Source organism: Arvicanthis niloticus, chromosome 8, assembly GCF_011762505.2.
Source record: "Arvicanthis niloticus isolate mArvNil1 chromosome 8, mArvNil1.pat.X, whole genome shotgun sequence".
NCBI classification, from domain to species: domain Eukaryota; kingdom Metazoa; phylum Chordata; class Mammalia; order Rodentia; family Muridae; genus Arvicanthis; species Arvicanthis niloticus.
This window is the reverse complement of record NC_047665.1, coordinates 35,571,244-35,643,332: the sequence shown is the minus strand read 5'-3', so window position 1 is coordinate 35,643,332 and position 72,089 is coordinate 35,571,244.

Here is a 72,089-nt window from a genome sequence, read left to right as displayed (position 1 = left end):
TCCTAAGTGTGTTATACTGGAACAATGCCTATGAGAGTAACAATATTCATCTCACTCTTATATCACTAAGAAGCTCATGCCAATGAAAACCTTAAAATTTGTAAACAAAGTAAATTGGTGCCATTTAAGAATTTATATCTTCATCTTGATATTAATTATACAGATTTCTACTGATAGGTTATGGCTATGCAATAAACCCTAGCTAATCCTCTCTATTCCGACAAAACCATTATTTTTCCCTAGAGAGACAGCCCAACATTTACCACCTTAGTCCCCAAGCCCAGGGAATAGGGGCGCTGACTCATCATTAGCTTCTTCAAGCTGATTATGGGCGTTGAGATATTAGAAGAGGAGTGGGGGGGGGGGGAGAGCAAATTGACAATCCTCTGATGCTGTGTCTTCGCTGCCTCCAGATGGAATTCCCGGACCTCAGAGGTTTAAGCAGGTCTGCCCAGCTTGCTTGTTGAGTAGATACACCAAGGCTGATCATTCTGCAATACACAATTCTCAAAACAAATTTTAGTATCAAGATAGTTTTTTTTTTTTAAGAGGGCTGACATTTTATTAAGAATGTTGGTTCTAACCGCTTTTCTATTTTTTCCCCTCTTTTATTGGATATAATATTTACATTTCAAGTTTTATCCCCTTACCATATTTCCCCCACCTCCCAGGAACCACTTATCCCATCCCCCCTCCTCCTGCTTCTATGAGGGTGTTTAGCCACCTACCCCCCAATCTACCTCCCCACCCTCAGATTCCCCCCCTTCAGTGCTCAGCCTTCAGGGTACCAATGACCTTGTCTCCCACCTATGCCCAACAAGGCCATCCTCCCCTACATATACAGCTGGAGTCATGTGTCTCTCCATATGTGCTCCTAGGATGGTGGTTTAGACCCTGGGGAGCTCTGGCTGGTTGGTATTGTTGCTCTCCTCACGGGGCCACCAGCCCTTAAGGTTCCTTCAATTTACTCTCTAACTCCTCCATTGGGAACCTTTGATCAGATTAATGGATAGCTGTGGGTATCTGTCTCTGGGTATGTCCGTCTCTGGGGGACCTCTAAGGAGACAGCCTTATCAGGCTGCTGTCAGCTTTCCCATCCTGACATCCCTATCAGTGTCTATTTTTGGTGACTGCCCATGGAATGAATACCCAGATGGAATGGTCTCCCTACAACCCCCCCTTCAGATTCTGTCCCACACTTTGTCTCCATATTTGCTCCCTTGGGTATTTAGTTACTCCTTCTAAGAAAGACCTAGGCATCCTCACTTGTTCTTTCTTCTTCATGAGCTTCATGTCGTCTGGTAGTTGAATCTTTTCATGGGTTCTACCTCATGACTTGGGCCTTTAATCAAATCAGATTTGATTGCTTATTTCCTTAAGCTTTGTGACATTATTGCACCAGTTATCTTGCGTACAGTTAACCATTGTAGATAAAAGATTTTTTAGCTGTTTTGTATCAACATTTTTCCTTTAGTAAAAATGCAGAGTATCTATGAGCACCCTGAACATTAATCTATAGGTTTGCAGTCTCTTGGTAGTAAGCAGCTCAACTTTTCCATGAGTTGTGTCAGTGGTGACTTTAGCAGTAAGACATTATCATCAGTTTGGGGAGAGCAACCAACAACTTCAGCAATAGCCAAAGATTCATGATGAGTTTTGGGTTTTCCATAGTCAACAACTTGATTAGATCTAATCCATTCAAAATCCTGGAAACTTCATTTGCTGATGCGAGATGTCCAAGTGGGGATTTGTTTCACCAATTCTTTGGCAATTTCACTTAGATTACATTCATATTTGTGTATGTTTTGGGAAGATTCTATTTTATGAGGTTTCCATAAGACCCCTAAAATGGCCCTTAGTTGTAGCTGGCCCTCTTCATGTTTCCCCTTTCATCTTCTCTCATCCTTCCCTCCATTTGAACCTACCATCCCAGCCATTGCACCACTAGTACATTCATAACTATTCTATTTCCATTTCCTAAGCAGATCTATGCCTTCCCCCAGTACTTTACTGAATACCTAACCTCTGTGGTTATACAGATGATATTTTGCCTGTCAGTTTCTTAAGAGCTATCATTCACATACAAGTGAGTGATAGCTTATCTGTCTGCGTTCGGGTTACTTTGTTTAGGATGAATTTTTTTTAGCTTTGCCCATTTAACATGTAAATTCATGATTTAATTTTTTAATATCTGAGTAATATTATATAACTGTGTAAATCTGCCTCTCTTTTTCTGTATTCATTCATCAGCAGATACACAAATTGATTGTTTTCATATTCTGGCTATTAGGAATATAACAGTAATGAACATGGTTGAACAAGTGTCTATGTAGTAGGATGATATATTCTTGGGCTATATGCCCCAAAATGGTCTAGCTGGATCTTGAGTAGATCAACGCCCATCTTTCTGAAATCACACTGATTTCAAAAAGTGAATTGGTTTTCATTTCCCTGATTATAAGAGGTGTCGAACATTTTAAAATGTGCTTGTCATTTGGTTTTCTTCTTTTGAAAATTCTTTATTAATATCTGTGGCCCATTTTTAACTTGTTATTTATTTTCTTTATTTTCAGGTTTTGAGTTTTTTATATACTTTAGGTATTAGCCTTACATTGGATGTATAGATCATAAAAAACTTTTACTATCCTGTAGTCTGCCACTAAGTGAAAATTGTGGTGTCCTTTGCTATACAAATACTTTGAATTCCATGAACTTGCATTTATTAATTGCTGCTCTTAGTACCTGTGTGATCAACGAAGTATTCTGTTTAGAATGTCAATTTCTGTGCCAAGGAATTCAAGAATATTCCCCACTATTTTTTCTATCAAATTCTGTGTATTATGCCTTATGTTGAGTTCTCTGATCTATTTGGAGTTGAGTTTTATGTTGGGCTATAAGTATCGTTCTATTTACATCCTTTTACATCCAGCTTTATCAGCACAATTTATTGATAATGTCATCTTTTCCCCCCCAATGTGTGATTCTGGTTTCTTTATCAAAAATCAGGTGTCTGTAGGTGTATGGATTTTTATCTGGGTCTTCAATTTCATTGAGCAATGTGTTTAATTTAGGAAATGCCATGCTGTGTTTTATTACTATAGCTTTGTAGTAGAATGTGAGATTAGGGATGGTGATAACTCCAAAAGTTATTTTATCATTCAGGAGTGCTTTACTATTGTCTTTGTGAGGGGTTTCTATTGCTGTGAAGAGATGACATGACCATGGCAACTCTTATAAGGAAAAACATTTAATTTGGGACTGGCTTACAGGTTCAGATGTTTGATCCATTATTGTTGTGTGGGAAACACAGCTGCATGCAGATTTCTACATCTTAATGTGTAAACTGAAGGAGACTATGACCCACACTGGGCCTAGTTTGAGAATATAAGACCTCAAGGTTTGCCCTCTTAGTGACACAGTTCCCCTAACAAGGCCATATGTACTCCAACAAGGTCACACCTCCTAAGAGTGACACTCCCTATGGGCCAAGCATTCAAACACATGAGTCTTTGAGTTCTATTCAAATAACCACAACTAGTCTGTGAGTTTTGTGTTTTCAATAAAAAAATAGTCTTGGAATTTGATGGGATTGCATTGAATCTATAAATTTGTTTTAGTAACATGGCCATTTTACTACATTATACATGGGCATGGGAGAAATCTTTTCATCTTTTGGTATCTTCTTAATTTTCTTTTTTCAATGTTAAAGATTTATCATATAAATATTTCACTTGTGTGATTAGAATTACTCTAAAATATTTTACATTTTGAGGCAATTGGCAAAAGCTTTGTTTCCTAATTTCTTTGTCATCCTATTTAATGTATTGAGATTTCTGAAGTTTGCTTTCTTAAAAACAGACAGAAATACTATAAGGGTACACATACATAGACAAACACACACAGAGACACACAGAGACACACACAGACACACAGACACACAGACACACACACACACACACACACACACACACACACACACAAAATCAGACACAAATCTACCCCTTGTTTGTTGTCCACAGTTTCCAACACATTGAATATATTTGACTTGAACCAGCCATTCAATATTTTTTAGTTCACAGCCTGTTGTCTGTAGACTTAAGATACATATCATACCCATGTATGATGAGCATAGCTAGAAGGTTTCCTTACTAATCACAGCCCGACTGCAAAGCAGAGAATAGAAAGAGTTCCATGTGTTAACTTATTCAATAATTCAGTTAAATGCTTAGTAGATAGTTCCTGGTTATAAAAATATTTGGAGAATTATGAAGTAAATGAATACACTGAGGTCCAGGGGAGTTTCAGATTATCAAGTGTTTTTGCCTGTCTGTACTCTGCACTCTGGTCTTGAAACAGGGTTTTTCTTTGCATGTGATTTGCTCCTGCTGTGTCCTTAAGTAGAAACAATTTCATCTCCTCTCTACGGTTTATACATGTCAAGGTCAGGGACCAAGAGTAGTCACTTGTTTTCCTGAAGCATCCTCCTACATTCTCCAATGCATATTTAGCCTTAGGACAGGGCATACATATGTACTTGTGCTGGCCTTTGCCTTGCCCTGGCTTACCTTGTAAATGATGTAAATAGATGTTGTTCAGCATCAGATAAACATGCCATGAGTTCGCAGATCCTAATTATATGTGAAGGGTTTCGGAGCTGTAATCTCAGTGTTACTAAATTGTTCTTTCAGATTCAAATCTTAACTCTGTGTCTTTGCTTCTTTTATACAAAGTTAAATTTAACTCTATGCTCCCTTAATGCAGAATGGTGAAAATTTAGCTGTGTAATTATTAGGGTACACTTTCTCTTAATCATTTCACCAGTCACAAACCTCAAACGGAGACAAACAAAATGGGTTCTCCACAGCTTGGCTACCTTAGCCACATCTGGGTAACCACGGATCATTTCCTTAATGTCTTTACAAGTGTGTGTGTGTGTGTGTGTGTGTGTGTGTGTGTGTGTGTGTGTGTTGTTTAGCTGTTCAGACTCCATCCATTCTTGACAATAATTAAGTATATATGAATGTGCAATTGCATGTGCATGTGCACGTGTGTGTGTGTGTGTGTGTGTGTGTGTGTGTGTGTGTGTGTGTGTGAAGGTGATCTCAAAAGTCAAAAAAGAAAGAAGTTGGGGCTTCTAGGCCAAAGTTATAGGTAGCTGGAAGTTGTCCAACCTGTACATGGATCTCTCTTGCGTTTGGGTTCTCGCTTGGGTTCTCAGTAAGAAGAGTCCATTCTATTAACTGTTGAACAATATATCCTGCCTCCTATCTACCATGGTCTCTCATTGTTCTGGAGTCCACCAAGCATGATAGGCTGGATGTCAGAGAAGACTCAGGGATATATTGCCTCCATCCCCTCAATACTGTAGTGACAAGCACATGCTACCACATCAGACATTTTATTTTATTGTGTCTGATGGGGAAAAACATCTGAGCTATCTTCCAAATTTTAGTCTTTGAAATATTTTTTTTTTAGTTGCCAGACAATGTTATGTGATAATGGTGTTTGAATCCCAGAAACACAATTCTTTTCTTTAGCGCAGAGAAAGCTTATTATTTCTAATTCCAAGTGTGCTTGCTTTAAAAACACCTCTCTCCCTATATATTTGATAAAACCTCTTTCCTGGCTTTAGGTTTCCAACAATATGAAAAGCTGTCTTTAATAACCTTGTACACTTAATTTCCTAATTGTGATGAATCACGCTTTTTAATCACTCACAAGTAGAAAAGAGTATCATGGAAAACATCATTTAAGCTTCAAACAAAATGTTCTTCCAACTGTGAGTACTTAAAAATACAGATTATCTGGATATAAGTCTCCAAAATGAAAGAACTTACTTAATGATCAAAGTATGCCAAAATTTTGTGAGTGTGCTGAAACAATAAATTCTTTATGAGAAAGGAATATCCCAACAGGAGTCTGGGGTATGACTGGTGGCTGAAAGCATCTCTGTCTTATAAGAGGAATCCTTGAGGCATTTGTCACTCAGGCTTGTTTCCCCTTTTGGCATATATAATCTTATAGCTATCGTGACAAGGTAAAGAAAGAGGAACCTGTGAAAGGATAACTTTAGATGTTCCATAAGACACCAAACACACTTGACAGATTTGCTTCAAGGATCTCTGTATGATAATATGTCCTTTGAATATTGACAGCTCTGAACAAAGCTTGACTTGGGTCCAGTTCAAGTTCTTCACAATGCTGGAAAAGCATGTCTTAAGCACACCATGGTAATATCTTCCACAGAAAGACTTTGATGGACACTTGGAGCTTGGGAGGTTGTTAACCTAGTGTTGGCTAAGCTCCTAGGTCTCTGGCTCAATAGGAGTAAGTGCCAAGGACGGCAAGCAGCTATGGCAACTTAAAGTTTAAAAAGCCTGTGCTTCTCCGTTGAATAGCATTCATCATCTGAACCCATGGTGAATCACATTCATAGAGCTTATTAAGTGGGAAGAGGTTATGAAATCAGAGGGAGATGATGTTTTCTACATGGTAGATTAGAAACATTTCATTAAAACGTAAGATGAAATAGTCAACCTGAATTAAACCCTTGGGTGTTCTCAGAGACTGAAGCACCAACAAAAAAGCATACATGGCTGAACCCCTCTGTCCACTTGTAGCAGATGTGCAGCTCAGTCTTAATCAGGGTCCTGAACAATAGGAGCAGGAGCTGTTCCTAAAGCTGTTGCCTGTCTGTTAAAATCCTAACTCGGCTGTCTTGTTTGGCTTCAGTGGGAGAGGAAGTACCTAGCCTACAGCAACTTGATGTTCCAGGGTGGGGGATACCTTTGGCGGGGAGGCTCCACTTTATCAGAGGAGAAGAGGAAGGAGGATGGGGAAGGGACTATGGGATTGGGGACTTGGGGAGGCAGCAATCTGTATGTAAAGTGAATAAATAAATATATATTAAAACAGAACAAAAACAAACAAACAACAACAAGAAAACATAGGATGAAAATCTAGTCCCTCCAGTAGTGCCTAGAGGGTAGGAGGGGTGGGTAATACTTCAGAAACAAACAAACAATCAAAAACCAAAACAAAACAAAAAACCTCTTTGAATTCCAGATATATTTGCTCTCTCCAGGCTGTAGCCAGAAAAGTACTCTCTAAGAGTGATCTTTGCCCTGGAATCTCTGGAGTCAAGGCCATGAGAACATTGTTGCATTTGCATCTCTATCTATACTAACACGCACACAGCTGTCAACAAATACTTGATGTGATAAATTGTATATCTTCCTGTATTACCCTGACTAATTATTAAAGACGCTAGTTGCTAAGCACTCAGATAACACTGGGTGTTTCCTGGGACTACAGTAGGTTGTGAAAACTGTTTTCCAGAATTAGAACTTGAAGGAACTATTAACAAAGGCATTTCTGTAGTGTCCTCAGTAACAACCCTGATCATGCTTTGATTATATTAAATACTGGAAGCTTCCTGCAATGCATCCTTTCAAATTCTAGCCTTTCAACCAAAATACTCAACTGGAAACAGTCTATCTCTCTTACATAATTTTATCGCCTCTAAATATTAAATTATCTCATAATTTTCTAAAACACATGCTACGAAGATAGATTTCAAAAGTATCTTCAATATGTTTAATTAGTTTTATTTATCATACCTTACATTTAATTTTTATAGAACCTTTGATGGTGATTAATTTTGAATACCAACGAATATATTGAAGGATCCTTAGAGAACTGGTGAAGCATCACAGTATGGGGTGTTTGTGGGTTGTTACCAGAAAATTTGTGTGTGTGTGTGTGTGTGTGTGTGTGTGTGTGTGCATTGTGTGTGCATTGTGTGTTTTGTTCTCCCTGTTTTTGGAAACTCCTGGAAAATGTATTATTTCTCAAGAGATGGCCAACATGTAATCATCTATAAATCATTTTTTGCCAAATGGGTATATTTATAAGATGATTTATAACTTACAATAAATTGATGTCTTAATTTTTCACTTTACAAGGGCATAAACATGTACCCATAGGACCATATTGCTTTTCTTTTATAATTTTTATTTTCTTTGAATTATGGATGTGTGCTTGAGAATGCATGTGTGTGCAAGGGGCTTTGAAGATCAGAAGAAAGTATCAAATCACATGCAGCTGGAGATGCTTACAAAGGAAGGTTTGAGTTCTCCAATAAGGTTGTAGCCATTGTACCCAGGTCTCCTGAAACAGCAGGAAGCACTCTTAAACACTAAACCACATCCCCAGCTCCCACTCCAGCTTCCACTTGCAGTACAATATTAAAATATTATAGTCAAACCCATGATCTGTTTCATTTTCCATGCTTTGGATATCCACAGTCAATGGAAATCTAAAAGTTTTTGTAATGGCTCATCCAAAGAGAACCATCATTCATATATCTTTACTATAGAATGGTGTTGAAACTGCCCTATTTTATTGTCACTGTTGTTGGTCTCTTACTGTGCATAATTCACAAATTATAACCTCATTTTAGATATATATGTATAGAAAGAAATGTACTAGGCATAGTGTTTGATAGTGATGATGTAAGATACCAGGAGTCTTGAAACATATGCCACTCAGATAAAGGAGGATTCACTATTTGAATTTGCCAACTCTATTCTATAAGACAAGGCATATTTATTTATTTATTTATTTATTTATTTATTTATTTATTTTAGTCTATCTCATGTATCCCAGGTTGGCATATAGTTTTTGATTCTCCTGCTTACACGTTAGTGTAAGTGTAGGGGTTACAAAACTAAGCAGCTTTCTGTTAACTGATCATTCTCAAATGTAGGTTAATGGAAATGTTCTGAATATACTTAAGGTAGTCTAGGACAAATTCTGATATTCACCAGGTTAGGAGTAATAAATGCCTTTTTGACCTACTGTGTCTTCACTTTATAATATCAGATTTTAACTCCATCGTAAGTACAAATGTATATATCTGTTGTAGCAATATATTTTTGCTTTGGTTTGGTCTTCTGGTTTCTTGAGATATAGTTTTACCATGTTGCCAAAACTAACCAATAGCTCCTAGTCCTTTGATCTCAGCCTCCTGAGTGCTGGATCAATAGGCATGCACCATTATTTTCAATGTTTTTGTTGTTTTGCTTTATTTTGATTTGATTCTAAAAATTCTGGGAAGAATATCCAAGTCCTTATGAATTATTATTAGAGATTTTGGAAATTTTTCTATTGAAGATAACATGAGTTAGGCACACATAATTTTAATATTAGATTACATAATCCATAACATATAACAAGAGATAAAATGTTTTAAAGTTGTGTGTGTGTACATGTTTAAAATATAATTCAGAATATTGAGAAACAGAAGATACAATGTATCATGATAGTTTTTACTAATTAAATATCAACTACTTTAAATGCTAAACAAGCAGCCAATATAATTGAAATTGCTTATGCTAACTGAAAACAAGCAGAGATTCCCCAGGTCTGGGGTGAGTTACAGCATATTTGAAAAGCTGTTTTTACGTGAGTGAGGTGACACATGCCTGTAGTCTCAACACATGCACAGTAGATGGGGGAAGAAATAAGTGTTCAAGGCTAGCCTTGGCTACATAGTGTGTTGCAAGCTGCTGTAGTTAGAATATATATCCCAAGGCTGATGTGCTTGAACATAGAAATTATATATCACATGTTTTTTACATTTCTAATTTCTGTTATAAGTAGTAACAAGTGTTATGTCATCCCTGATTAAGTCAGCACAAATAAGAATATTCTTTTACTTGAAAAGATAAATTTCAACTTCATCATGAAAGAAAACATAGTAACTGTAAAATTCCCTACCTCTTTTCCTACCTCTACCCTACTTCACATACACAGCTTGAAACGAGATTTTTCAAATACCATAGTGTGAAAATTTCTCAGACCAAATAAAATAACAGCAACAACAATGACATGAGTCTAGGGTGGTAGTTTGAATAGGAATGACCTCGTAGATTCATGTGTTTGAATATTTGGTTATAAGGAATATCACCATTAGAATGTATGGCACTGTTGAGGCACTGGTGGCTGCTTTTGAGGCCTCAGAAGTTCAATTTTGGCTACTGTGTTTCAGTTAATTTCCTGCTGCTATTCTAGATGTAGACTCTGGTCAGCTTCTTCTCCAGCGCAATATTTGCCTACACACTGTCATGCTTCCTGCCAGGATGAGAGTAGACTAAACTAAAACTGTAAGCCATCCAAAATTAAGTGTTTTGCTTCATACGAGTTTTCTTAGTCATGGTGTCTGCTCTCAGCAAGAAAACCCTAGATAAGACAGAAGTTGTTAACGGGGACTAGGGTACTTCTCTAATAGGCCTGATCATGCGTTTGTTTAGAAGAATGTGGACTTTAAGACTTTGGAGAACTGTATTACTACGTGGCCAAGAAGAACGTTCTTGTGATATTTGGGCAAATAATGTGGCTGCTTTCTGCCCTTGTCTGAAAAATCTGCCTGAAGCTAAATTGAAGAGCTTTTGGATTTATTTCTTTGGCAGTGAAAAAATCTCAAAACAGTCAAATACTGACTGTCCTGTGATTATTAACATTCACACTAATGCAGACTTATAGTGAAAAGAGAGCAAGCTGAGCAAGAAAAAATACAAAATGTACAATTAGAAGAGAAAGGGGGCATTAGGAAGTGTAATGGAGCTAGGTCCTATGTTGAAGGAGATAAACAGATTACAGAAAAGCTTGATACTAAGAGAAATAGAGTTGTTAACTCAGAGCAAGACTCCACCCAGCTAATCTCCCACGTGTGAAAATAAATGAATGTGAAAAGAAATTGAAGAAAATCTTAGGGTAGGCATGGTGATATACACCATTAATCCTAATACTCTGAAGACAGAGACTGGCCTATCTCTGATTTCAGGTCCAGCCTGGTCTACAGAGCAAGTTTTAGGACAGCCAAGCTTAGACAATGAAGGAAACCATCAAAAAGAGAAAGCTGGTGAAAATGTATTTTAACAAGGGACAGTGTTACAGCCCGAGCAAGCATCCAAACTTGGCAGCTTTGGGTACATGGTTCTTGCTTTAGAGCCAAGGATAGAAGAAAGGGATTATGGAATCTCCCTCTTTGACAATGGAAAGCCACCAAGGCCAGGCACGTGACATGGGTGTTCCTCCCTGAAAGCCTAGAGACACCATCATGTGAAGCTATGAAAGTAAAGTCTGGATTGCCTTGGAGACTCCAAGATGTTGGAGACATCAGGGGCATGAGTTAACAGGAAAAGAGAACTGCTAATAGGAAGTAGAACCATCCCAAAACAGAGAGTATCTTACAGTCAGCAAAGCTGAAAGGAGTTTGAGATCTAAAGAGCATTTTGACACTAGACATGGAAATGCAAAGTTTGCAGTTTTCCCAGCTGGTCTTTGGTCTTGCTTTATTCCAGTATTTTCTGACAATACTTTCTGTGTACCTTTTGGATCATTATTATCTATCCTGTGTCATTTTGTATTGGAAGTACATGATCTGTTTCTATACTTTGTTTTTTTTTTTTTTTTTTTTTTTTTTTTTTTACAAGGATTACAGTTAAGAAATTGCTTGATTCTCAGAAAAGACTTTGAACTGTGGACTTTTAAATTGGTTGAAAATGTTATAGACTATGGATAAGTTTAACTGAATGCATTTCTGCATTAAGTTATGGCTACAAGCCTATGAGGCCAGAGAGTGAAATGTGATGGTTTGAATAGGAATGACCCCACATACTCATGCGTTTGAATGCTTGGACATAGAAAGGACACTATTAAGAAGTATGGCATTGTTGGCATCAGTGTGACCTTTCTGGAGGAGGTGAGTCATGGGGCCAGGTTTTAAGGTCTCAGAAGCTCAAGTTTAGTCAGTGTCTTTCAGTCTTCTTTCTGCTGCCTGTAAATCAAGATGTAAAATTCTCACCTTCTTCTCCACATCTCCCTTCAGACTGCCATGCTTTCCTCAAAGATGATAATAAACTAAATGTCTGGATAAAGGTTTTCTGTTATAAGGATTGACATGGTCACGGAGTCCCTCCTCAACAATGAAAATCCTAAGACATCCAGGGAAATGGGGAAGGTAGTTGATTTATCTGTTGTCTCAAAACTTGGCATGAAGAGGCTGGAGAGATGGATCAGTGGCTAGGATACCTTGTTGTTCTTGCAGAAGACCTCATATCATTTCCAAGCAACACATTACAACTGCCTGTAACTCCATCACCAAAAGATCTGATGACGTCCTCTGGCATCCACACGTACTTGAACTCACATGAACATACATATATATAATTTAAAAAGAAAATAAAGTTTTAAAAACAACTTTGAATAAAATGTACATTTTCTATTAGTTATGTATTTGTAATTGTAAAAACGTACTTTTGTATGCTTAGTAAAGAAATACCGCCGGGCGGTGGTGGCGCACGCCTTTAATCCCAGCACTTGGGAGGCAGAGGCAGGTAGATTTCTGAGTTTGAGGACAGCCTGTTCTACAAAGTGAGTTCCAGGACAGCCAGGACTACACAGAGAAACCCTGTCTCGAAAAACAAAAAACAAAAAAGAAATACCTATTGACTTCAACATCTATAAGAATACTTGATATATCGGGTAGGGAAATTATATGTATTAACATGATTTTCTGTTATCCATGCAATATTGTTTCATAACCCAGTGGAAAATTTTAAATATATAATAGATTTTTGGTAGTATATAAACACTGGGGAACTTGGCAGAAATTGGACACACACACACACACACACACACACACACACACATTAATCTTGTATAGTGGTCCACAAGAAACTGCAGTGACCAGTGACCTTGATTTTGTACCACACTCCCCTTAAAGCAGAGGTTCTTAACCTGTGGGTCATGACCTCTTTGGGGATTGAATGAGCTTTTCAGAGGGTCACCTAAGACTATTGGAAAATAGATGTTTATATCACAATTCATAACAGTAGCAAAATTAGTGTTCCTCAATAATATGGCAGGAGGTTAACTGCCTTAGAGTAAAACCAAAAGGGAACAACCTGCTACTTCCAGAGTTTTAGGGTAAAATCAACACAGAGATGAAAGTATTTTGTTAGGGATCATCTTTGTAAATTTTACTCCATAGACTCTAAGTATCATTTACTTGACTTGAGATAGCCAAATTAACTAGACAAAAATAGTTTCAGTAAAATATTAAATAAATCACATTTATTTTATAAATAAAATATTAAATAAATCACATTTATTTTATAAATAAAATATTAAATAAATCATAAATAAAATATGTCAATGGGTATACTTGAGACCTTGTACTTTCAGATATTATAAAGGTTTGTTTTCAGCATAAACCTGTAAGAATTGAGACAGAACAAGCTTTTCTTTCAGTAACAATGTGCATTCCCTTCCCGGGCCAGTCTCATGCCATTGCTGGTATATAGCATGTGCTCAGTAAACATTTGTTAAGTACATAAATCCACAAAATACCTATGAATCCAACCACACAAACATCTGTGTGAGCTAAACAAATATGCACATGAGACACGAAGCCAAATCCCAGTGCAGGCTTCACATTCACTAATTGACAAAAGGAAATTGAGACAAGGGAAATGTAATTAATACAAACGAAGCTTCAGTTTCTAAGGAATAACTTAAAGAATGTAGTTCCAAGCCAGTCTGGCCCTAGAGAAGACTTTGTGGGAGAATTGCTGTTTCTTTACTCTGGATATTCAACCAGTTTCATAAATAATCCCAGATGTTCTACAGTTATCTTTACATCCAAAAACAAATTTTAGAACAAGCATATACCAACTCTGTTATTCTTAAGTCCCCATGCCTTGACCAAATAATATTTTCCTCTCTTCCCAGCCTTCAATTACTTAACTTCTTGAACATGAGCTAAGAGCTTTCATCCCTTGGGAAGAATTCATCTTCATTGTGCAAGTTAATGTAGCATCATGAAAAGTAACCAGCATCTTTTGGAGTCAGAAAATGGAAATCAAACAAGAATGACTTTCAAAGAACAAAATAAATATGACAAATGCTAGTGAGAATGCAAGGAGAATAGAACCTTTGTTCACGGCTCATGGGAATTCCAATTCATATAGGCACAAAAGAAATCAGTGTGGTGGCTGCTGAAGAAAATTAAAAGTAGTAAGTTTACTTGTTAGAGAGACAGTTCTATACCTGTATTTTTTTGCAGCACTGGTTACAATATTCAAACCATGTAATTAGTTTTGATTCAGCAACAGATGAGTAGATACAGAAAATGGGAAATATTTCCCTATGAGATTACAATCACTCCTAAAGAAGAATGAAATCCTGTTATCTTCAGGAAAATGGATAGGGGAGATAATGTTAAGTGAGGTGAACCTGACTAAGAATGAGAAATACTGCATGCTGGCACTTGGGGCCGAGGGAGTGGACACGGAGAAATGGCTCAGAAGTCAATAGGACTGGCTGTTCTTTCAGAGGATCCATGTTCAGTTTCCACAACCCACATGGTGGTTCACAGCCGTTTGTAACTGCAGTTCTCAGGAATTTGATGACCTTTTCTGGCTTCTGCAGTCACCAGAAATGCACAATACATGAGGTACATATATATACATGTTCACAGTGACCAAAGAATAACATAGTTGGCATACACTTGATCTAAAATTTGTCTAAAATTTATGGCAGGGCACACAAATGCATAAATAATAAGAATAAGACAATTAATGATGAAGTACATTGTAAATATGCATAGAAATGCAGTCATTAAATCTTTTGGTACAATTAATAACTACTAACAAAAATATAGTAGCATTTTCCAGCACTGACCTTTGAGCAGTGCATGCATTCATTGGTATTAGAAAGAGAAAAAAAATGTAATGCCCTGCCTCCCGATAAGCAATGCATCTTTGAAATAATCAGCTGAGATTAAAATAGTTCAATATTAGCTTAGATGGAAACATACTGAGAACTTCAGAAATGACATGACTGATTGGTATTACTAATTAACTTATTTTAAAATTAATACACAAATGGGATAGAATACAAGACAGCTGGTCAGAAAATGCAGAAGATGTAGACTTTAAGTGAAAAAGCCAGAGTATCACACTACTCCTATTGAGAGCCACCACAGAGCTAGAGAATACACATGGTATTGATATCTAAACATCACAGATGGCCTTCCGAGTGCTTTCTCACAGCTAGCAAATAGACACAAATAATCAGATACATTGAGCGAGCTGACTAATTTGCTAATGGAATATTTGCTCAAAGTCTGTACCTACACAGAAAAACCCTGCAATTAACCTTTGAAAACAAAAGGAATGGCCGCCTAGAAGGTTTTTCCAAGCTTAATTATTGATAGGAGCTGAAGGGTAAGTCTAAACCTGACCTTAAACACTCTTTACCTTTATCTTGCACATCTTATTTAGGCAGCAAGTTAGTTCCATCACCAACCTGCTCACAGGAGAAACAGAAAGAAGAAATTTGTCTGTGCCTCCTCAATGGATCAGGACAAGCTGTTCTCAGTTGCTTCATCTCATTATTCTGCATAGCTAGGGAGTAGATCCTCTCAGTTTATATGACACGCATCGAGTTATCTTCTGAACTAAAATTATACATTTATTACCAAGTAATTTAAGGTGATGATATTCTATATTTTTCAAAAAGCAAATTGATACAATTCTAAGCAAGTGAACACAACTACAAAGAGCTAGTAATAATGTGAAAACATACAAATTAAAGTAATTGGATCATACCAAGCTCTGAATTCTTATTATATCCTTCTGCTGCACATTGCTGCTTGTGCCCACTAACAAACAAAGGAACTATGAGAACATTTACTGATCACAAACTATACATCTTATACATAACTATTGTTCAGTAGGTATGAGAGATTGAATGGAGGTTAGGCACTATGCTAGAAACTATATATGAGCTGTTATCTCCTTAAATACACTATACATTTAGACATCCTAAAATGAAGTAATTAGCTCAATATTGTGTAGTAATGCAAATCCAAGATCTATATGTGGATTGGTCTGTCTCTTTAAAACTGTTTTTCCCAATTATTCAATGAGCCTTTGAATCTGAATTGGATAATCATTGGGGATTGTCTTCCTCTGTAAATTCACAAGAAATCAGAATGAGAAAGCTGGCTTCCTGGTTAAATGTTACAGCACACCATTATTAATCAGCAGGATATAATGAGCCCTGTGAAAGACGATTTCCTCCAAAATCTCTTTCTGTATTATGCAATTCTCCATTTTGTATGCTGTCTATATTTTTACTCATAAAAGACTAATTTATGTTAATACTTCTCATTTTAAAATGAAACTATTCCTGGGAAAATTAAATTGATTGCTATTAATTCTCTAAAGTGAACTGATTAAAACAAATTGTTTCTACCCAACTAAATCTCCCTAAAGAAACAGTCACTTCAATTCAGAGGCTTCTGCCCTTAAAGGGAATCCAAAGAAGGGCTTTCAAAGGGGGATATTTGAGGGCTGGAGATGCAAGGTGATTTTTATATCCAAAAAGTGATCCAGTTCAGTGGATGCTTAGGTTTCAAACAATGGTAACAACTTGAAGAGGAATGTACACATGTAGTTTATTTGGTAACGGATCTAGGTGGGTGTTTGTGGACAATACTTAAACAGTCAAATTATTTTTAAATGTCTCCCACTTAACTACACAATAGTGATCCACCCATTCACTTTTTATATTGCAGAAGCAGTCATCACTCTCCAGTATAGTGTGTGGTTGGCTATCAAAGAAATGACAAATTTTCAATAATATTTAATTAGTGCAAAGGGGAAAAGAGGTAGCAGGGTTGTGTTAGTTATTTTTCTTATTGTCTTGGCCAAATTCCTGGAATTATTGGGCAGAATTCTAAAAGTCTCAAGGGATCCAGTCCAGTATGGTGGAGAAAACATGGCTGTAGATGGCGCTATGGTAGGAGGGATGGGCTACTGGGCCTTCTCAGCTCATCATAGCTTGGTAGAACAGAAAGAAGAGAGCAGTTGGAAAGTGGGAACAGTCTATAAAGCCTCCCGTCTCTCTTCAGGAGACCTGCTTCTTCCAGTAAGACCCCACCTCCTAATAATTCTCCAACCTTCCAAATCAGCACTTCCAGCTGGGAACCGCATGGTTGCATTCATGAGCCGGTGGGCTCCTGTAAACCTCAACACTGAGGGCAAATAAAGCACCTATTGCTCTCAAAAATACTGCAGTGAGATCCATGCATGCCTGTAGAGTTTTGTAAAATAAGAATTGGCTAGTTACGGTCACTTTTAAATACCAGGATCTAACATATTGGCATGCTGTAGTAGGGTACTACACAGAAGGTAGTTTAACAGAACAAGACTGTGTTTTTTTCTGAGCTGTACAACTAGAAGTCCAAGATAAGAGAGTCTGCATGGTCAGGATCTTTTTGAGACTCAGGCTAAACTCCTTAGTTATTTGGCATGCTGTAGTAGGGTACTACGCAGAAGGTGGTTTAAAAGAACAAGATTGTGCTCTTTCTGAGCTCTCTAACTAGAAGTCCAAGATAAGAGAGTCTGCATGGTCAGGTTCTTTTTGAGACTCAGGCTAAACTCCTTAGTTACTTTCTAACTGATGTATCATTAGTGCTTAGGCAAATCCTGCTATGAAACTGCTTCACTCTATCTCTTCCCTGTTGCAACAAGACTGCCTCTCTTTCTGTCTTTTCTCCTTCACACGTGTTTTGTTTCTCCTTGTAATGACATTACAGTCTTATTGTGCAGAGTTGGGTACTGCAAGATCAAAAACCTATTTTAAAGATACTACATTTGTGTGTGTGTGTGTGTGTGTGTATAAACATCTTAGTTACATTTTCTTGATTTTGTGTGTGTGATTTTTATTTTTTTTTTTTTACCTTTCACTTTGCATCCCACTCAGTACCCTCTCCCAGCTACCCGCTCTTAGAATCCTTTCCCCTACCTCGCTTCTCCCTCCACTTCTCTGAGCCAGTGGGGACACACCTGGGTATCCCTCCACACTGGTACATCAAGTCTCTGTGAAGCTAAGCACATCCTCTCCCATTGAGGCCAGACAAGGCAGCCCAGCTAGAAGAACATATCAGGATCTATATGAAAACTAAGCTCTATATTTTATACATATGTGCAGGGAGGCCTAGGTACAGCTGGTGTATGCTCTTTGGTTGGTGGTTCAGTCTCTGGCAAGGGTCCAGGTTAGCTGACTTTATTAAGTCTTTCTGTAGAGTCCCTATCCCCTTAGGGGGTTGCAATCCTTCCTCCTATTCTTTTATAAGAATCCCCAAGCTCCATCTGCTCTTGCTGTCCTTAGTTAACAGGGAAATACAAATCAAAACAATTCTGATATTACATCTTACATCCATCAAAATGGCTAACATCAAAATCTCAAAGAGATACAGCACATGTTGGCAAGGATGTGGGTCAAGGGGAAAACTCCTCCATTGCTGGTAGGAGTCTCAACTTGTACAACCACTTTGGAATTCAATTTGGCATTTTCTTCAAAAACTGGGGATAGTTCTATCTGAAGACTCAGCTATACTGTTCCTGGGCATGTACCCAAAAGATGCTATGCCATATTACAAGGACATATGCTCCACTATGTTTATAACCTTATTCATAATAGCCAGAAACTGGAAGCAACCTAGATGTTCCCCAACTGAAGAACAGATACAGAAAATCCGGTACATCCACACAATGGAATTATACTCAGCTATTAAAAGCAAAGACATTATAAATTTTGCTAGCAAATGAATGGACCTTGATAAGATCATCCTGAGTGATGTAACCTAGTTCCAAAATGACATGCATCATACGTACTCATTTGTAAGTGAATATTAGTCATAAAACATAGAATACTCATGCTAAGCTCCACAGACCCAAATAAGCTAAACAAGATGGAAGGCATAAGCTAGAATGGTTGAATATCACTTAGAATGGGGGATAAAAATAGTCATAAGAAGCAGATGGATGGAGGAAAATGGATGGGAGAAGGGATAGGGTGGGGAATGGGGGTTTTCAGGATGAAGTGAAGGGAACACAGGAGAGATGGCCAGATGGCCATGAGAATGAAACCTGTAACTGACACAGGTAGAGTGGTAGGGGCATCCTTAGGACAAGAAAGAGACCTAGAATAGGGGAGGCACCCCAGTATCAAAGGGGGTGCCTTAGCTGTGACTCACAGCATTGAGGGTATAGAATCTGAAGAGGCCACCTTCTGTAGATAGGCAGGAGACCCAGTGAATCACTAAGTGCACAAACCTTTCAACCCAAAATTAACCCTGTCTACAAGAAATGCAGAGATGGGGAATGGAGCAGAGACTTGGGGAATGGACGACCAATAACTGGCCCAACTTGCAACCCATGGGAAAGCAGCAATCTCTGACACTTTTAATGATACTCTGTTATGCTTGCATATAGGAGTCTAATGTGGCTGTACTCTGAGAGGTTCCACCCAGCAGCTGACTCATACTATACAGGCATCCACAGCCAAACATAGGATAGAGCTTAACTACATTTTCAAAGACCTTATTCTAAGTTATAGTTACCTAGGGTTGAGGCTTCACTTATCTGGAGAAAGATGCAGTTCAACTCACAAAACCAGTCTGGGCTCAGTCAGAGAAGATACACCTAACCCTCAAGAGAGTGGAGACCCCAGAGAGTTTAGAGGTCTGGTGGGGTGGGTGGGGTGTGGTGGGGGCAGAGAAGAGGTATGGGATGTGGAACAAAATCTGGAGTATAAATAAATAAATAAATAAATAAATAAATAAATTAAAAATTTAAAAGCCAACTAATTTCTATCTAAAAAACATGTCTTGACTCCATCTGTGGATACCAAGAAATCCTCTGATCATTTTTAGTGATGTCTTTGAAACTCACCCAACTATTAATCTAAGATGGTGAAGTAGGCCTTTACATTTCTCTTCTGTGTCTTATGATGCCACAGAACCAAACACTAAAATGTATTGCTAAGAAATTTTTAAATTGTATTGAAAGTTTAACTAAGTAATAGAAAACTCAACTATATGAAAATTTAATGACATAAATCTAACAGGGAGAGGTACAAGACAGAAATTCCGACAGAACAACAGGCACTTTTTATATAGTATGAAATTGAAAGATTTTCTTTTATTTGGACACTAAAACACACGTGTTTTCCAAACTTCTTTTCTGTTTAGTTCCAGGTGTATCTTCTTTATTCCACTGATTACACAGGTTCGCATATTCCCCACTTTTAAAAGCAGACACTTAAGACAATCAGTGAGCAAAAGATCTTCCTCTACCCAAGCTCCTTTAATCATTCTGATGGTATTTTAAACTTCTGTTGTTTGTATTTCTTCAGTTTCACTCAGGGGCTTGATGATTTTTCACCAAGTATCTACATAGTTCTTACACTTCAGTGTGTCTTTCAAAGGGTCAGCCATCTTTTTCTGCCTTCTAATTTACATTGGACCAAAATTTGAAAAGAATCTAGTGTGTGTGTGTGTGTATGTACATGTGTAAATCAGTGTTTTCCCTATAGTTTACAATATTGAAAACCTGACGATAAAACACGTATCTCTACTTAAAGACAACTGAAGTTAAAGATATATAAGGTATATAGTCAATAAGTTTGAGTTGGTTATAGTTTATAGATTTCATTCTTCTGTACCGTAAAAAGAGCTACCCTTGAGAGACTGATATTCTATTCTAGTTATTTATAATAAAATGGTATTGACTGATATGCTTTCAACTCCTAAACACCGTTATTATAAATTTTCTCAAAACACTAAGTATGTAATAGCCATATAGATCTCATTTGTAAAATTTATCGTCTCTATAGATACAAATGGCCTTTTTGGCACTATACCAAACAAGCCCCAGCTCTGCCAGCCTGCCTCTCCTGATTGATGGCATTTCAAGTCATCATCATTATGTCCTCAAAGAGGCTTCTTAGATTGGCATTTTCTATCACTGGAACTTCAATCTTTATACCAAAATTTACATATCTAAACATCTATGTACTGAAACCTCCCTTTAGACTTCTCTGGAGCTCTGAGTAGACAAAACCCTGTGTGATTTCTTAGCCCTGACTAATATGTGAAAGAACTATTGCTCACATGCTGAGTTCATCCACTTGTGATATAAAGGTAAGATTCATCTTGCTCACCAGATCAACGCCATTATTTGTTGGAGTTTGAGAAAAGATAGTTTTCAGTGAAAAAAATCTCAAACAACACGATTGTGGGTTACAGCAGCTCCTCTTCTCTTTGGTTGCCTTTGTAGGATGGGCTAATGGGTTAGATTGTTTCTTTTCCTAGATTTCCTGGCCTCTATCCTCTTATCCAAATCTCAGATGGTAACTTTACATGGAAACAAAAATCACTGTATATCAATGAGTTCAGATAAGAATATACTATATTACATTGAGTCAGAAATATCTCCTTATTCTATTCCAATAAGGATGCCATTTATATTAAAAGGAAAAGGTTTGGGCATAGATCCTAACACAGGGAGCATGAAATAGTAAAGATTACAAAGTCATATTCTCAAACTGAGAGAGGAGTTTTTACAGATTTTTCCTTTCAAGTCTCTACTACCTTCTATATTCTGTACATCCAAATCTCTGAGATAGAAAAGTCTGCTTTATCACCACTGCTATTTTGTGACTATAGATGCTGTGTGTGTGGTGGAAGCCTCTCACATGGCACACTGTAAACATGGAGGTCAGAGAGAAACACTGTAGAATTGGTTCTCTCCTTCCACTTTACTTGCTTCATTGGGGTTCTCTAAATAAACAGAACTGATGTAATGACTATACATGCCAAAAGAGGATTTATTAGATTGAATTGCACTCTATGGTGCAGGTAGCCCAACATTGACTGCTCACACAAGAGAGGCCAAGAATCCATTACTTTTCTCCATCTACAATCATATGCATATTAGCAGTCAATACCTGGCACTGAAAATCTGGGGGACTGCTAGAGTGCCACTGGTCTCCAGTCTACACTGGAAGGCTGAAGATGCTGAATCTAGTGTCAGTGAAAGAATATGGCAGCCACCGCACAAAGGGACTTGGCAGAAAAAGGGGAAGCAAGCAAAGAAAATGTTTTTTTTAGGTTCCTTTACGTGACATGCCACCCATTGGCACTGCCTACATTTTCGGTGGGTGTTCCTACTTCAAATAATCTGATCAAGGTAGTCTCTCACAGGACTGTCCATTGCCACTCATTTCAGATGCATCAGATCAATTCAGTCAAATTGTCAAGCAAGATTAGTAGTCATACATAGGCTCTGGGGATCAAATTCAGATTGAAAGACTTGCAGGGCTAATGTTTTGTTTTGTTTTGTATTTCCACTGAACCAACTTGTCATCCATAAATGTCTATTTTTTTTAGAAACTCTGTTTTGACAAAATTTTATTTTAATAGCCCTAAAAAATTCATATAGGAACTTGTGAGCAGATGTTAATTCCATCTGCTTACTGTAGACACGCAGACATATACACACATATTGTATGACCAAATAAACGATATGATACAAGAAGTAATATATCCTTACATATAACACACAAAAGGAAAAGTAATGACGTTACTTTATAAAAATACCTTTGTGACTTAAAATCTTAAAGTTATTGATTCAAACTATGAAATAAAACCATACAATAAATATGATGAAATTATATGCAAACTATATCTAAAAATCAGCTACATACATAAATTCTAGGGCTTGGTTAGATTTCCTGTGGCCCTTGGATGCATAAACACATTGTTACTCATTTTTAGTATGACTATATATTAGCAAAGACTTCAAATAAGATGTTTCTGGCTTATGATCCTTTGAGCGCTCATGATTGCCTATAAATCCATGTTACACCACTTCTGTGTTTATTACTATGGATTCAGTCTGATATAAGATATGCCAGTGCAATGTGTGCTTGCCTAAATATGCACGCACAGACAAGCAGGTGCATGTGCTTTAAAAAAATCTAGATTTCTCATAAGAGATATGCTAACAGTATGGTTGCTGGAACAGACTGTAGTCACACCATCCACACAAGCCACAACTCATAGGGCCATATGCTACAATGTGGAGAAAGTGGATTTATTTGAATGCATATCATCATACATGGAATATATAACTTGTTTTATTTGGTTTTCCATTTGATTGTCTCATTAGCCTTTCATGGAATGGAGGAATTTGGGAGTGTGTTCAGGGAAGGACAAATAATAAAGACTTACTTAAAGTAGTTCAGGTTGACGAATATCTTTTTTTTTATGTCTACATCCATTCCTTATCTGTCTCATTATTATGACCTGATACTAGACAAGAAGCAGCCACAGGGTGAAAGAGGCTTCTTGGGCCTACCACGCAAGGCATATACCACAGCTCATCTGACAAGGAAGCTGTGGAGACAGGATTGGCTCCATTTGTGTCATCTGGATCTTGAGCACATCTGGATGAATCAGGAGCAGAGAAGGTAATGCTGACGCTCATGGAGCTTTTTCCCTTGCACCCTTCCTACTTTTGGATAATGGCATTCTTCCCTTCTTAGTTAATCCTCTCTGAGAGATGAAACATCTTCACAGATGTGTCCAGGGCTATATCTCTTAGGTGATTTTAAACCTGGTCACATTGACAAGGAAGATTAATCGTCATGCCATCTTTTCTTACTGGTCACTGTGCATTCATAATTTTTCCATTGTCAAATACATACACTAAGGAACTCAGTGTAAATCCCTGTAACACATTGCCAGAAATACAATCTGGGAGGATGGGCTAGATATTCTTTTAATACATATGTACATTTCTGCCACACTTTACAATTTAGAGTCCTCCATTATCTTAACACAGATTGGAGGATACATTATTTAACAAGTTTATATGGAGGAAAAGGATGTTAGAGAAATTAAAAGTGTCAAAATGCATTCATTTACTATCTAAAATGCCAACCTTTTTATTATCTTTATAATATAATCAATTTTGGATGGATACATACGTTTCTGAACTATGTATTAAAATAAGTCTACAATGCAATCTTTTCATTATTTTCATATTACTAAAATTATTGGGCCCAAATGTTTCTAATAATAAAGACTAATTGCATCTAAAATACTGAAGCATGTGATTGCCCATGCTGAGCTCCAGATTGGTTTCATGTGCCACCTCCCACTCTTACATACATGATGTGGGTGCCAGGAAATCAGAAAGAGCACACCTGCAGAGAGATGTCACCAGCTTGGAACTAAGAGTTTTCTCTTTAATATTGAAGGTGCTTCAAGGGAATGATCATTTTTGTTTCTGAAAAATAACAAGAAACACTGGGACATGAGGATGAGAGGGGGGAGGGAGAAGAGAAGACGGAGAGGGAGAGGGAGAGGGAGAGGGAGAGGGAGAGGGAGAGGGAGAGGGAGAGGGAGAGGGAGAGGGAGAGGGAGAGGGAGAGGGAGAGGGAGAGGGAGAGGGAGAGGGAGAGGGAGAGGGAGAGGGAGAGGGAGAGGGAGAGGGAGAGGGAGAGGGAGAGGGAGAGGGAGAGGGAGAGGGAGAGGGAGGAGAGGGAGAGGGAGAGGGAGAGGGAGAGGGAGAGGGAGAGGGAGAGGGAGAGGGAGAGGGAGAGGAAGAGGGAGAGGGAGAGGGAAGGTAGAGGGAGAGGGAGAGGGAAAGAGAGGGAGAACAAGAAGGAGAGGGAGAGAGCCTGATTACTCATATAACATTCTGTTTGGGTTTAATAAAGTACCAACATCCCTGGTGCTTCATATTGAAAGAAAGAAAGTGAAAAATCACTGAGTCCTGCATTTCCATGGCTCTAACGACTTATACTAATATATTCCTTTATCTAAATACTGATTTCTGTTTAAAATTCAGCATGCAGTGGTATTATGAATTCCAGTATAATGGATTCCAAATAATTGCTCTTTAGAAATGACAAATAGCTGTTTAAACCCAGATAAGAACATACTGCGCCTTACTAAACAATAGGCCTTACACATTTTCTGTGTCATATATGCTTGAAATTAGTTTATTAATTTTTATTGAATATGCAAGACCCGAGATGATGACAGAGGGTAAATGAACCTTTCCTGAAAGCCCTGCACTTATTTCCGAAAATATTTTTGGCTGCTTCTGTATGTGACTAAGAGGAGCAACAGTGACAATATGCCTGAGTGGAGGCCGGGCTGATGGAATGCTTCTTATTCTTTGTATTCATTTAGGTTAGTGTGTGCAGCTCAAAATGACACACATCTAAGGTGGTCACAATGACCAACAGTTTCCAAAGCATGAAGGTGAAGCTGTTTTGGTATTCTCTGCTATGTGTCACCACATAACCTCACATAGATTACAGAAACATAGAGTAGATGGCTTTGCAACACTGGTCAAAAATCATATTCTGCTAGTTGTGGCTAAAATAGGAACAGTAAAATTTCCCTATTTGTTATTGGATTGCTAACATTTTCTGTACTGGCAAGCAATTTTATTTTATAATATAATTATATCATCTGTAGTGGCTGTGTTCAATTTAAAAACATTCACTTATGTGAGGGAAGAACAAAGTTTTAAACTAAGTTATGACAAATATCACAAGGTAAAATGAAATAAACTGTTATTCACTCTATTAATAAGGTGTCTCTATAGTATAGTTAATTTTATTCCTTAACCTTTCAAAAAATAAAAAAAATAAATCTATGGAAAAATTATGTGTTCATCACAAAGTGGAAAAACAGTCTTCTATTGGAACTGAAATGTGGTGCAGAATTTATCAGATGTCTTGTTCCCTGTGGGATGATTTATAAAGTCATTATGCTTGGGGTAGTATTTTATACTTAGAATAATCTGTATATGTTATATGTACCTTTATATATGGAGTGCTCTATTTATGCAGATAAACACGTATAAATCAGGAAAACTACAGGGAAATGGAGATTTCTGACTCATTCCCAGCATACTCTCCAGAAAAATATAGATTAAACATTAAAAACCCATTTCCCACCTCATCTCTGCCATCAATATTAATAAGATTCAAGCTCTGTTCAGGAAAGAAATGCTGGTAGGGGCAGAAATGAGAAGGACCATGAAAGCCAAGCTGGTATGGTTGTTTAAAACGAAGCAGCATTGTGGTTGTAGTCTCCCTTAAGTCTCAACTGAGGAAATGCAAAGCAAACAATTTTATATAGTATAGCTACTAAATTTACAGTGTACTTAGTAACGTCAGCTTTTAATTTCTCTCCATATTTGTGTATAAGCCTTGGGGGCGGGGGGTTATGGGCATTATTTAAACTGCTTTCTAGCAGTGGGTATTGCCCTTTTTCTCCCAAACCTTTTTGTCTTCCTTTGGGTCTGCTGTCCTCCCTCTACCCATGGGGACCCAGAAGAAGAACAGCTCCTCTGTTTGCATGCCTCCCTGCTCACTGCATTCCTTGCTGCATTCAGCTGGCCTTTCTGGTCTGTTAACTACTGCTATACAAGTTAGCTTTTATGGTCTGATGACAGGTTTGCTGAAGCCAGACAGTTTCTGAAAAGACAATCTATTTGCATAAACAATGCCATTCTAGGAGGTCTACTGGAAACACAATCAAAATTCACTCAAGCAAACCCTCCCGATCACCTCTTTTTTTTTTTTCTCCCAGCTAACACCTCCTAAAGTTACCATCTGTATGCTAAAATGTGGCATGAGTATGAAAGATTCCTCCTCTCCGTTTCCTATATGGTCAGCTTTCTCAAATAATACAAAAACATATTTTAGTTTCCCAGTTAGGCTGAATAGAATCTACAAATAAACTGTGTGGGTACATGAGGACTACTTTGTAGTCCTAAATGAATTAGAGCCAGTTTTACATCAGCTGGCCAGAGCCTCCCATTCCTCTTGTCTTCAGAGCTTCACTAGAATGCATATTCCAGGCAGGAACTTTCTATCAGTGGTCCCCAAAGCACTGAGGATTGTAGCCAGTGATGCACACTGCCCTTATTTCAAATACTTTCTTCAGTTACCTTCCCACAGAAATAGGCAAATCTCTGGGGCCAGGTTTAAAAGAGGCTAGGCAACATATGTCTATACACACCACCAAGACGGGTTTATTATGCGAGTCACATCAATAGCAAAGAATATCTGGGCTTCTAAGCATTTTAAAGCAAGTCCAGTCTCAAAATGGTCCTTTGGAATTGTACTAAGAATTTTTCATGTAATAAAGATCTTTAGATTATAAACGTGTGCCTTGACAAGCAGTAAAACCCTGCTCTTCTATCTAAAATCATGGTTAAAATTTTGTTTCATTCTCTTGTGCTTTGTGGAAACTGTAAATATTATGACCTACTGGATACTAGGGAATAGTAGAAATTCTTCCAACATTGTTTTACCACCTTTTCCTTTGTCTGGTATTTAAAAATACCTAATATTTTACTTGCCTCCTGGATTGTCCAGTCTACAGTGTTCCTTGTCTCCCCTTAAAAATGTCATGTATGGCCTATAAACATGACTTTCCATTAAAAATATAGGGTGTTTTAGAGACATGATAGATCCCAGATCTGTGGCAGCGATGGGTGGAATATGACTATTAACAAGAAAAGAAGACAGTTATTTCTTTATTAGTTAATTAAATAATTAACATACAGTTTCACTATATAGCTTAGGCTGACTTTGAACACTCAGAAATTTCACCTCAGCATCAATTATGCTGGAATTACAGATATATGCCAAAACAATAGTATATTCCACATTCTTTACACATATTTTTTTGTTCTTAAAAAATTATGTATATTTTACACTCTCATTTTTTCCATAAAAGTTTAACGTGATGAATTAATGAATCTTTATCTTAAATCAAACCTCTGAAAAAGTTTTCTGTGTTTAGGAGTTGGCTCCGTTGATCAAGTATCTGCTGAATAAGCATGAAGACCTGAGTTCATTTTCCCAGAATGGAAATAGAAACCTAGCAGTGTAATCAACATCTGTAACCTCAACACAGGGTAAAGGTAGGAAACTGGTCAGAGATGGGTAGATTCTAGACTTCACTGGCTAGCTAGTTAAACAGACCCCTCATTGAGCTTCGTGCTCACAGAGAGACTCTATCTCAAAAACATAGGGTAAAAAACAATCAGAGAAAGACACCTGACAATGACTTCCGAGCCCTTCAACATAAAGGCATATCTACAGGCCCTCACGCATACACTATGTATTATGCTCAGGACTCTGCTGGATGCAGAGCAAAATCCACATTCAAGAAGAAGGGGAGGAAGAAAAAACAGTCCCTCTGCCCCACCAGTTAGTAAGTAAATGTGTGGAATCAGAATGAGAGGATGTAGAATGGGAACAAAAAGACACTGAAGAGTCGTTTAGGTAGGGATTGTGAGAGAAAGAAACTCATAAATTTCTACAGGGTTCTTTTGCCTGAGCTGTAGGCAGTCAGCCAGACATGCTTCTGTGAGTGGCATTATGCTCTCCCCCAGTATCTCTGGCCTCTTTTTCTTACCTGTTCTCAACTCTTTAAGGAATGTGGTGATTATGGGTGTAACCGAGTTTTCTCTTTCTTCAAGGGGAAATAAGGATAACATGAATCTGGCTGAGGGCATCAGGGAAATCTGAGGAGTAACAAGACTCCATGACAAGAGATCCCTTCTATAAAAGCACCACAGTCAAAATCTACCATGTGTGCTGATCCCAGGGAGGAAGACTTCAGTCACAGAAAGGTTCAAACCAGGATGAAAAGCTAGTGTGAACTTGTGAAGAAATCTTTTGTGCCAAGGTCTAGTAGTTTTAGCCTGCTTCTTTGTCTCACCTTATAGATTCACTGAATTACTCTTGTACCTCCTTGCCTGGTAAATGTTGGAAGAGAAAAGATATATAAAGACATATGGGGTCTCTTGCTCTATAGTTTGCCACTACTGGCTGGTCCAGAATACAGAGAAAGTGCCCCAACCTTGTGACATTAAAATATTCACTGTGAACAATCTATCTTTCTTAGCTGCAAGTCAAAGTCTTGAAAGTCTTTTATTATCAAAAACCTGTGTCAAATATGGGGGTCATCTTGTCAATTTGGGGGGGGGATTCCATGATTATTTCACCATGTTCAATCCCTCAAGGAATGAGGTGTCTTCTTTTTAGTTCTCCACCACCATAAAGTAGACCCAACATCTCATGGAAATTTTGAACAATACACCTCACTTAAACATGCTGTTTCAACTCTAATTATACAAGCTAACTGTCAAGTTAGCATCCTTTCAGTGGGAACCAAGCCAACAAACTAAGCCATGCCCTTGAGGCTCTCCAGACATCAGGATCTCCTTGAGATTTTTGTTGTGGGATTAATGGGTTTCTCCCAGTGGAGTTACTGGGGGAAAAAGGCAATTTCATCTGTGGAGCCTTGATGATTTGTATTTGGTACCACCCTGGCTGGGTAGGGTTATTTGTGTGTGTGTGTGTGTGTGTGTGTGTGTGTGTGTGTGTGTGTGTGTGTGTGTGTGATATGTATTTCAGTGAAAGGAAATTTGCTCCCTACCTGCAGGGGAAGAAAACCTTGTTACTCAGCAGTGCCCATTGTCTGTCTGAATCAACTCTTTGGAATCCAGCTGCTGATAGCTGATCCAGATCATGCTATCTTCTCTTTCCTTTCCTCCATTGCTGTTGGGGCTCATCATTATGCCAGTTATGTTTTCAAAACTTCTTAGACTAAGGAGGGAATGATGGCTCAGATTATGCAGAAGTAGTCTCTGCATTCCAACCCAAACAAAACAGCCTACTGTTCTTGCACTGGGGGAAACTAAATTCAGGAAGTCATTGTTCTTACTTCTGGTAGAGTGGCTACATCTACTCTCTGAACCCCTCTAAACATGACCTATGGTGACTTATGACAGACTAATTCCTCTAGGATCCAGTCTTACTGTTCTGGTACAACAGGCAACTCAGCCACAGCTTTTTGGCTATAGAAACAAATCCGTCTCCTTTTTGGTCTTAGATCTTTGCCAGCTTTTCTGAGAAAAATCCTCTCACCTGATGGTCAAAACAGTCTCCTGGGTATTCAGTGTTCCAAATTGTAGGTATCTGGTATTATTGAGCAGTGAGCTGGTTTTCTTGAAAATTGACATGAAGAGATTCGAATCCACTTCCTTGTCACATTGTAGGACTTAGCCAAAGTAGAGAGCAATTCAATCGATGGAAGCAACTGTGTCCAACAATAGGGTTATTTGTCTTAGGCACTTTTTGAGTGAAGATCGTAGGACCCAGAAATCAAATAGACATTTTCTCAACGTTCAAGCTATTGCCTTCTGAGGAAATCTGTCTTTCTTTAATAAAAAACTGGATCACTGTCATTGGTACACTGGCCAAGAGACAGCATTGCTCAAGGGAACAATCCTTAACATTTGTCCTGGTAACAATGTGTAAGTTTTACTCCTCTGTGCTACATTACCATCTAATATGTTGAATTTAGACATAAAACAAAAAGAGATGATATTGTTATCTCCCAACTATAGACTCAAGCATTCCAGTTTCATGACAGAAAAGAAAAACAACCAACCACACAGCACCATGAAAAAAGACATCTTGATTTTCAGAGATATAGGACACAAAGAGTCAATAATGGTGTGTTGATTTTCAAAATTGTCCCATAGAGCCTTATTCTTAAAGGAAGATTTCCTTGTGTAGATCTCAACAGCTTCTCTCTCTCTCTCTCTCTCTCTCTCTCTGTGTGTGTGTGTGTCCCGAAATGCTACCAGTTTTCTGGTCTATCATCCCTATGAGAGAATACTTAATATGGCTTAGACCTTTATCTACACATGCAAAAGCTCTTAATGTGTCTCTGTGTCCCTCTCTGGACACTCTTTTTCACTTCATTTGCAGTTATGTCACCTAGGTGGTAGTGTGCCTAGGCACATTTGGGACAGACTAGACAAACTTATTCAAAGAGCAGGGAATAAAGCAGGTCCCTGAACAGGTTTAGGATCCTCCAGAAATACCTAGAAAGCCAGTGTTGAGTCTCTACCAACCTATTCCCATTGTGTTTCATCTGAGAGATATAGAATATACTTTCATCATCCCAAAGTGAAAATGAAGGTTCTTAAGGTTCAACTGTTTGTGGAGAAAAATAAAATAATTTGCCTATTCCTTCAAAACTAAAATATGATCTTTCCAGAGGTAATACACAATCTGAAGCTTCCTGATTATATTGATTAACTATAGAAGTGTGCCCTGGAAAATGTTAGCTTCAATTCATTGGTCAGAATGTTTAAAGGATGTGGAATGAAGGTTGAGTTTAGGCAATCCTTAGCATGTGTTATTTATTGTACCTGGATTGTTTCTGCGGGTCTAGAAGAAATCACCCCCGAAATGTAAGGATAAAATGAGCCAATCTAAGTTTTAAAGGTAGATTCTGAGATTCCCTGTTATTTATTTACTGGATTTGGGTACAGAAATATGGCTGGGAACTCTGACCAAGGCTAAAGTTGAGCCAATTTAACTCTGCTGTTTACACTCCTATTGATAAACATGGCAGACCAGTTTTTTTTCAATCTGCTCTTTATAATAGAGACTTAAATTGCATATTTATACCAATATCTTCTAGAAGACAAAATATCAAAGAATGAGACATGGAAATGAGAGAAACAAAGATGAAAAGAACATTGAAAAGTATTTAAAAATATGTGCTAAGATGTTGATTCATATGAAGACAGCATGATGCTTGACATGTAGTTTGTGTTTTTTATATATGTATATATAAGCAGATGATTACATAACAGAATGCTTGCGTTCACAGCAAATGAGTTGAATAAATGTCAGAATCAAGTTAACATGAAATTGCTTATTCAGCATTTTTGAATGTATTATATATTTGGGTTGAAAGAGTTTTTTGAATTTTTATTACACACACACACACACACACACACACGACACAGTAAGTTTAGGTGTATTTTATCCTAAATACATTTTGAAAGGTAACTATGAGCAGTTGACGGCAGCTTGCCTTACTTTTTTTTTTTTGCATGAAATTCTATGTAGGAGGCAAGAATTCTCCCTTTATATCATAGATTAAAAAAAAAAAAAAAACATGAGCTAAATAATTGCATATGACCCTCAACATGATTTTGATCATTTTTAGAAAGGTTAGAAGAAAGAAAAAATCTACTAAGCTGTGTATAATAGTTCTTCTGGACTTTGCCAATCTGCCCCATCACCCCAGTATGTCAGGCTGTTCACATACATACTTGAGCCCTGTGTTAGTATAGGCTGATAGTGTTCTGTTTTGCACAATTACAAGAGGCTTACCACGCTGCAGTCTAGTAGAAAGGACTACTGAAGCTCAAACAGACAGAGCATTTTTTTCAACCATAATTGCTTTAACTGAAGATTATTTCTAAAATTCTATTTAAAGTAATGATGACTTTTTTTTTCTCCTTTGTGATAGATAATTCTTTATTGGAAGTAGGTTTCAAGGCTAAGTAGCTATTACTATTTTTACTGGAACAAAATCTTTAATATGACACTGAAAGGAATTAATAATAAAGAAAGGTAAGATGTTCACGGTGGTGGTTCTGAAAGGAGGTCAGGATAATGAGCCTATCTTCAGAGAGGAAAGAGCATGCACAGGCTCATATTATAATCACATCAATATGTTCGCCTATTGCCACTTTAAAAAATAATCATCCCTCGAGTGCTAATACAGTTGTCCTGTCATTATTAAGATGGAGGCTGCTGGGTTTTACATGAACTCATTGCTCAGGAAACCCTACATAAAAATTCCTGCTTCCGTGGTGTGTTTTATATACCAGGCAATGCAATATATCCTCAATATGCATTGGATTATTGGATCAGGTTTTTTTTTTAACTACTCCTTGTGACAAAATATTTGTTAGTTAGAAACAGTTTAAAAGAGGAGACATTTACTTTGGTTCACAGATTCAGAGGAACAATCCATTATGTCAGAGAAGTCATAGTGGCTAAAGTGGCTTAGTCTATGGTGCTTGGAGCTTGTGACAGACACTCCTCAAATCTCAGCAAGGAGCAGACAGGAATCAGTGAGTTCTAGAACCAAATCAGAGGCCCACTGCTACTGTACAGTAACACCAGGTAAAACCTATGTCCCAAAGATTTCACTACCACCCAAGAGCGTCACCATCTAGCGACCAAGTATTAAAAGATGAGACAGAAAGGGAAAATTCACATTTAAACCATTGCAATCACCTCAGCATCACAGTTTACCAGTAAACATTATATCTGATTTCAAATAAAGTGATGTTGGCACAGACAGGTGGTTCCTCAACGGCCACATTCTAATGAGAGGCACAGCTACAATTTCAACCTAGAAAGTATATCTAGCTTTTACCCCACAGTGGAAGTGTTGTGTAAATGCACCTCATTTTCTTTATCCATTCATCTGCTGATACATATCTTAGTAGCTTCCAAATTTCTGTCTATTATGAGTAAAGCAGCAATGGACAAGGTTGAGGAACTGTCTCAGTAGTAGGAGAAAGCATCCTTTGGGTAAAGGTTCAAGAATGGTATAACTAAATCTTGAGGCAGATCTACTCTCATCTGTCTGAGCAATGGGCACATGAATTTCCATAGGGCTATGCAGGTCTGAAGGGCCCCAGCATTCTGATTGGCGTAAGATGGAACATCAAGTAGGTTTGATGTGAATTTACCTGATACCTAAGGATGTTGAACATTTCCTTAACTGTTTTACAGCCACCTGACATTCCTATTTTAAAAATTCTCTGTCCATATCTGTACCTGGTTTACTAATTGGGCTGAGTGTCTTTTTGATGCTTGATGTTCAGTTTTTATAAGTTCATTTTATATTTTATATATTAGCCCTCTATCAGATGTTTAGTTGATAAAAAGTTTTCTTTTCTGTAGGCTTCTGAATTGTACAAATGATGTTGTCCTTTGCAATCCAGAAGCTTTTCAATTTCATAAGGTCTAATTTACTACTTTTTCTTCTTAGTGGCTTTGTTATTGGTGTTCTATTCGGAAAGTCTTTTCTCAGTGAGTTCAAAACTATCCCACACTTTCTTTTCTGTTAAATCTGTGTGGGGGGTTTTACACTGAGGTCTACATTACATTTAGAGCTGAGTCTTGTGCAGGTGATAGGAATGTATCTACTTGGCTTCTTCTATAGGCAGCCATTCAGTTTGACCAGCACAAATTCAAAAGGTCGTGTTAACTATTACAACCTAGCTTTCAACGTCATTCTTCTAAATGTCATTTGGGAAGATTCACTCTCTTTGAATATTTGAGAACTCTAATACCATAACTAAAAGCTTCTTTAAGAGAACCAACTACAAGAAAGGTAAGCAGAGCAATCATTTTCACTGTGTCAATGATGCAAAAATTATCATATTTTAGAACTCTTAGGTATTGCTGATTCGTCCATATAAAACACCATTAAAAAGGTTAATTGGTGTTCATGTAACAATGCTCACAATGCCTGTAGCCTGTGCATGTTGTGAACTCTCTTTCCTTTGGTTTCACCAGCCATCTAGCAGACTGATGTTCATCATGCAGAATAACATTAATAATGTGTCAATTTTCATCCTCCATCTCATCAGGCTGCACAGTTGTTTAACTCCGGGACTATGCTAGGGTTGGCATCAGATGCCGGCTATATTAAAAATGGTGTTCTTTTACAGTTATATTTTAAAAAATATTTTGAGATTGTAATGTAATTGAATTAATTCTCCCTTCCTTATCTTCCCTTCCAACCCTCTCTCATGTCTCCCCACTTTCTAAATATCATGGCCTTTTTTAGTTTATTTATATTTAATATTTAATGTATTTATTAATATATATTTGATGTATTTGTAATTGTTACAAATATATCTGTAATTATTAAAAATATATGTATATGTAATTGTTACAAATATATATAGTTGTTACATATATATAAAACTAAATTCGTAAATACATCCTTCCCAGTCTGAATAATGCTATTGCTCTATTTGTGTTTGCAGGGCTGATATTTTGGTATTGGATAAATAATTGGTATGTTCTTTCCTGGAGAAGATTACTTCTCCTACTCTCAGAATTCTGTGATTGCCTATGTTCTTTGTCTAATGTTGAGTCCCCCTGTGCTCCTGCCCATTCTGTGTTAGCTCGAGAGTGGAAAACAATGACCTAAATACCAGCTGCTCTTTTTCCTCCCTTCTCCATTTTAGCTGCATACATGGGCTTTAGCCATGTTGCTTTTGTTTTGTTCCTCAGTTTTACTCACTGCTTTTTATCCTCTCAAACTTTAGACTTGCTGATGTCTTGGACTAACAGCTTTTCTTTCCCACTGTGTTGGAGTGTGTAGTCACAATAGGGTGCACCACCCACTAGGACGGGGATTTTGGAGTTTTACCTGTCAGGATCTTCAGTATCAGCTGCTAGTAGGGCAGAGCTCATTACATGGTACCTGTCAAAAAGTATCTATAGAATAAATAATTCTTTCATGTTCTGTATGTCAGACCCTGCCTAGTTCCAAACCAAAGGCACTTCAATGAGTAGCTTGGTTTTCACAGGAGGGTAATCAAATAGTTAATACTACAAGATTCTTGTCACTTTCAAATATGTTGGAAGGTTAGACTGTATGGCAGCATAACTTACACCATTCTGCTTCATTTTTTCTCACTGAAAAAAAATAAAGTAAGCAATGCATGCAATGGCATCTGATGAGCCAATTTTATTGGCCAAAGCTGTAAAGTGTTCCTGTCTGTGTACCTCTGAATCTTCAGTGTATATCAATTAGGTAAGTATGTCCTCCAGAGAGCAGCTGTGCCTTAGACCAGATTTCTTGGTTGATATCCAATAGCAATAATTATAGGAGTTAGGTTTGTGTGTACTACAGTCTGGAGGAAGAAAATTGTCTCCACTTGGTTTACTGGGACATGCATAGGAGGGAAAGTGTATATTATATTACTGCAGCCCACTCTTCACTACTGTAAAATCAGTAGGGGGCATAGAGGGAGCTGAAAAGTCCATAGGAACAAACATTAGGCTTGAATCATGGGCCTCTGGATGCAGCAATAGGTTTAAACAATCAATGACAAGCAACCTTTCTTTGCAATTTGTCCTTGGCCAGTTGCTACAACTGTTCTATTGTGTTTCATTTTAACTAGGAGTCTCACAGCCTAACGTATCTGACATCCAAATGCCAGTTGATAAAGTGTGTACAAAGACTTTTAAAATGCTTCTCAAGAAAGATCCTGCCATCCTATAATCATCTTATTCATGCTGAAGGCACACTACTGTCTTTGGGGAATATTCAAATTTGTGAAACATGCAAAATAGGAATTAAGGGACACTTCTGAAAAGCTGCTACTCAGAGAACAATGACTTGTTACAGCATTTATCCTGAGAGCAAATGATAAAAAGATTTTAAAAATTAACCAAACAGGCTGTTATCCCAGCAATAGTATTCCCAGTCTCATCGTTCTACCAATAGGAATTCAGAAACCGGCTTGCTTGGATAAATTATTTTTTTCTCAATTTACAAGATATTTTAATTTCTTGATGTCAATATCCTAAAAATCTATTTCTAAGTATCATATAGGTCTTTACAAAAGGTCCCATAGCAGTCTTTTTAAAATAACAAAGGCCTGAGAAATTACTAAAATCAACATGACAACTACAACCCCACCCCCATTCACTTCTTGCTGGCTTCTGTTCACAAGCTTTTACTTTTATCTCATATCTAATTTTCTGAAGTCCAAGGTCTTAAGTGAGTCTTCAGAAAAACATGGCAACAAATACGCAATGACCAAATAAAGTAGATTGGACTCTGATAACATTCCTTTCTTGTTACCTCCCTGGCTGACAGAGATTGAAAGTGTTTGAAATGCAAGGCTGCTTTAAGTCAGTCACATGCTACAGAGTAGCAGTGGGACCTGGCACTGCTAGGAGTGACTCTGAGTGGTCAGGTCTTGCATACACACAGCACCACATTACAACACACGAGACCTTTAGAGTACGTTTGTATTTGCGTATTGCAGCATTCCTAACAGATAATCAGGGCATGTGTTATCACTCCTGCCAAAAAGATGGAATTCTTAAATGTGTTGCAAAAGAAAGATATCACAGAACACTGTTGAGTCTGTGTAAAGACTTTCTGGTCTCAAATATGTAATACATATATCTCTGCTTATAATAAGTTAAATGCCAAGATGCAATTTGTTTCTTGCGTATCAAAAGCTCACACAACCCAATAGTACTAGAATTCCAGGTATGCTGATAATTTTATTTTTAATATTTTGCAAGTTACTTGGCTAAAGTTCAGTTGTTGAAATGTACAGGCCTGAAATGATTCAAAAATATTAAGACCAATTTAAAGTCATATAATTTTTTTTTAGCAGCGCTTGTCTATATTTATAATATTGAAACTACAAAACAGCGTACCAGATCAGATGTGGTTTTAAAACCTCTTACTGTGATCCTGTTGGGACTGGAAGATAATTGAAAACACTTAACAGACTATTTCAGGGAATGTTGCCAAGGGTTGAATAAGAGAATTGCATTTCGTTTTTACACGCCAGACAAAAGTCACCTTAAATGATGCTTACAGTGGTTAGACGAAGGAAGGGAATTGGGCTTGGGAAAAGCATAATTTACATAAAGTGCTTTTTTTCTAACATTTTTTTTCTTTTGTTGAATTTGACAATTTACTAGAGCCTTTTTAAGAGTATCTGACAACCCTTTTAATTAAGCAGCAAGCAGTGAAAAAAAATGACAGGCAATGCGTTTCTGGAGTATTAATGCAATTCTTGAGCAAATGTACCCCCTCAAGGGGAGCTCTAATTCTGAAGACACAATTCAGTGTGCAGTTCTATCTTATATAGATCTCAATATGGATTAAAACTGATGTGCTTATTCATTTATGTCTCTCTTGCCTCTAACTGAAACTAGCAATGTTTTTGTATGTATGCGCTGCAGTAGGGATTCAATGTTTTATAAAGACGACGGCTATCAATATTTCTACCATTATTACTTGGAAGTTACAGCCTGTGAATTTAATGGTCAGCAAATACTTAGGACTAGTTAGCAATGTCAATGCTGAGAACAGAGGATGAGTTGCTAAGCTTTTACATGCTTTGAGAGCTTCATACTAATTCTCGAAAGTGGAGCATGTCCTATGCAGAAAAACAGCCTCATAGATGTCCTGTGCATAATTAGTTCTGTAGTTTCCCTGATTAATAGCCAGATTAGTACAGTTCTCAGTCGACTGTATTGTTTTCTATTCTGTTCTCCTAGTTCAACACACCATTTGGATCCCTCTGCTCTTTAGTTTAAGAACTGTATTCTGTACAGAGACCACTTTATTGGTATGATCAGAAAGAGGAACAGAAAGATATTACTTCTGGAGGGAAAACTCCAGTGAACAGGAAGGCAGCAAAGTAGTCAGTCCTAAAGCATGAAAGTAAAGGTAGTTTCCCTTAATTTTTCTCAGAGGAAGTTCTTGTTAAAACTGACCACGTAAAATTCTGTGTTATGTGTGAGTTTATTTTAATACCATCATGCAATGGTGCTATTTTTCATAGATTCCTTGCCACTGTAAAATATGTCAAATATAGTGTCTATCTCAAATATTGCCTCAGATGTTGAGGAATATCTCAGTATGGCTCTAGTGGTTTGAACAAAAAATGGCCTTGATAGTGTTGGTGGACATTTTTAGCATTTGAACTCCATTTGGTAGCATGGTTTGGGGAATGTGCTGATTTGAATAAGAATGGCTCCCATAGGCTCATATATTTGAATGTTTAATTATCAGGGAGTGGTACTTTTTAAAGGGTTTAAAAGCATTAGGAGGTGTGGTCTTGTTGGAGGAAATATGTCATCAAGGACAGGATTTGAAGTTTTAGAAGCCTATGCCAAACCCAGAGTCTCTCTTTGTCTCTGCCTATGGATCATGATGTAGCTCTCAGCTTCTGTTCTGGTGCCTGCCTGCATGCCTCCATCCTTCTGGCCATGACAACAATAGACTAAAACTCTGAAACTGCAAGGAAACTCTCAAGGAAAGGCTTGCTTTTGTGAATGTTACTTTGGTCATGTCTCTCACAGTAGCAGAATAGTAACTAAGACAGAGATGTTTATGTGGTACCGTCCTGCTGGCAGAAGTATGATAGACATTGAGAATAAAGCCACCACCTTATACCATTTTTTTTCTCTTTCTGTCCTGCTTGCCATTCAAGATGTATGTAAGCTGTCAATCTAATGTCCCTGCTACTTGTAGCCATTCCTCCCACAGTGATGTACCATTATCCTTCTGGAACCATAATCCAAATAAAGTCTTTCCTTCATAAGTTGCTTTTGGTCATGTCCTTTCATTATAGGAACAGTAAAGAAACTATTATAATGGCTATGATGGACTAGTCTCTGTCTTTTTAATGCAGGTAAGGCTTATTTTGACTTTTTTTTTCATGTTTTCAAGAAGTAGAATTTGTGCATTGAGAAGGTGATAAAATGAGCAACTTGGAGAGATTCAGTGAGTGGTAAATATGAAATATACTCATTTGAAACATACTCATTTAAGTCAACATCCATTTTTTGGGTCAGTCTGCTATTGAAAAAAGTATGTCATGAACAGAACATTTTCCGAGAGAAGAAGCAAGTCAAACGGTTGGAATTTGTGGCCATTATCAATTCTTGATGAAACCAGGACACCACAGTGTCAAGGACTTTTCTTCAAAGTCCTTCATGCTGTACACTCATTAGCTGCCATGTAGCTTCATCTGTTGGGAAAATGTGATGCTTTCTCTTTATTTATTTTAATTTATTGTGTCAAATTTTTATTGTAAAGTCACCAATAATGGCTACAAATGTCTTTCTAAAATATTTATTGTTAAATGTATAAATTATTCCTGATGCAGGCCAACCTTAGGATGCATAGAACATATTTTAAATAAAGGAGAAGAAGCTCTTAAATAACCTCAGTTAATCGCTGCAAAGATTCTAAGTACTGACAATGACACAGGAGAAAGTGCTAGGAACCCTGACTGGAAGTTTTCTGATCTTCATTGCTAGATCATGTCAGAACGTAAGAAAGAAAATTAGTTAGAGCACATACCTAGGATCTTCTGGGGCAAACAGGAGATTCTCTGTATCTCCAGATATTTGTGCATGTAAATGTCTCCAGGAAAACTGGAATGACAATAAAATTGGGGAGCTGATGGTTGACTTTGGCCTCCCTTTATTTAATATTATAAGTTACTGAGAGTTTGGAGTTCCATGTTTCTGGAAAGAGGTGGAGAATTTGGTAATATGGCTGAATAGCCTCTAACACTTACATTTTGAAAGGCACTTACATTTTGAAAGGATCACTTTTGCTTTAGAGGATGGAGATTCTCTTCTTTTTAGGCAGAAGAGAATCAAGAAGAGAAGAGTTATAATGCTGGAATCTCACCATCACTTTCTAGCTTAAAGGTTAATAACTAGGTTAACATGGCAGCCACTAGGATATACACTTGTAGATAACAAATCATTAGAACTTTTTGACTGATCAAAAGAAGAATGAGCAAATGCAAAGTACTACAACTTGTTGAGTCAAAGCAACACTATCAATAGACATTTTTCTGGCAAACCTTCTAAAAATATGACAATCCAACTTACCAAGATGGCTATTCCTCAAATAGCTACACCTCAGTTTGAGCTGGCAAGCTTGCCCTATGGCAAATATCTTGCTGTGCAATCAGGACGGCTCAAGTTTAGATCTGCAACCCATATAAAATTCAAGTGGGAGTGTTAGCCTGTCTGTACTTCTACCAAATGAAGGCAAAAACAGAGAGTCCATGAAGTAAGCTAGGTAGCCAAATTTGCTTAAACTGTGAGCTCTGGGTTCAGTGATGGATTGTAACCTAGAAGCAAAGCCAAATTAATTTTTTTCCTCCTTTAAGTTGCTTTTGAGGCAGAGTGTTTTATCATAGTGACAGAAATTACACTGGAATACATATTTTTTCTATGCATGCATAGAAAAAAATTCGAACTTCATATAAATGTATATGAAAATGCAGTGATTAAAAATTTATATCACACATAGCAATTAATATCATGTTAGATACAGAATTGTATGTCTTGTACAACATGCTAATAGATAACACACAAATATTGATATTGACTATTCATAAGGAAAACATATATATTTATATTTGCACCTCTTAACTAAGTAGGTGTCTGATTTTACTTTATTATTATTTACCGTATCAAACTGCAAGCTGTTCTGCTTAAACCAGCAAGTATTTTAGATACTGAAAAATCGCCCTCACTGTGAATCAGCTGTGTGTAGGACTTTGTGTATTGACAGGTGTTGGTTCTCCTGATTGGTGTCCTATTGCAAATGAATGGTGTTTTGGTTCAGTTGGCTCTGTCCTAAGTGGGGAGGAATCATTTGTTGGACTCTTGTTTGTTTAGGTACTGTCATCTAATCTAGTAAAGGAAAGGTACACAGAATAACAAATGGACAAACATCCTGTGTTTGAAGACAAATGTCACAATTCCCTAATTAAAACCTAGAAGAAAATAAAAGGACTGGAGCTGAGCTGATGGTAGGGTATGGCTTGCCCCTTGTTTACTAAGCTCCTAAATTGACCACAGTTGAGGACAGATTTTTTTAACTCAGAGCATCCACATTCTTTACATCAGAGCACAGTTTTAATAACATAATGTTTTGCTTGCTTTATGCAGTCTAAAAAAGGAAGAGATGCAGGTAGCTATTAGTTCTATGAAGTGAACAACAAGAAACAATCAGATAAATTATCTGTACCTTGCAATATCCTTTGTTATAAATTATTTCCATACAAATCTGTAGATGTGAAAGTCACATTTTTTATTAAATACCTTATATATGTTAGGAGAACTAGATAGTAAGATACTGCAATTCAAATCTGCTGGACCAACAACCACTCTGTCTACTGTACCATAAAGCAAAGAGTTGACTACTATACGGTATAGGGAGATAAAGAGGAGAGATTTGAAACACTATAATTATATTTTTTGATGGTCTACTTTTAGTATTTTTATTTTAATACTTAATAGCTACAAAGTCAGTATTGAAGATAATATAGATTTTTTTGGGGGGGGTCTCATTTTTCTGAATTATAGAGCAATCCTTGCCTGCCTTTATGGCTTTAAACCTTCTAAATACCTTAAGTTACTAATGAGAAATGCAAGATAGATAACAGTCTGATGCAGGGGGAATAGCTTAACTTACTACTCACCAGATCAATATATTTATGAACCAACAATCTACTGGGAAGCAGGATGTGTATTCTAGATCAATCAGATATTTGATGAATCTGTATTTAGGTCTTCTATAAAGTAGAAACTTGGCATATCAGAGAGGTTGTACACAATATTTTACTTATATTCAGAGTTTACAAATTCAAGAGAGGATTATAACATGCACATGTTTTACAGGTTGTTGCTGCATCCTGATAATACTTGGATTGCATCACTTCTGCAGAATAGAGCTCAATGGAGTCTGGCATTTTGAGCTGAGACCTTCACAAAAAGAGGGTCCTTTTCACCTGGATTTACTACAAGAAACAATAACCCTTGATTTTGTTTGGAGGCAAGGACTTCATATTGCAAAAAAGCTATTTCAGTCTTTCTGCACGCATCCTGTATCCAGTGGATTTGTAAAGTATGTCAAGAGATTTTATCCAAAAACAGAAAGCAAGAAAGATACCAATACTAAGTCTGGTGGTTTGAATGAAAAAAAAAAATGTTTCCCATAGTCTCGTACATTTGAATATTGGTTCGCAGTTGGTGAAATGTTTGGGGAGGATTAGGAGATGTGGAATTAGTGCAGGAAGTATGTCAGTGGGGAAGACTTTGCGATTAAAGCCTCATCCTGTTTCCAGCAGCTGTTTCTGTGTTATGCTTGTGGTTAAGGGCTTAAGCTTTCATCTTCCTCCTACTGCTACCTTGTCTGTCACTTGTTCTGCCATACCTCTCCACCATGATGTACTCCTATTCCTCTGTAACCTTAGGCCAAAATAAATACTTGTTTCTATAAGATGCTTTGATCCTGGTATTTTATCACTACAACAAGAAAATGACTAATACACCAAAGTATGGTTTCTGGGAGCCTAGACTACAATGCCTTCGAAACCTTAGCAACCTGTATTCAGCTACTTTTCTTGTTACCATACATAAAAACACAATTTAAAGAAGAAAAGGTTTAGGCTGCCACTTCCATAAAGAAATGACTCGTAGTAACCAGAGGAAAACATGGTAGCAGGAGAAATTCCTGACTTGTGTCTAGCTCTCTTCCTTCTTTTACCTAGTTTCTAACCCAGTCCATGAGACGATGTCATTCAAATACAGGGTGAGTAATTTTTGCTCAGTGGAAATGCTCAGGATAAACATCACAAATGCCCTGAAGTGTGACTCCTAGGTGATTGGAAGTCACAGTCAAGCTGACAATTAACATGAACAATCATGCTATGACTGAGAGAACCAACTGTCCTCCAGAAGCAACACGGAATAAGGATTTCACTAAACCATATATCACAGCAAGCTTAGTTTCATAAAATGCACACTCAGAATGTTGGAAAAGATGAAGGAGGACAGGGGAGGGAGGTGTCTACACTGCGATTGCCAAGAACATTTATTTGTAATAACATATTGATCCTGATGAGAGTAGACTATCTGGATAGCGGCCAAAAGAATGTGGGTGAAATCCTGTAAGTTTTGCTTTATGTGCAGAAAGTGCTCAGTCAATGCCTGTCACTTGTTTTGGTTCATTTACATTTTTGGCACATGTTAGCTGCAGAGAGTAATGGATTTCCCTGAATTGTTACTATATATGTACATGTAGTAATTTGATCATGATCATCATGTTTGACACTATTCCACGGGAGACATGAATAAATGTTACTTCACCCCAGATAGGAAACCAATGACAGAACAAAGTCAGTATACCAAAGTTCAGTTTGGTGGGTGAACCAGTGAGTTATCTGTGGGTTACATAAAGGAGTGTGGGTGAGGATTTACTTACAGGAGCAGAAATGGCCTAAAACAGTTACATCATCAAGTGCATCCCAAGAGGGCTGATGGCTCATAGAACCAGGAAAACTAAATCACGCTTTTCAACTTGTAGGAAACTCAACATGTTCAAGGGTGTTTCTTGCAGGCAGCTCATGTAGTCTGAGCCTCTTCTAGGTCAGCTGGTCTCTGCTTGTTCTAGGAAGATCTATTGTGCTGAAACTGTCTCTCTGCAGTCCTTGTTGAATCTATATGTATATGTGTATATATGCATGTGTATGTATATGATGTATTCGTATATGTATAATATATATATGCACTTGTGTGTGTGTGTATGTGTGTGTATATGTATAATATATATATATATATATATATATATATATATATATATGCACTTGTGTGTGTGTGTGTGTGTGTGTGTATGTGTGTGTGCTGGGAGAAGGAGACACTAGTAAATCTGGTCACTTTCAGTGGTTTCAAGAAGCTGTTGGGTTGTTTAGTTCCTGAGTTTAGCAGGTTCCCTGAAAGATAGAATGTTTTTACCTCTCTTCAGCATGCATTTTAAAAACCTCAGGATGAGGTTCATCCCAGACAAAACTGTTATGCCACAACGATCTACTCTTTGTATACACAGATTTCATTTTCAAACTCTATCTTCTTCAACTAGACTTTTTTGTCCATTGTAGCTCCCTGAAATCTTCTGTCGATGCTGGCAGACATTGCCCTTGCTCTCCACAGCAAAACACACACACACACACACACACACACACACTTGTTTTGGTTCATTTACATTTTTGGCATATGTTAATTGCAGAGACTAATGGGTTTCACTGGGATCTTACTATATATGTACATGTGGTAATTTGATCATGATCATCATGTTTGACACTATTCTGAGGGAGACATGAATCCCACACTATATCCCTCAGGATCTATATACTATTACAAAATAAATGTTCTTGACAATCACATGCACACACACACACACACACACACACCACATTCATTACATAATCTTTTCTGAAATCAGAAGACTAATTAAAAGCAACTCTAACTTTCAGTTTCATCACAAGAGGCTCTCTATAGTGAACAATGTCTTCTTCACATTATGAGTGACAAAATTGTCTGAGTCACTGACCTATGGCTTTCTTTTTTTTTTTTTTTTTTTTTCTCTTTATGATAATCTCCATAGAGAAGAATTAAAGGCACATGATAAAAGTGTAAGTGACATAGGGACTCTAGAGTGACTTCTGTATCTATTCATGTGTTGTTTTAAGATTAGTGTCAACATAGCACAATTTATTGTGTTGATTCCCTGGACCCTCTCCCCTTTTTGAAGAAATTCCTCACCGTATGGTTAATAAATGGCAATTGGGAGCCAGCTAGTAGGAGTTTCAATCAGCCTCCTTGTTTACTAGATGCACAGTCCATATAGGTTTTACCGTGTTTTTCTCTCTCTCACGTATTCTCTGTAGACCCCATGAAGGAGGAATCAGAGTAGCCATGCTGCACAACCTTGTGAGAAAGAGCAAAGTAGCTTGTGTTCACAACTCACTCAGAATAGCTTTAGAGACTCGACAAGCAGCATGTGGATAAGTTTCAAATATGTTTTCTTGTTCCATTGGTTTCTAATGGCTGCACTTTGAAAAATATTTCTAGAATTTATCTGTCTTTACCTTTTTTCTCAAATGGAATACACACACATGCACACATGCACACTCACATGCACACACACACACACATATACACATAGGTGTCTTTGTCATTGTAGGTACATCATTGAGACTCAAATTGTATTTCTGTCTCTACGAGAACATTTTAGTAAGTGTGATGGCTAATTGTGGTTCTCAACTTGACTCCATCTGGAATAAATGAAAACCCAAGCATTTGGGCATTATCATGAGCTATGTTCTTGATCATTTTAGGTATGAAGAACCACATATACTTGGCCATACCTATTTGCAATCCACATAATAAAAGGAAAAGGAAGAAAAAAGCTATTTATCTGTTTTCCCTCACTTTGGCTGGAAAGTTCATATGTCCTATTGCTATGGAATTATTATGCTAATATTAAAATCTAATCCTTTGGGTTTCCAATACAGGCTGAAGACCAGCATCTCTCTAGATATCCCCAGCACCAGATTGTGACTGCTGATACATTGAGCCTCGTGGGCTGTACATCTACAGAATTCTTGACCTTTCTATCAGAAGACAGATCTTATTGACCTACCTGAACTACAGTTTATAAGGTACAGTTTATAAGGTATATATATGTATACACACACCCATTATTGTATATTATATTATATATTATTATATTATATATAGAATAAATGCATAATGATAAAATTATTATTCATGTAGATATAATTCTATCTATCGTCTATCTACACAGACATGTACACATATGCACACACATATGTTATATCAAAAATGCTCGTTTTGAGAACCCTAATTACAGCAATAAGCATCATTTTTATGCTTTTATTTAACCCTTATTTTAGTACTCCAGTCTCTGGAAACACAGCTGTTTTTCTAGAATTAGAGAATTATTAAAGAGCCCTGGAAAGATCATCAATTTCCCCTACTCACCCTCTTTAAAGCCAGACTACACACATTAATCACCCAAACTAATTTTTCCTCATCATGATGTGGTTAACATTCATGTCTGCTTTACCCCAAGGAATAGATTTTTGTCACAGATGGGTGAATTCAGCACTAATAACATTACCCGGTGTTTTCAGGAAACCTTTTGAGGGCAGAATAGCTCAATTTACATTGCCAATTTTACATATATTTGGGTACTGATCAAGTTTAATTATTTCCTGTGTCATTGTTGGAAAACCCAGATATCAACTTCTCAGCTCACAATTCACATTCAAGCTGAGTGGTCACCTGGCAAGCTTGCATAAAGGTGGACTGCAGGATGGGATCCTCCTGCATATTTCTGTACGTAAGCCCTGGGAAGTCATGAGGTAAGTGTAAGTGGCCATTTCTGCTCAGAAGAGGTAGTAATCTGGGGTTACCATGTTCCAGATGTTTCTGCATTTGCTTCCTTTGTTGTAGATTGCATTTTATTCAATGTTACTACTGCAGGTACCCACAGAGGCCAGAAGAGAGTGTTAGAGGCCCTGGAGATATAACTGCAGACTTGTGAGTCACTCAACATTGGTTCTGGGAACTAAACTCAAATCTTCTGGAAAAGCAGAAGCTTCCAAAAAAAAAAAAAAAAAATGAGCTATCTCTGTAATTCCAAAAGGGTTCTTTAAAATTTCACTATTAACTGTTTACAAGTGATTTGGGATAATAGAACTTGTGCCTTTAAAATATTATTTAAGATAATGGCATGTGACTAGCTATTTTTTTCTAAAATATGCTACTTTTATTGTTGAAAAATAAAGAATTTAATAGTGTAAGGCTATGTGATTATTCTATATATGTCTCATGTCTCCTGTATCTCTCCCCCGTTTCTCTCTCTCTCTCTCTCTCTCTCTCTCTCTCTCTCTCTCTCTCTCTCTCTCTCTCTCTCTCTGTCTCTCTCTCTCTCTCTCTCTCTCTCTCTCTCTCTCTCTCTCTGTGTGTGTGTGTGTGTGTGTGTGTGTGTGTGTGTGTGTGTGTGTATGTGTATTGTATATGTTCCTGGCATCTGCTGTCTTTTATGAGTTCAGTCTGATAAGGCCACACAATATAATGTTACCCCTAGGACCCTTTCTTGGCTTCTCCTCTAGCCATAGAAGAACATGACAGGGAGTTCTCAGCCAGTGAGGAATGTACTGGAACTGACGATGAAATCCTGCTGCTACATGTAAACCAATATTTCTACTAAGGACTGAGATTACATTCTTTGGGGACTTATTTATTTAGAGCACTGGCTTTGCCTCTATATGCTTGAATGGATACAAGATCCAACTAACAGCTCTTGGAAAAGAACAATTTTTTTCCATGTTGTTCTTGGAGGAGAGTCTATGGCAGTGAAACATGGTAACCATCACTCTTTTTGATATTTTTAAGTTAGGAAGATGTTTACTGATTCAGCAAGCATTCTTTGGTAGCCAATATTTGACCAGTATAGTCCAAGCTCTGTAGATATAAAGAAGGAGGGTGAAGAAGACAACAGACATTCTTTGTATGTAGCCTAAGATAATTAGTATTTGACCAGTGAGGAGAAGAGAGGACAAGGGTTTAGATAACCCTGCTTTAGAGGTTGTTCTTATTAACTATAAAATTATCTCAATTTAGAATCACCCTGGAAATACACTCTTGGATACATCTATGAAAATGCTTCTAGAATTTTAAAGAAGATGATGTCCATTGTAAATGTGAGCAGCACCATCCCACACCCTGGGATTCCAGACTGAGTAAAAGGACTAACCAAGCTCAGCACCAGCATCCATGTATTTCTACCTCTGACTACAGATGCAATGTGGCCAAGTCACCTCAGCCTCCTGCTAGCTGCATCTTCTTGAACTAAAACCCAGAATAAGCCTTTTCTCCCTTAGGTTTCCTCTCGCCTGTTCATTTGTTCACAACAAGTAAAGTGACTGATAGAGTGTTCAGTGTAATCAGAAATTGCTTTGCATAGAACAGGTTTGTCTGCCAATGTGTGTACTCTTGCATATGGCAAGAGTAGAAAATGCCTTAGGAAGTGAAACCTTACAGTGACTGCCACAAAGATTCCAATATTCTGTGACTGCATGAGCAACATGGACACAATATAGACTGCGTGAAGAAAAATCTGGGATACAGAAGCCAGAAAGATTGATAAAGTTTTAATGTCTTACAGGATCGAGTTCTGATGGAAAGAAATAAAGTTGATAACGTCTCTAGAGATTGTAGTCAAAACTATGATCCCTCTGGCAGTAACTAACAGACTTTGAAAGCCTTCCTTATGTACCAGGTAGGGGAAAACAGTGCATTAGGCAAAGCTGCCTCCTAATGAGTATCTAAAAATAAGTTGCCTAATGGACTGTCGTGTCCATGCACCGTTCCCAGTAGTGATGTCCTTAATGCGTTCCTGTCAAATGATGGTATAAAAATAATGAGGTGCTCTCTGTACTTTTTTTTCTTATCCCTATATATGTTTTTGTTTTTATGTCTTACTTTCCCCAAACAGTGCCTTGTAAAGAAAAATAATACAGAGTTGTACAGAGATGTAATGAGTCCATATTTCCAATGTTCATAAGATCTATTTTGAGTCATTAGAGCTGTGTGAAAGAAAACACTCTATAGACCTGTGGCCTTCTTTTGTTGGAATGCAGGAGGGTTTCAATTTGCTCTTTGATCTGTTGTGGGCGCTGGTCTCTATGGCAATAATTCTTGTTCAAAAGTATTTGTGTTAAGGGTTGTTTTAGTTTCAGTAGGAGCAATGGAGAAGTTTCACTTGGCTACTTAGGAATTCTTCATGGTACAAACCTTTTTATTGCCCTTTTAACATTAGGACTATACTAAGCCATTCAGGTGATTAGCTGGCATCTTTAGAGATGCTTCTAACCTTTAACCTAACATCAGTAAATTTCTCATAGTGCTCTTATTTGATTTGTTTTTGCTAATTGAAAAAGGTTTTAAAATAGAAAGTGTTCTGCTTTTGTAAAAATATACTTTATGTATAAGGCCCTGGAATGACTTCAACAGTTTAAAACGCAGTTAAATAGACATGAACTTCTTAGCTAATCAAAAGGTAAAAAGAGAATTTTCAGCTCAGTGTGATGGTACAGGCCTGGACTCACATTCAGGATTTTAAGGCAGGAACATCAAGAATTAAGACCCTCTCTCAAACATCTGGATTTCTGAAAAAATGAAAACAAAACAAAACCAACAAAGAGTAGCCTCAGTCAAAATACTTTCTACAAAGAGCAGATAGAAAATGTCTGAATCTTGTTGGCATCACAACTTCTCATCTTAACAGTAGGAGCAAGCAAGCAGCCATCTTCTCTATCAATACTATAGGGCTTGTGATCCAATAAACAAGGATTTACAAAACCAGGCACACTGCAGGACCTAGCTCATAGCTGGAGTTTGTCATATTATTCAGGGTTCTCTAAAGAAACAGACACTGTGTGGAAATGGGTTCACAAAATTAGGGAAGCCAAAAAGTAGAGGGTACATATTGAAGCTGAAGACTCCAGGAAACCAGAGTTTAATTGAGTCCATGTGCAGAAACCTGAAAACTCTGGGGAGAGTTGGTGTAAGTAGAAGGCCAGATATTGCAGCTCCATTCCCTAAACACAGCAGGTGATGGACAGTCCCATGTCAGAGAATGAACCTGCCTTTTCCTGCCAACTTAGTTTAGCTCAACCTTTTAGTGGTATCAGACACATATGGATGGCAATAATCATCTTAATTTAGTCATTTGATTCAGATGCAAATATCTTCAGAGACACATTCAGAAAAAACATTTTCCCAGTGACCCACAAAATCATTAGCTCACAGCTTTTTGAATTGTGGGTAGTGACGCAGTAGATGCCACATAACAGAATGTGAGGTAATGGTAAAGATGTGATAACAGTAGAAGGTTTATGAATGCACAATGACCAACAATACAGAAGCAAATGTGCCGCACATCCAAGGTACTTCCAAAAGCATCACCTGTGTTGTATCCTGCAAATTCACTCCATCCTTGATTCTAAACACAAAACAGTCACACTGTGAGCTATGTGTACTCTTTCACCATACAGCAGTGAGCACTGCCTGTGGTTCCTTGACTCAGGTAGAAGACCACTGTATGTGAAGTACTGACAATGTTTTATTGAATATACAAAGCTTTCTCCTCTTATAGCAACATAATAACTTGTTACAGAAAACAAAGAAACTTTTAATTGCTCCTGCAGTATCAAACATTAATCCAAGATTTAAATCATTAAAAATAAACAAATGCATCCATCTCAAGAACTATTGTGAAATGAATTTTATCAGTAAATGTTTGATTTCTATACATATATATATATATATATATATATATAATATATGCATATATATTATGGAGTTATACAAACATTTCTTGTATGAGAAATTCTACCCAGTATAAAGCTTTTTAAAAACTCTCTATATATTTAAGTTGAACATACAAATTGTTTATCACTTTTGCTATACCCTATGATACCATAGAGTAAGAGTTGTCAACCTCCCTAATGCTGTGACCCTTTAATACAGTTTCTCATGCTGTGGTGATCCTGAAATATAAAAATTATTTTCATTGCTACTTTATAACTATAATTTTGCTACTGTCATGAATGATAATGTAAATATTTGTGTTTTTTCATGGTCTTACGTGCTCCCTGTGAAAGGACTGTTTGACCCCAGTAGGGATCACAGCCTAGAGGTTAAGAAACTCAGTGTGGAGGAATTTGAGGGTGGGGAGGTGGGAGTGGGTGGGTGTGGGAGGGGCACATCCTCATAGAAGCAGGAAAAGAGGGGATGGGATAGGGGGTTTCTGGGTGGGGGAGGAAATGGGGAAAGGGGATAACATCTGAAATGTAAATAAAATATTCAATAAAAAATTAATTTCAAAAAAAAAAGAAACACCGCCACAGAGGGTTCCAACTGCAGAAAACAACTTCTACTTTATGAGCACAGAGAACAAAGGGAAAAAAACTGGATAATGAAAATTTGGAAATTTATAGGAGTCCTGAATTAGGGCCTGAGACCACTGAAATGACAGTAGTATTTTTGAATGGGTGAAAAGAAGTTGGTCCTTCCAGTATTGCGGGAAATACATCCCAGACTCTAATAGAAAGGTTATCACTTCCTGTGTCATGATTCATGTAGAGATGGCTTCTCCCTTGGAATCAATAACAGGATAATAGTCACCATTAGCACCTACTACTGACCAGGCTAATAGGTGAGCTGAAAGTGGGCTGCAGAGTCCCAAATTTTACATGGAAGTGGGGGGAGTACAAGTTGGAAGCTGAAAAACAGCCAGTGACTGGTGCGCACATCAGCCTGTGCTTATTTTCATAATTTTGTTTCCTATTGAGTTACTAGAAATGTCTTAAATTGCTTGGCAGTTACTACTTAGGAGGAAATGGCAGGTAGTAATCATGTTCAAGTATACCTCCGAAATCTACTAACTGTTAATAGTGCTAGGAGCAATTGCTGGTTTAATATCCATATCATGAAGGGATCTTTCTTTCTCTCTCTCTCTCTCTCTCTCTCTCTCTCTGTCTCTCTCTCTTTCTGTGTGTGTGTATGTATGTGCACATGTGCGCATATGCACAAATGTTTGTAAATCTGTCTATAAAAGTAAACATATATATTATTAAAGGTTTTGGTTTTGTAAAGAAATATACTTTATTCTGAAACATAGATCTATATCTCATTACTTTTAAGTATGATTTCTTATGTATTCACTGGTGATAGCACTGGTGGCAGCCCTTCTTGGTCTTGCAGAGGACATACTAGTTTAGTTCCAATGTCTCTGATGTCTTTTTCTGGCCTCTCTGGACACCTGTATGCACATGGTACACATGTACTTCTGCAAACACATACCGATACACATACATTTCAAAAAAATCTTTAAAATCTTGTTTGGAAAGTAAAGTATTACCAAATCCACATGAATACTCTTTTCCTCCAGCTCCTTTCCTTTAAAATTTCCCAAGCCGATAAAATAGAGAGGCTCTGACGTGTTTACAATGCCTCATTCTGATTGATTGATGGATTGATGATTGATTGAATGATCTATTGATTGACATGTAGTGAAGGATGCTGGAAGAATCAGGCAAGGCTATTCTGAGAAATTCTCTTTGAAGATATTTTCAAAATGAGGCAATTTGTCACTCAATAAAAGTATGTCTACATGATACATGAAGTTTTGGCACTCCAAACTAGCCAAATGGCTGCACATGCTGACAGCTTAAGTGTCTGTGTGCATCTAGACAATGCATAGCATGGCTTCTATTATTACAGTGTGTACTTAGCACTTCTGTATAATGACTCAGCCCCTTTCAGGTCTACCACTACATTCTGCCTCACAGTCAGAATTCTCTCCCTGAAGTAGTTTCAACATTTTACATAGAAGTTGGTCTTTTGACATTTTTTTTTTTAAATTTTTTTTGGATGTCACAACACTGTATGGCTGGCAAAACTATCACTGTGGCAGGGAAAAGCCAGAGATCGTCGAAAACAAATCTCCAAGCCATCTGCAATATTACGTGCCTAGTGATAACTTGCAGGTACCTGTTTATACTGTACCCTAAATATTTCATCTATTTTTTTAACTGATAAGGGTTAATCTACACATCTCCCAGGGGCTTTACATAAGGGAAGCATGCAATATCATTTCTTGTATTGAAAATCTCCATTTGTTATTTTTAGCACATAAATTTGGTGTACACTAAAGAAAAGATATTAGTTAAAAAAAATAACCAAGAAGATGACAGAGTAGTAACTCAATATAATGCTGTATAAGATACTTTATCATTGAAGCCATCCTGGGGGAGTGGCAGACATCGTTTTTCTATGTTTCTTCTGGATTTTTAAAACAAATGTTCTTTACTCATTCACCCTAAGGAGACCAAGGATATTAATGGCTTAATATTCGCAAGCATCTATAGATGCCAAGGACAGAGTATTTAATTTGTAAAATATAATCTTGAGAAACACTATTGCATGTGAAAAAAGGCATGCACAAACTACATTTAACTTTGTGTTATAAGAAGCAAATATGCATTGCTAACTGGCTTCCACAGTGTTAGTGTTCTTTCCATCATCATCATCATCATTATTATTATTATGTGGCTATGGATAGAAAAATGATGGTTTTGATCACAACGTCTTCTGTAATAGAGAAAAATATGAACAAGCCTTTTATAGGAAAACGGCTTAAAGCATATCCCAACGTTCACATAATTGAATAACTCTGCTTAATGACCATAAATATTCAAAATTATGAAGACCTTGGTAATGAAATTTTTGTAGTAGGTTGAAGTCCAAAGAGTTAAGAGACTTTCTAGATGTAACACTGTCACGCAGGACAGTATTTTAGAACACTATTGAAGTTGTGTTGTCAAGAACATTGGGTGATGAATTTATTAAACAAGATTGACTGAGGTGTTAATAATGCAGATTGCTTGAATTTGGGAAGGAGGAAATTTCTTTCTCTTGAGCACAAATAAGTGTGAAGGCATAAACTGAAGCCAATAAGAGAGAAAGGGCATTGACTTAGCCAGGCCTAATTTACCAACAGGTAACTTACCTTGTCCAGACAGCTTTTCACTAAGCGGATACTATTTTCACTCAAACACACAAACACACTTGAGTCTGACTTCTGTTGTTGTGCTCTGTGGATTTATTTATTTATTTATTTATTTATTTATTTTGATTTGATCGTTTTGTTTGTTTTATTTTTTGTTTTTGTCTTTGTCTTGCTTTTTGTTTGTTTTGGTTTTGGCTTTAGGGGTGGGCATTTGGTTCTTTTTCTTTTCTTATCTTTTCTTTTGCCTTGGGGACAAGTGGACATTTGATGCATATGAAATGCTTTTGGGCAGTGTAGCACACTTTCTCTGTGCGGGGGACAATGTGTGAGCAAAGCTCTTAGCGGCTAGCATACTTTCTCTGTAGAAGGCTCCTGAGTTCCCACGGATCCGTGGCGGTTTTCTATATATCAACACCCAAAAGCCCTCTTTGGCAGTTATACTCACTACACAGTGAGGCACAACACACCAATGGGCAGCATGCTGACCTACTGGGTGCACAGACACCTGATTGTCTCTTTAAAATATGACACTCACCTTCAGGGCTATTCCAAGGAGAGTGTGAAAATAAGAGGGAAAAACGCATCCCTGAGTAATCGTCAGTTCTCAAGTGTGTTTCCTTCCTTAGGAAAGACACATTTAAATCCACTTGTCCTGAAGGCCTCAATAACAAGTAATGATTCTCCTCTTTTGAGCTGTATCGTTTTAAAGAAGAGTTTTGGAACCATAGATTAGGCTTTCTCTTCCTCTCTCAGCCACAATAACAATGTGGGGTATTGTAGCATTCTGTTTAGTTTTGCTCTCTCTATAGCCCAGGCTAGCCTCAGGCTTGTGACATTCCTGGCTTAGCCTAAAGCAGTGTCACATAACTGTGAACCACTGTGGCTGGGGCTCTTTCAGCATTCCTGAGACACAACCTTTCCTTTAGTTTGTCATTTTCACACTACAATGAAAATACAGCACTGGTGAAGTGTGGGTGAGACTGTACTGTGAGACATATTTTTGTTAGATATTTTCTTTGTTTACATTTTAAGTTTTTTCTCCTTTCCAGGTGTCCCCTTCAGAAACCCCCTACCCCATTCCCCTTCCCCCTCCCTCTATGAGAGTGCTCTCCCACACCATACCCACCCACTCCCATTTTTCTGCCCTGGCATTTTCCTACACTGGGGCATCGAACAGCTTGATTTTATCTAGCCTTGTGAATATTATTGAATTCCTTCGAGGGTAGAGATGGATTTTTTAAGCATATGTATAGAAGTTGAGGAAGCCTTTTCAAAGATTTTAACTTCAAAAAATCGTAAGTCCTAATAATAAAATTTCATGTAATGAATGCTGTTTATGGAGGATGACCATGTGCCCCCAATGGACAGAGTAGAAGAGTAGAGGTAGAGGAACCTGTAATAGAGATATTCTCTCTCTCTCTCTCTCTCTCTCTGTCTCTCTCTCTCTCTCTCTCTCTCTCTCTCCGAATTAACATGATTTCGCATCTCTTATGTGGTCATTTGCTTGTGCAATGATAGGTATTTTGTGTAAATTTGCAAGGCTCTTTTGAAAAACTTTTCATTCTTTTTGGCTCAATAGGAATAATCACCGCACACCTGTCTTTGAAGTAGAGCAGAGAGTGTTTCCATGAACTCAAAAGGCCATTACGAAGGAATGTGAAGTAAAAGGTGAAAACTCGACTAACAACCATTTGGAGATGAAAATGTGTTTTACTGGGGAATTCCATTAGCTGATCAAAGAGGCATGTGTGTGAGTACACATATTTATACAGGTTTTTAAACTAGAAGTTTAAATTTGCCTTTCTGTGTGTTTTATCAAATGAATTTGCCCATCATCTCATTGACACCGTATCTCAAGACACATCAAAGAAGTTTTGTCTGATGCCTTTCTGCAATTCATTTCCTGGAGTTTCCATTTCATTAGAGGTTCATCTGTTCACCAAGGGATTCTTTTTTTCCCCCTTTATAAAAAGCAGCATTCTACTGAAAGAAGGAGCAGACCATACTGTTTAGACACTAACAATCATTTCCACTGGTGACACTGAATCCAGACAGAGAGGTATTCCTTCCTCAAGGCCAGAGAAGCTGGTCTGTAGCTTCCCCTTGCAGCCAAGAGAAGGTTCAGCACTTTTCACTGTTTTACTGAGCCAAAGTCTGCATCAAACCGATTTGATGCTCAATACTACCAGGGAACATCAAAGGGTTGAGAAACATTGCTAGCGTGTTAGAAGAGTTAATAGTGATAAAGTGCTGCTTGCTTAGACGGAACACACACAGTGTGAGGACAGAGATTGTATAGGGTCAGTCTCTCCTTTCCTGGTACATACTGGGTACAGAAAGGCATCCATTTTAGCTCAGATATCTCAATTTAGACATAAGTACCAGGACTCAAGTAATTCTTAATTTTACTCCCACATGTCTATGATGGCTCTTTTTTCAAGATGGGAATAAAGCCAGGACAATGGTCACAGAGGAAGAGATCAATGTGCTAAGCTACTTCTAATATCCACTATTGTCTCATGCTTTATTCCTTAATAATAGTTTCTTCTAATCAATCATAACTACTTTGCTGAGTTCAGAAGGATGCAGAGGTCAGCATGACATTTGTATCAGGGTGACACTAAATTCTGGAGGCATTCCATACATTTTCCTCTCAATTTCCATCACCAACTTTCTTAACCAACCTTACTGAGTAGCGAAAATTGCATATCACTTTGAACCCCACCCCGCCCCAATTTGCTGCTAAGCCTGGGCTGAGCAAAGGGTCCAGGTCTGATCTCATGTCCTTTCCTAGGCAGTGCATATTTCTCTAGGGCAATGATTCTAGAAGCAGATACTTCTTACTTGTGGGGTCTAGATTGTTTGCTGCTTAGCACCAATTGTCTGGGGGAAAAAAAAACATGTCTTATAGCTGTCCCATCCTTCCTTCTGTGCAGGTGCTGGTATCAGCAATATATACATTACCTAAAGCCTGCCAGTGTCTATAATCACAGCTTGTATGACCAATCCCTCAAGGAATGTTAAGGGGGCCTTACATATTACTTCCTAGCACAGAACTCAGTGCACAGGTGTGTATTTGCTTGGTCTAGCACCATTTGTCTTTGAACCAAGTTAGATTGCTTCAGGACGAAGTTTTCCTGCCTTGTCTGCTATGATCACCTGGAAAGGGTAAATTTGGTTTAGAATGACAAGCTGAAGAAATTCTATAAAACTTTAAGAAATAAACTATTGAGCATGCCAGTAAGATTGTACTTCCGATACTTTGTTCCTGAGAAAGAAAAATAAAATAAAGAATGTTGAAAGTCAGATCTCTTTCCTCCCAGGCCTCTTATCCATGTGGTTTCTTTCAGGGCTGTGTTTTAAAAGTGTCATGAAACAAGCCTTATTTCAGGACTGTACTGCAGGGAGGCTCTCTTACCTGGCGGCCAGATCTTTCCAGTGAGAATTTCAATAGGTGAAATGTAAATGATCAGTTGAGCAACAAGGAGCATTATAATAGAAACATCATTTACAATGACAGCCTCACATCTGTTTCACTTTCTAATTACAAGTACAACACTCCCCCAGATACCCAGCTCCAGCAGCAGGAGTATAAATCACAGGCATAGAAAAGCTGCACACAACAACGCGGTTCCGATATTCGTAGTTGCATGTGCTTTGTATTCCGAGCCCCACACATGCTGCAGTTCTGTTCCTGTCCTGTGTCAGATGAGATTTGGCAGGATGGAAGGAGCAGAAATAAAACTTCTACACTAACTATGCACTTCTCCCATGGACGTTCCCAAACATCATATATGAACACAGAGATATTCTGAGAGAAAAAAAATCCAACTGAGAGAAAACAACTCTGCAAAGTTTTCTCAGACATGTGTCAATAAATATTTATTAAGTCCTATGATGTGACAGGTTTGGTACTAGCCTGAGGGGACACAGGAATAAGCAAAACAGATACTCTTAGAACTGACAGCCTAATTCTAGAAAGAGACATTAAAGATGATTGCATGCAGAAATACATAATTATGGCTGTGATGTTTCCATGAAAGCAAGATTTCAGTGCTCTACAGCACCACTACATTCACAGAGAAAAAAATGTAATTCCAAGAAGACAGAAAATCCCAAAGGAAACAGTGAAGGACTGCTGGGAACATTTGTCTGCTGCTGCCCATCAGAAACTCAAGCAGGGTCAGTTTTCTAGGACTTTTCAACTTCTGAAAAATCTGTAATTTGAAACAGAAGACAATATGAAGAAGAATATTGGGGGCATATATTACACATTTGAATTTCAAAACTTTCAAACAAAAAATGAGAACACTCCATTATTCATATGCTAGCTTTTACACCAAGAAGAAATATGATTCATATTGATTAGTGTAGAATGGTCCGAAATACAGAAAACAGACTCAAGATTATCTTGAACCCAATATAAGGGAAGAATTCTTATGACAATTAGAGCTTCAACATCTCTAGTGTACTGTAGAATTGTTATCATTCCTTGAAATGAAGAAAACATGTTTTTGAAATAACCTGTGAGAAATTGTATGTGTGTATGTGTGTGTATATATTCATACATATTTTAACGTATACATGTAATATAACCACATATATATAGTCTAATTTTTATGCAACTTTATACCTAAATCTACACTAAAAATATTGCATATCCCATCAATATCTTGTTCAACTTAAGCTTATGATGTATTGCATTGGCATATGAGGGAATGTGCATATTAGCTAGGTTTCCATTGCTGTGATGAACACTATGACCAAAATCAAGTTGAATGGGTTCACTTGGCTTACAGTTATACTCCATTATGGAGAGAAGCCAAGGCAAGAACTCAAGGTAGGAACCTGAAGGCAAGAACTGAAGCAGAGGCCTTGATGGAAAACATTGTTTACTGGGTTGCTCCAGATGATTTGTTCAGCTTGCTTCTTAAGGGTCAGGGATGGCAGTTTCACAATGTCTAGCTTTAGAAATTAGACAAATCTAGGTTTAAATACTAACTCTATTAAATGCCAATTATGATTAATAAATTTCATTTTCATGATTATAAATTGAAGATTAAATTATATTTCTCCATTTAAGTGTACAGGAATATTTTTCTACCTCAATTAATGTAATCAATGTAATAATTCACAGGCATGCTCAGAGGCCCATCCCTTAATCAATTTGACAATTACCACTGACCATCACAATAAGCAACTGAAATGACCGAAAACCCACCAACACCCAAAATAAGTCCTTAACCCTGTAATGTGAAGAGAGTTTTCACTTTCTTACTTCCTCTCTGACCTTCAGGACCAGCTGGTCCTTTTCTTTTACTTCACAGTTTTGTAAAAGACACTGGGAGCTACCAGCCTGTACCTACTTTTCTCAAGATTTAAATATTAGTCCTATATCATTTAGGTTCTTTGTAGTGTGCTTTATCTCATGTAATATCTGGCTTGCTTCCCTATCCTTTACTTTCCTTCTTTGTGTGTGAAGAACCAAAGTGAATGCCATGCTCTATGCTTTAGATCTGCCAATCTTGGCATGTTTTGACGTGGGAAGTTGAAACTAGAAAAAAGTCTAAGTTGTGTTGCTAAAGTGTTGTCTTTTTCAGAAGAGTAGAGTGCCTGCAGATTCAGCCGTTGGATCCAATTCAAATGGCAGAAGATTTACTTAGAGTGTCTTACAAATATCTAGGGATTTCTTTTATTTATTTATTTATTTATTTATTTATCTATTTATTTATTTACTTATTACTAACTGTGTCTTTTTGTCTTTGCATTTCTATAGAAACATAAAAAAGGAAGCAACAATTGTCAATAATATTTTGGAGAAATAAACCCAAACCGTTGTGACCCACACTACATATTTAACTATGTCTATTTCTATTCCCCACTCTCCCAGCAGCCTATTATGTTATCTGAAGTTCCTAGAAATTTAGCACTGAAAGAGGCCTGAACAATAACCAAAATCAGTGTTTGTATAGTCGTGCAGGTAAAAAGATGGCGTGTCACAGGGAAATGGCTTATTACATTACGTCTTGGCAACTCCCATTATTCATTGGTTTACAAAAGCCTGAAAAGTTTGTCAAGGATAAAGAGGTTCAAGTCACTTACACAGGTGTTTGTAACCATCATTTCATTGAAGAACTTTTTTAGAGGCTCATAACTCCATTGGATATGTTCCAGTAGAATACGCTTTAAAATGCTAACAACACTAAACATCATTCTCAAAGAAAGTAAGCTCCAAAGTGGCTATTTGACCGCTTTTCATTCCCTTCATTTTTATTCCTTAGATATTTTAGGTTTTTTCCTCATGCCTGCAGTGAATAAAATTACGAATGTGACATATTGACCCATATATGAATACTACATTTGCCCCACAGTCGTACTCAATTGACTGGTATGCTTTCATATACATTCAACAAGCACAAGTGTAGATTTTTCAGTCACTTCTGCAAGGCCTTCTGCCCAAATTCTTTGTAAACGTGCTTATATGGCAAGACAAAACATACACTCCTCGGGCCATGTTCATTGTTCAGTCTCCCTCTGTCTGTGTCTCTCTGTCTCTGTCTCTCTCTCTCTCTCTGTGTCTCCTGTGTATTCATATATACATGTTTTTTGTTGGAAATGTTCATGTACATGTGAGCATGTGCATACAAATATCAGAGAAAAGCTTTGGATATGGTTGCTCAGAGCCATCTACTTCTTTTTGAGACACAATCTCTCACTGGCTTAGAACTCATCAACTGGGCTAGTCTTGCTGTCTAGAGAACCTTCGAATTCAGCTGTTTTCATGTCCCTAAAACTGGAATCACATGGATGTGCAATAATGCTTTTTAACATTTTTCAATGTGTTGTTGGAAGATAGAACTCAAACCTTCAGAAGGGCCTTGCAGGCACTTTAGTGACTGAGCTATCTCCAGAGCTCCATCTCAGTCTTGTCTTTGAATGTGTATTATACAACAAGCTGCCCAGTTTCTGCCATTGTAATGTGGGAGGAAATGACAAAGTATGAGGTCACTGTGAAGTTATAAAATACCTCAAAAATTGATCAATATTCATTTATGAATGCACAGAAGACATATATCTCCTTTTTAGCTGACCATTTCGATTCCCAGCAAAAGCCTCATGGAAAAGAACTATAAAAGTTCTTTCACATTGGCCTCGAGGATGGAGGTGCGGGAGAGCATTGATTTGAAGAAGCAGGTCACTTTTTTATTATTGTGTGTGACCCACAGAAAGTATCTTCATTTCCTCCATAAAGAAAAGCTCATTTGACAAATCACCATGAGACCCTTACAGAATGGAGGAGAGCTATGTATTGTCAAAACCGTGAATGGGAAAGTGCTTGCAAATTGATTTTCTAGGCTGCTCTGACCAATCTGCTTCTCATTAGTTTCACCGGCATAAGTACTACATATATGAAAATGAGAGGTGTTTGTGTATGTGTGCTTGCACATGCTCTTTTGTTTCAATGTGATTTATCATAAGATCACACCCCAAAAGCAGTGGCCTTCCAATGGATGGGAAAAGGAAAAATAATGATCATCCTTCTGTGGGTTCCCGGCCTGAATTACTCCATTTCCCCAAGTCAGCAACTCCTCTGCACACATCTGAAGCACTAAAGTTGGTTTCTGAAAATACTGCCTGCTGGTTAAATCACCCACAATGGATAGGCCCTTAAAGAGGCAGACAGGCTTTAAAATTTATTGCCACATGCCTATACATCTTTTCAAGGCCTACAAGTCTCTAGGGTCTTCCTCAAACAAGGTTTCCAGTGTTTGTCCCTGCAGAGGGCAACCAAGATCCATGCAGCCTGCCAGACACAGGCTTGTACCTTCAAGAAACAGCAGGGATTTTCTAGTGTGGGTTTTTGCAAATTCTTGACAGTTGATCTATGCCATGGAAATGGCTTGAAGCAGAATCATCTCTTACTTTTACGTCAGTGTATACACCACTGCTTGGGAGAGAAAAGTTTGGTGGATGGACATTACTTTTATGGCCAGGTTGTCCTGATTTTTAGTCAGTTTCACATACATACCCACAGAAATTCTCACACACATCTACAGGCACTCAGTTTCTCTACCCTGCAGAGAACCTCTTGGTAAGCAAGCAGAGTTTTGTGGGCACGTCAAAATTAGTCCCTACCCTTTCCAAGACCTATAGACCATTTTGCAAATGGTTTATTTTCATCTTTAACTTGCTTTTGTGAGCTCTGTTCTGAAGAAGCCATAAAGATGCTAACCAGAAAGCAGAAAGTCCTAAAATCTATTTCAATCATATTCAAAATTTTCAGGTGAGTCAGCCCATTGCCTGTTGGTTGAAACCACTTATAGCACAGTCTGTGATATTTAAAGGTTACAGAACTGTGAGCTTCTTCTAGTCAGTCCCCTCCACCCCCAACCTGTAGCATGTGAGAACTGGCTGGCTGGAAGATGACCCTTCACAGTGTTACTTTTTGGACTTTCGTAGAGAGATAATATTGACTACTCCCAAAGCTGAGGAAAAGTAAAGAAACTCACCATCTGGGAAAACATGAAGTTTCAAATATAGTTCATTAGAGACTTCACTCCCCCCCTCCTTATGTGAGCTCTGAATCCTGCTTTTCTGTTTCTGTTGGTATGCATTTTGAAAACCATACATGTGCATAACTTGCAAACCACTCTTAATACACATTACCTTTGCCTTTGGTATCTTTGAAGTTTAGACCCAGAAGGAAGCACAGGAAGAAACTGCAGCCTGAGAAGTCAGGCCACTTTATATCAGGATTTCAAGTGCCATTTCCATAGGAGCCACCAGATCCTGGAGACTCCTAGGTTACCTCACCCTATAACAGGGCAATCAAGGGGAAATGATGGATCTAGACTCTAGCACATCTGCCATGTGAGTCTCCTATACTGACCTCTGAGAACTGTTTTGAAACTTTTAAGAAAATATTTTGATATAAGGTAATTTAATTTACTACTTAGTACAGTTATCAAGTATAATATATACTTCTTATAACATGGAAACTCTAAGAAATACAATTTACCATGAGGACTCTTACTAAATATAGAGAAGTCCAATTCAGTTCACTGTTCAAATGTTTTTTTTTTATCATTTAATGTTTTATTTTGTTATGTTTGGTTGTTATCTCTTAGAAGCCTGTTGTTTTCTAATGAGAGACAGAAAGGGAGTGGATCTGGATGGGTGAAGAGGTAAGTAGGAACTGAAAAGAGTAGAGGAATGTTGTATATATTGTATGAAAAAAGAATCTATTTTTAAGAAAAGTCAGGGTAGGGGAAGAAAGAATGAAAAACAAGCATTTTAATCCATATCTTAAAATAAATTTTTAGTCTTTTTTGGTGAGTCCTTGCATCTTCCTTTCTTCCTTTGTCTTTCTATTGACTTTGACTCCAGCTTAATTAGATGTAATATTTTCATAATTTTCTTAAAGCACTTTCTCTGTGAACTTACCCTACATATCTTGTGTATTACTTATGCAGTAGCCTCCAATATAATTTTGAATTATAGAGTTGGATTCTGAACATGTGTTCATGTACACAGTGTTCTCAGTCTGTACCAATAATGGGAAAAATAGGTATAATTAATAATAATAATAATAATAATAATAATAATAATAATAATAATAAATATGTAGCCATAATAAATGTTGCATTAGCCCCTAATCCAAATAGTAAAGCTGACATTTATGCAGCATTCACCTTGTGTTAGGTCCTATGAGTGACTGAGATATAATATAAAGTATTAGAATTCAGTGTATGGTTTATAGGCAAAGATACTGTCATTAAAAATAATAATGCACAATATGTGGACTTTGGTGTCCACACAGCATACTAGAGCCAGTGTTCAATAGAAATTAAGATACAACATGTTGATGCAAATAAGCTCTGGAAGCCTACTTGTACAAAAGAACCGGTAGATGGCTAATTCTCAAATATTGTTACATAAACAAATGAGTAAGGGTGAAAATGTATTATTAAATCAGCTTCAAGAACTTTTGTAATATAAACTGATACAAATTGATGAATCTGGTGAAAAGAGAGATCAGTTATTTATCATTTGCTGGTGATTTATTCTTGTCCTAATTGACCAGTTCTGCTGTTTGGTTCACGAACTTCAGTTTGTGTTACAGAGAGACGAGGCACGATGATTCTCCTCCCAAATGGATTTCATTTGATATTAGTAGTTTATCTTTTGTTTCTAATATATGATATCTGCAGCCTGAAGTTTCACATGTAAGTATGCCTCCATGAGAGATACATCTTGGAATATATGCATGGAATATGTATTGCAGATTGTAATGAACCTTAATGTCAGATAGGAGTTCTGGAGTACTCACATTTTCTATTCCTCATGTTTTTGTGAACTAATGCATCAAGTCTACAAGGATACAAAATTTTTTCCCTAAATGAAGTCCATGCCTTCTGGGATGGCCATTCTTTTTCTTTTTATTGCTTTTTTTTTTTTTTTTTTTTTTTTTTTTTTTTTTTTTTTTTTTTGGCAAACACAACTTCTGCACACCCAAACTTAACCTGTTCAGCCAAAACAAAGACATCAGAATATTTGCTCAATGTGTATCTAAAATAACAGCCTAGAAATACCTCCTACTGAGTAAGAATAAACTCAAACCCTATTCTGTCACTAAGTGATCCACTTTCTTCCTGACCTGTGAGTTTAGTTAGGTTAGCTTTGTTTGGTTCATCCCTGCTCTCAATGACTACTCTTAGGGTATATTTTAACTTTTGTAAATAAATGAACATGGCATATTCCATCAAAGTTTAACTTACCTTTTTTTAGTTTGTGGTTTCATTTGTTTGTGACTTGTAGCTATAGAAGAGGAACAGATATAGACATGTAGAATCCATCTTATCCTGCACTAAACAGAGGCAGCTCCTTCTCAGACAGCACATACATAAGCTTACTTCTGGGACTCTAGCAACTGTTGCTTTTCAGTTCTCAAATAGGCTAATCATGTCAATAAATGTAAGCATAAACATGAGACTTTTTTTTTTTTATAAAATAAAAATCGTAGATAAGGGAGGATTGCTGAACCAAAAAAGAAGAGCGTAAATATTTGATTCCCTGGGAGTTGGGACAAAGGCTATTCATTAATTTAGAACAGGAAGCTGAGAGGGCTTTGGAAGTAAGTAAAGAAGCAAACAGGTCATTGATTACCTTCACTTAATGGAATCTGAAAAGTCAAGGACCCAGCTTTTCACTTAAGTAGGAGGAAGTAGCTGAGTGCTTGATCAGTCTTCGAAATAAAAACACAAAATGTTTTCAGTAGCAAAGATAAGGAGGATTTATGTTAAAAATGCAAAAACCAAAAGGCATGCCAAAGACTATCCCACTACAGGTTAGATAGTAAATGGCTTTAACAATGTGATCAAGATGTCTTCCAAATAATTACTGTTCCCATACTTGTTATAGGCAAGGGCATGTGGAGCAAAAGAGAAGGAAGACATAGGAAGGGCAAGGAATAAGACAGGATGCAAAATCAAAACAACTGTTCATAGATATGTAAACTCTGATGACACTGAAAAACACCCACTACACATGGTTGTTAAAAGAAGTAATAATGAGAGCATATGTAAATCATCACAATATAATGAAGCTAAGCAAAATTAATTATTTTTTCTTACCTTTTCCTGGCAAGAAAATGACATTATAACCATGTCTCCTTGGGAATGTTTTGAAACCGAACACTCAGAAGAGTATGAACAGTAAATATATAAAACTATGCTCTATATTACTCAGAAAATATAAATTCAGAGGAATTTACTAAAATCCAGAGAAATAAAAAAATAAAGAATACAATGTATTTAGTGAAAGGTGGGGCAATTGATATTTTCTGAATTGCTGGTTGGATTAATTAGTACAAGAACCTGGGAAAGATGACTGATACTAGCACTTAAAGAGCTGTGCTCCTGGGTGTATACCACCTCAGAGGATAGCTCCATCTTCCAACAGAACCATCCATAGGATAGTCTTTGTGCCAGCTTCATTTCTAGTAATCTCACATTGGGAAAACACAAATATTCAGCAGTATTAAATGGAATGAACACATTTCTAGCATAGAACTATAACAGAAATGAAACAGCAATAAAAGAATGGAGCTCTAATACATATGGCAGCAGGAATAAGTGTCATAAATATAATGAGTGACTGGAATCATATTCTCATGGGTGCCACATCCCATATTTGTTACTTCTGTGGAACTTGAAAACAGGTAAAACACAAAAAAAATGGTTTTCCTTAAGGTACCTACTGCCTGCAAGGCAGGCAGCGAACCCTCTAGAATGCTAAGAATTTTCTACACCTTGACCTGTGTGCTGTATAAAATGGCTTACAATATGTAAATATTCAGCAAGTTTTGCTTTTATGATCTGCGTATCTTGAAATTTATAAGTGGGCTAACAAATTAAAAAATGTTTGCATTTTGCAGGTTTGTGGATATTCATTAAAACCATTTTCAATATATTTATAAACAATATGTCTAATGTCTTTTGCTTTATTTTCAGCAGACTTATTCTTCTACAAAAGTTCATTAGCTAAGGCAATTTTCATGAGAAATCTTTACGTATTGAGGTTCTCAAACTCACAAATCTAAAATCTAAAAATCTCTAATAAGTAAACGTTCTGAGAGCAAGTATGAAATTCAAATAGTTTGAGTTTAGAGCATCTTAGATTTCAGAACCTAGGTCATGAGGCTGCTCAGCTGTTCATGTCTATGAAACAATTTCAGGATATGAACAAAATGGTACTCCATACTCTGAAATGCATTTGCTCTCAAACATTTACAGTAAGAGCTATACAACCTCTGCTCAGGTCTGGTTTATTCTTAGGGCTCATTCTGTTCACTGTGTTAAGAGTTAAGGTCCCACAATTATAGTTAACTCAGTCATTCTGGATTTCTGACAGGGTTGAAAACTTATAGCCTCATAGCCAATCCTGGCTATTTACCTTGAGAGAAAGGATTTGAGTGAATGGTCTTCAGCTGACATTCATTCTAAAGCCAAGGAAAAAGCCAGGTTCAGAACTAAGTGTTTTAGTTAGGATAGATGACAGAGGTCCTGGTTAGTCAACAAAATGATGGACTGGGTATTAGGACTATCTTGTACCTCACTGGTACAATTAGGAATAATTATGCTCTAATTGTATTTTGAGAGAAAAGTTTTATTTTAACAGGAATGGTGATATGTAGGAGGAGCTAAGGTGGGAGGAGTACTGAGAGGAAGAGAAGGAGTAAGGAGAGGAGGAGAAGAAGGAGAGGAGAAGCTAGGTGATGAGAGAAAGAAGGGGTAAAAAAGGAGGCAGATGTTCACGTATCTCCACCAGTCAAAGATAGTTGATATATCTAGGTTGGGTAGTGGGTTACACTTCTGATTGAGCATTACCAAACTTATAAAGCCTTTGATTAACATTTTTTAAAAAAATGTATAAAAGAAAAAAGGAAAAGGGGGCATGGGATAGGAGTTTTCTAAGGGGGGGGGGAATGGGGAAAGGGTATGGCATCTGAAGTATAAATAAAATATCCAATAAAAAGGAGTTAAGGGACCAAGCTGGATTAAAGGACAGTCGGCCAGTGTCATGGTTAGTTTTAATTTTCTATTTGACACAATCTAGAATGGTCTGGAAAAATAGACTCAATGAGGAATTGTCTAGATCAGGTTTGATTATGGGTGATTCTGTGGGAAATTGCCTCGATTGTGTTCATTGATATAGGAGGAGTCAATTAATGGTCTTGGGTGGGTAGGGCATTTTCCAGTTTAGGGTCCTAGACTATGTGAAAGTGAAGAAAAAAGCATGAATATATTTGTTTCTCTCTGCTTTTGACTGTGTGTACTATGACAGATTAGCTGTTTTAAGTTTCTTCTACCTTGATCTTCCTGGTATGATGGACTGTAAATAAATCCTTTCTGTTCAGGTAATACTTTTTGACATGATATTTTCCCTAAAGCATAAGAAATGAAACAAAGATGTCCTGTGAGTTGCATAAAGCTTTAATAGGGCCACCAGTCATAATTAGAGGACATCACAACCACACATGTTCAGATGGACCAGAATCAATGTGAAGATATTTTTGTTATTATTTAAGATATGACATTACTTTTTCTCCTCCTGTTCTGACTCTTCATTTCAGATGATATTTGATGGCTGTAGATTTCTTTGCATCCATATATTTTTTCCAAATGCCAAATGTTCTGTGAAGAGTATATTGTGAGATGCAAGGAAAGTAAACGGGGATAATTGGTTGGGGAGGAGGAAGAAGTAGCTTAAGCAGGGATTGATAATACCACACAAGTGTTATAAAGGAGAGAGAGACATAATAAGATAGAAGATCAAATCAAAAGAGGGATGGGAGGAGGACAGAGGAGGGAGTAGAGGAGGGGGAACTAACACTACTGAGAAAGCCATATATGAACCTAATATTATATAAGCAATATAATATATATATATTTATATTCATATGAAAAATTTTCACATGCATTAATTTATATCTATATATATATATATTCATATGAAAGAATTTCACATGCATTAATCTACATAAATTATGTTTTCCCAGAAGACAGGGTTTACACTGTATGCACCAAAAAATAGTGTAGGAGATAGATTTGAGAAATGGGTATAGATCTGAGAGGAGTTAGGGGGAGGAGCCGGGAAACAAGATGATTAAAATGAATTATATGAAAATTTAAAAATTAATACAAATATTTTAAAAAATATATATTGTGCCTCTTGGTGTTTGTCTTTTCTCCTCACTAAATTACTTCACTAAGATTGACCATGATTTATATAGACCATGTACAATCACTTCATATTTTCCCCTAAGGAAAAAACTCAATACTATAGATTTTTAAAGACAATTTCACTTTGGACAAAAACAACATTGTGAGAGAAATGTAAGAGTAAATAAACAAATAAAACGAAGATAAGAGAAATTACCTGCTTTCCTGATTTTTATGCTTTAGACTTAAGCTCTAACTTGGCAAAGGCCTTCTCTGCCGTCAGAAAATACCAATACCAATATGCTTCAAAATGAGAACTAGACATCCCAGAGAAAGGAACAATTGCAATTGACATAAAACAAGTTTTAAGAACTGGTACACACAGCAGACAAAGCCATTCAGCACTGTCTGGAATTGCAAGGTGGCTTGCTGTATGTTTGAAGGTTGGGCCTCGCTGATCTTAGACCACACTCATTAGACACAGAAGCTTTATAAGGAAACAGAATTTTTCCTGCCCAGACTCCTCATTCCACTGCAATGTCTTAAGTTAAAGCAAGGCCACATATCAGAATACCATTTGCTCTAAAAATATGAGCTGTAAACAGTTTTAGCTGGAGATCATTAGAAGATTTCTGAATGTTTGAAGAAATAAAAGCAAACAGTTGTTGAGATTTCCACATGGGCTTATTGCTCTTCTCAGTTTATTTTTGTTTTCTTTAAGAGTCTGGGTCTGCCAAATACATTAGCCCACTTCAGACGGAACTCTGACCCATGACCTCACTTCACTTGAAACCAGGCCTCTCTCATTTGGGAGAATTCCAGCACTACTTTGAGCTTGAAATTCAAATACTCTTGCCTTCTCTGCAAGTATCAGTCCTCTCATGCACAAGTTACACAAGCCAGAGAAACCCCCATCCCCTATCAAGGATAGGGCTCTAGTTTAAGAGTAATGGATTGGGTCAATATTATTTGCACCCTGTATGAAGACATGATTGTTCCCATTTGGCTACAACCTGAATAGGCCTTGAGATGATTAACAAGGCAGTTAATGAAGTCGTGGTAGGAACAGGGAAAAATGAGGGCTTGACCTATCTCAAAGTTTTCAGGCAGGCAGGAAAGCCACCTTATTAATAAAGAAATGTGAGCACATAGACCACAGCTGCAAATTCAGAATAACTCTCCCAGGTTAAATAGCAAACTGCAAGAAGTATTATTGCTCGACAGTTATTCTAACAATAATATGTATTAAAAGAAGAAAAATATTTCTACACAAACAAACACACACACAAACACATTTACATGCTAATTTGGACATTTTACATGTAATTTTTTCATACATACATACATACAGACAGAAGACAATGAAACAGTAATATTTAAAAGATTATTTTATACTCTTCATCTTCTGTTCCTTTATACGATGAAAACAAAGTACATGTGTTTATGGCTTAATTCATATACCCAAGGATTAAAATAAAGCCACAATAAAAAATGCATGACTTCTGAGAGTCTGGAAGACATCCTGGCCATTGAGTTTTCATGGAATTAATATCTTACAGTAAAAACACACCCAGCATTGGCTCCCCTTCAGATGTGTTTTCTTACATCCTGTGGCTTTACTGTACACAAGTGCAGATGAAATACACAACACTTGATGTGACACAACAAGAGATATTGAGGTTATATTTAGAGTGGGCCTAATAGTAGGGCTACAAGTAAATTAGAACTTCAAAGAGTTAAAGAATATATAACATGCAATATAAGTTTTAGAGTCCACTAGGTCGTCTTTTTCTTTTTTTGCAGTAATGACTTTTTCTCCTCTTATACCATACTTTGGAAAACAGTAAATGCATCCTGGAGCCAGTGAGATTAAAATGTACAAGAAGGGTAAATTCTTCTGCTTTTCTTTTCTAATTCACAATAGAGCAATGAAATTAACCAGGTAAGGCAATTATTACAAATGCTTTCTTAAAAAAAAAAAAAAAAAAAAAAAAAAAAACGTATTATTTTCACATTCCCAAGCCTATGCATACAGGTTCCTTTTCAAACTTCAACATGAGTGTAGTCCTTTCCTTCATATCCAAGAAGCGCATTGCAATGTCTAGAGAACTAAAGAGGTAAATGAAGGAGTTCTGAGACAGGAGATTGCTTCAGAGACTTGTCTTCTTGGGTAAGAGCTGAGGACTCTGCTAGGACAGTCTTTACTTGGTTCCATTTTATATTAAACCAAGATGAATGGTAATGATCTTGCAGGAAAACACACAACCTTTAGATCTAGAGTTTACTTTACTGTAGATTGTAATAGACAGCACTAGAGAAATTCTGTTTTCTTCCCTAATGCCCAAAAGAGTGACTTCAATAAAAAGAAAGAACATTCCAGATGACAGCAGGAAGAACCTTTTCTCCAAAGGGTGCTTTTGTTTCTACTTACTCTATCCTTGGGAGACTCAGCTTCCTTTGATCAGTTCATGGTGATCCTTCACTTACGCACTGGTAAAATTTGTAGCCTTCCAACTTCGCTTTGAAATGGGGACTCAGGTTGACAAGCCTAAACACTGCTTTGTATTTCAGTGTTCTATTCCACAGTGGTTATGCATTCTGATATCCACACTCTTTGCATTGCTTCCACTGTAAAGATAGGTTAGCCTAGAATTTGTTTGGGTTAATCAAATGTGGTGAATGTTTTGCCCTCTCAACCTCAGTACAAAGTTCTAAGATGTACTGGTGGCTTCTCATTTTACATTACTGGGAGCATAACTTCCACTTAAGATGTAGAGCTACCCAGCTGAGAAATCATAAGCTGCAGCCATGAGAAAGCAACACATGAAATGCTGAATCCCCAAAACTGATTATTCTAGAAAAACTTACAAGGCCAACTAAGAAACACCATAGGGATCCTATGTATGTCTATTGTCTTAGTTACTTTTTTATTGCATGGAGTCAGTTGCAGGAAGGTGGTTGATCACATTACAATTGAATCCTGGAAGGAAAGACCAGTGGCAATAGTTTTTGCTTTTTACATACTACAAACTCCAACCTCTGGAATGAAGTCGTTCACAGTGGACCAGTCGTCCCATCACAATTAATCTAACAAAGATAATCCCCCACAGCTATGGCCAGAGATCAAATTTCAAGGTGATTCCAGATTTCAACTAGTTGATAATTGAAGATTAGATATCAAACTCTCACACAGTCACTGTCAGCCACATCGATACCCAAAGCATGTAAACCAACCAATAGATAACCTAGCTCTAGAAGATTCTCATGATACATCATGAAAAATAACAAAAGCATGGTGGTTTAAAACATAAGATAAACAATAC